At 38.6% G+C, this 72,089-nt stretch overlaps 1 pseudogene; it reads left to right on the forward strand.

The window, feature by feature from the left end:
- The first annotated feature begins 4,729 nt into the window (after positions 1-4,729).
- Positions 4,730-36,049, forward strand: LOC119039054 (rab-like protein 6; annotated as a pseudogene).
- Positions 36,050-72,089: the final 36,040 nt, after the last annotated feature.

Here is a 72,089-nt window from a genome sequence, read left to right on the forward strand (position 1 = left end):
TCTTATAATTTTATGAGTACGAGTTTTTTACATCCTTTGTTAGGTTTATTACTAGGTACTTTTTGTAGCAATACTAAATTAGATTGTTTTCTTAATTTCTCTTTCTGTTAGTTCATTATTGGCATATAAAATGCAATTGAGTTCTGGGTATTAATTTTGTATCCTGATACTTTGCTGAACTCACTTATTTGTTCTAGTAGTTTCTTGGTGAAATCTTTGGGGTTCTCTATGTACAGAATCATGTTATCTGTGAATAGAGACAGTTTGCTACATGTTTTCCAATTTGGATGCCTTTTATTTCTTCTTCTTGTCTGACTGCTGTGGCTAGGACTTTCAGTATTCTTTGATTAAGAGAGGTGAAAGTATACATTCCTGTCTTATTCCAAATCTTAAGGGGAACATTTGTAGTTTTTGCCCATTGAGTATTATGATGGCAGTGGGTTTGTAACATACAGCCTTCATTATGTTTAGGTATGTTCCCCCTAATCCCACTTTGTTAATAGTTTTTATCATAAATGGGTACTGGATTTTTCAAATGATTTTTCTGCATTTATTGACATGCTCATTTGGTTTTTATCCTTCATTTTTATTATGTGGTGAATCACATTTATTGATTTGATAATGTACCAACTTTGCATTCCTGGAATAAATCTCATTTGATCATGGTGAATTATCTTTTTGATGTATTGCTGTATTCAGTTCATTCATATTTTGTTCAGGATTTTATATTCATCAGTGATATTGGCCTATAATTTTCTTTTTTTGTAGTGTCTTTGTCCAGTATTGGAATTAGGATAATGCTGGCTTCATAAAATTTATTTGGGAGCCTTTCCTTCTCTTGAATTTTATGAAATAGTTTGAGAAGGAGAGCTGTTAGTTCTTCACAAGAATATTTGGTAAAATCCACCTGTGAATCCATCTGGCCCTGGGCTTTTGTTTGTTGGAAGTTTTTTGGTTTCACTAGTGTAATCTGTCTATTCAGATTCTCTCATTCTTATTTTTTTTTGAAAGATTGTACATTTCTAGGAATTTATCCAATTACTAAGTAGTCTAGATTTTTTAGCATATAGTTGTTCAAAATATTTTCTAACACTCGTATTTTTTTGGTGTCAGTTGTTACTTCTTTTCTTTAATTTCTGCTTTTTAATTTACTTCTTTTCTCTTTTTTCTTAATAAGTCTGGTTAAATGTTTGTTAGTATTTTTTATCTTCTCAAAAATGAGCTCTTGGATTCATTGGTCTTTTGCATTGTTTTTCCAGACTCTATTTCATTAATTTCTGCTCTGATCTTCATTTTTTCCTTTCTTCTATTCAATTTGGGCTTTGTATGTTATTTTCTGTTCATTTTAGCTTTTTTGTTGTGTTTTTTTGAGATAGGCCTATAATACTATTAATTTTTCTCTTAACATTGCTTTCCAAGTATCTCACAAATTTTGAGTTGTTATGTCCTCATTTTCACTTCTTTCAAGTTATCTTCTGATTTCTTCCTTGATCTCATTGTTGGCCCATTTGTGTTTAATAACATGTTATTTAGCTTGCATGTGTTTGTTTGTTTTTCAGTGTTCTTGTAGTTGATGTGTCATTCCAAAGAATTGTGGTGAAAGAAGATGCTTGATATGATTTCAAACTCCTTAAATTTATTAAGACTTATTTTATTTCTCAACACATGGTCTACCTTAGAAAATGTTCCATGTGCTCTTGAAAATTATGTATATCCTCTTTCTTTGGGGTGACATGCTCTGAGGATATCAAATAAATATATTTTATCTCCTGTGTCCTTTAAGGCCACTCTCTCCTTGTTGATTTGCTGCCTGGAAGATCTATCCACTGAGGTCAGGGGGGTGTTAAAATTCTCAACTATCACTGCATTTCTTCCAGTCACTCCTTTTATGTCCATCAAGATTTGCTTTACATATTTAGGTGCTCCTATGTTTGGGGAGTAAATGTTGGGTTGTTCCCTTTATCATTATATACTGTCCTTCTTTGTCTCTTACTATAGCCTGGTCTTAAAGTCTATTTTGTCAGACATAAATACTGCTATCTGAGCTTTTTCTCCCCTACCATTTGCATGAAATATTTTTTCTAACTCTTTACTTTTAATCTGTGTGTATCTTTTAATTTAAGATGGGTCTCTTGGAGGCAACATACATATGGGTCTTATTTACTTCTCCATTCAGCCAGCCTATGTCTTTTGGTTGGAGCATTTAAGCTATTTACATTTAAGGTGATTAATGAAAGATACCCATTTATTGCCATTTTATTGTTAGATTATTTTCTTCTTCTTTTTCTTTTTCTCTTCTCCCTTCCCCATTTTTTTCTCCTTTTCCCCTCCTTCTTCTTCTCCTTCTTCTCCTCTTCTTCTTCTCCTCTTTTTCTTCTTCTCCTCCTCCTCCTGCTTCTTCTTTTTAAAGCAAGACCTTTAACATTTGTTGCAGTACTGGTTCAGTATTCACAAACCCCTTTAGTTTTTCTTGTCTGGGGAGCTCCTTATTTCTCCTTCATTTTTAAATGATAGCCTTGCTGGGTAAAGTAGCCTTGATTCTAGTTCCTTGGTTTTCATTGCCTTGAGTATTTCACACCTTTCCTTTCTGGCCTGAAATGCTTCTTTTGAAAAATCAGGTGGTAAGTACCTGCTTTTCTCTCTTATGACTTTTAGAATTCTCTTCATGTCTTTAAGCCTTGTCATTTTAATTTACATGTATCTCAGTGTAGGCCTGTTTTGGTTCAACTTGTTTGTAACCCTCTGTGCTCCCAGGAATTGTGTCTTTTTTCTTCACCAGATTAGGGAAGTTTTTGGTCATCATTTTTTAAATGGTTTCTCGATCTCTTGCTTGCTCTCTTCTACTTCTGGTATTCCCATGATGTGGGTGTTGTTATGGTTCATGTTGTCCAAAATATTTCTTAAGTTCTCATGATTTTTTAAGTTCTTTATTTCTCTTTCCTACTCTGCCTGGATGTTTTTTCCTACCTTGTCTTTCAAATCACTGATTTGATCCTCTGCTTCATCTTACCTACTGTTTATTATTTCCGGTACATTATTTATGTCAGATATTGCACTCATTGTTTCTGATTGGTCATTTTCTAAGGTTTTCTTTAATTCTGTTGAGCATGTTTATAATCATTACTCTAAACCCTTTATCTGATAAATTGCTTGCTTCTGATTCATCTAGCTCTTCTGTAAAATTCTCTTGTTGTTTCATTTGGGATATTTTTCATCGTCTTCCCAGTTTGGCCCCTTGTTTGCATTTGTATCTATGTATTACAAATACTCTGCAAATAGCTGCAAATACTCTGGTCTCAGTCTTTGTCAGACACTGCTTGTGACTGGACCTGTCCACTTGTTTGGAGCTAAAAGTTATACACATAATGTGGATCCCCCTGCCGTGCAAGTTTATGCACAGAAAGAATGAAGCTGTGCATAAAAGCCTGCTTTTCCTTGCACTGGGCCCTGCGAAGGGTCACCTGAAGTCTCTTAGAACTCCCAGTAATTCACCTGAGTTGTTAAGCTAATCAATTATATAGCCTCAAGCTTTAATCAGCAGCCTGACTTAAATCCACAGGGTGGGGAAGAGTATTTCCTGTGAGCAGGGCTCTCACTTCTCCTTAGGCTGATACCACTTGGAAAGGAGTGCTCTGAGTAGGAAAGACGGCTTCTGCAGTATGAGAAATGACTCAGCATTGGGATCTTGGTGGCTGTTCTTTTGGATATCTCCAAGGGCCATCAATCCCAGATGTCTCAAGCATCTCAAGCATCTCTAGCCCAGGCTAAGTGGCTTGAAACACATTTTTGGTCTCTAGCCATTTCTCCCTGGCAGACAGAAATCCTGCTGCTTTTCACAGCTGGATGTTATCTGGGTTCCTTTTCAGCTCTGGTACTATAGGTTGGGGAGCCCACCTTGGAGTTTAGACCCCACACTTCTCAGGGGGAATCCCCACATCTCCTGAACTATCCCTCCAAAATTTTAGCCATTGCCCATGGGAGCCCAGCCAGCCCTCTCATGATGCCTCCAAAATTCTTACCAATCTTATTATGGTGAAGTTTTTTGGTTTTTTTTGTCCATGGCCATAAGATCTCTCTCCAGCTAGTGTTCAGTTGGTTATTCAGGATGATTTCTGTATAATTGAATAGTAATTGCAGATTAGTCCTAGGAGTGGGTGAGTGTAGCTTCTACTTTCTGCTCTACCATAGTCCAACTCTTATTTAGAGTTGAAGCAAGCTCCCTTTTGATAAAATGTTTGCACAGGTAATCCAAGGCATTGAGAGTGAATATATTTCACATGTAAAGTCTACAGTCCACATTTAAGTGATGGTTTAAATGCAAAATTCAACTAACCACAGCTTATTTTTATTTAATTTTCTTGAAAATTTTCAAGAAAAACTCACCTGTCAGTTTATTTTTATTTATTTTCCCTGAAAATTTTCTAGTTTACTTTTTAATTTTTAAATGAATTTTTGGAGTGATATTGGCTAATAAGATTATATAGCTTTCAGGGGATGGAAGGAAGATGGAGATGGAGTAGGACAGAGTGGATTCCAGTTCCCATACACATGGGAGAAAATCCTGGCAGATCTACTGAGGAATAGTGCAATCAACCAACATTTCCCCAGCATTTATGAAAATAAGAGACCAGAGATTGTGACAGACGGACCACACAGCTACAGGTCAGTGAGGTCTCTGGGACCTGAGTAAAGACAAGAGTGGGAGGGCAGCATCCTTGGCCACCGCCTAATGGCCTCAGAGCTGCCACCACAGTCGGGGTCCAGAGGCATTGGTCTGGGAACAGCACCGGGGGCGTCTGCCACGGAGGGAGCCCGGTACCCAGCGGGTCTAAGGCAGAATCTTTGGGAGCCTTGGGCCTACTGCAGGGTCCTTGGGAGAGAGCTGGCTCCCTCCCTCCCATTCTAAGCAAGGCTGGGCAACACCGGGGCAGAGACCTGTCTACTTAAGTTTACAGAGAGGGTAACAAGGACAAAGGGCCATGTTCAACTGCAGACTCTGTGGTCGCCAGCCTGCCAGCCCAGGAGGATTAAGAGGTGCATTGTCATCACCTGTCTGGCTGGGGATTGGGCTGGGCTGAGAGACAGGCTTTCTGGAGAAGTTTTTACTGGAAAGTAGACTGAGGTGTTCTCCTGCAACGTCAGCTTGGCTTGCTTCCCACCCAGCCTGGCAGTGATCCAGAAGAGGGGTGGAAGCACTTGAGTCCCACTACAGGACTGGGAAGGACCATGCCAGATATCTTGGGACCCAGGCAGCCTGGCTGGCATGCACACCTGTGCCTGTACCTGAGCCCACAGAGAGGACCCCCCAGGGTAGATGCTCTGAAAAGAACCTAAATCCCCTTCGTGGAGCACTGGGGAGAGTCTAGCTCTTGGGAGAGCACTCTCAGAAAGACTGCAGCAATCAACCCACAACCTGCTGCAACCAGAAAACCGGTTTGGACAGTTTGAAACCAACAGGGGCTTTTTTGTTTCCTTCAGTAACTTTTTTTTTAGTAATCTTATTTTTTGTTTTATTATTGTTTTATCTTTCAATACTTTGTTCCTCTCCTTTCTTTTTTCCTGTTTTAGTTCTTCTTCCCTTCTTTCCAAACATTACTTTTTCCTCCCTTCTCCTGCCTTTTTTTTTTTTTTTACCCACAAGAGACACAAACAACTGGGAACTGCGAAAAGACCAGAGTGGGACCCAAAAAGAGGGCATCCCAACAGTAGAGACAGAGAGACAAATTCCACTTTGCTATAGCAGAGAAGCCACAAGTTGCTGCATATTTGTATTATTTTTCATTATTCTCACTTCTTTTATATTTTAATAATATCTTTGTATTCCTCCTCTTTCTGTATAGGCTTCTTAGTCTCGGGTGGTTATATTGTATTATTTAACAGGTTTCCCCTGTTCTCTCCTCCACAGCATATTGCTAATTTTCTATACTTCATTCCACTTGTTTTCCTTTAGCACACTACCCAAAGTTCTATACCCCAATTCAGACAGATCACATAGAGTCTGTCATATGATTGTTGCTCTAATATGATTGTAAATAATAGCTGTTCTATACAACTGTAAATAATTCACAACACATCTCCCGGATCACACACTACACCTATTTACTATTCTTTACTCTCACTTTACCTGAAAATCTGACTGCCTGCAACCTCACTCCTTTCTAGATCCAACTCACAAGCCTTTCCTCCCCAACAAAAGTCTTATCTTTTGTCCACCCTTTCTTAAAGGTGGCAAGCTGGGTGGAAGATTACGGTTAACACTATATATACCCTAAAAATCTTCTACCACTTCTCTACTGACTGTGAATGTAAATAGCATAAAATACTCTTCTGCTGTCATAAACCATTTTGCCTCCCCTTCCAGCTGATCACACACACACACGACACACACACACACACATGAAAGGAGTAGGTGGAAGCAGAGAGCATCAAGATACCTGAAGGAAACTGTACAACTGAATTTCCCAGGTATTCTTCCACACAAGTTCACACCATAAACCCAGGGAGTCAGAACAGATAAAATTTAAGAAGCTTAGGCAAACAAGAAAAGTCTCACAAACAATGGGAAGATAAAGAAACAATCCCTAAATGAAATAAAAGGAGGAAGCCTCAGTAACAATGTTAGATGAAACACAGGCAAGTCAACTATCAGATATTGAATTCAAAGCACTGGTTATCAAAAAATTCAAAGAGCTCACAATGAGCTACCAAAAACTACAGGGGAGCTACAATGAACTCACTGCTAACTGTATCAACATGAAAAAGGAAATAGAAACTATCAGAATACAATTTCTGAACTGAAGAACACAGTAGAAGAAATCAAAGCAGGATTAATGAAGCACCAGATTGGATCAGCGAGTTGGAGGACAAAGTAGAAAAAAATCCCAGAAAGAGCAAGAAAAGGAAAAGAGGCTCAGAAAGAATGAAGAGGGTTTAAGAGAAATGCAAGACAATATGAAATGTAATAATATTCAAATAGAGATATCAGAAGGAGAAGAAGAATAACAAGAGATAGAAAACCTATTTGAAAACATAATGATGGAACACTTCCCTAATTTGATGAAAGAAAAAGTCACACTAATCCAAGAATCACACAGAATCCAGATCAAGAGGAACCCAAAGAGGCCCACTTCAAGACACATCATCATTAAAATGGCAAAATTCCAAGACAAAGAGAGAATCTTAAAGGTAGCAAGGGAGGAAAAAAAGTAACATACAAGGGAGCTCCAAAAAGGTTAGCTACTGACTTCTCAATGGAAACACTCCAAGCAAGAAGAGAATGGCAAGAAATATTTCAAATAATGAGAACTAGAGGCCTACAACCAAGGCTACTTTATCCAGCAAGGCTCTCAATCAAGATAGAAGGGCAAATAAAGAGCTTCCAAGACAATAGAAGTCTAAAAGAATATGCCTCCACCAAACCAGCTCTGCAAGAGATGCTAAAGGACTGCTTTAAGGAAGGTAAAGAGAGACAGAGAGGAACACAGATGTAAAACTAGCAATGAATAAGTACCTATCAATAATAACCTTGAATGTAAATGGATTAAATGCTCCAATCAAAACACATAGAGGAGACTTCCGCCAAGATGGAGGTGTAGGTGGAAGCACTGCACCTTCTGCATAACTAAGTTTAAAAGCAACGAAGTTTTAGCAACAAAAACACAGCCAAACCACAGAAAATTGAACTACACAGAAGTCCGACAACAACGAATTCTTCAGCCAAACCGGTAAGAGGGGCAGAGCCAGCATCAGAGCAGGGCCAGGCAGGAAAGATCCATGAGACCAACCCAGGACAGCAACCCAGATGCGCGAGCGACCCAGATGCACCAGCAGCCATGGGCAGATCCCAGGTGTGAAGAAGTGGGAGGACCCACTAAGGGCGCAAGGCAGTGGACCCACTGAGGGCTGACTGTGCTCACACATTCACACTCAGATAAACTGATGAAGGAGCAAGCAGTGAGACAGACTGTGCAGGCCCCAGTGGCAGGAAGCTGCAGAGGGAACTGCCATTGTCCCTCTCTGACCCCACCCCCACATACAGCATCACAAACCAGCAACCTGGGCGGCCCCGCCCTGATGAACATCTAAGGCTCTGCTCCTCATACATAACAGGAACAAACAGATTCAAAACATAGCTGAAGAACAACTCAGACCCCAGAGCCCATAAATCTAAGTGACAAAGAAATAGCCAAACATTCAGATGCACAGTTCAAAACACTGGTGATCAGGATGCTCACAGAACTGGTTGATTTTAGTCAAAAATTAGAGGAACATATGAAGGCTAAACTAATTGAAATGAATGCCAATGCACAGGAAACCAATACGAATGGTAAGGAAACTGGGACTCAAATCAAAGGAGTGGACCAGAAGAAGGAAAAAATGACCAAACTGAAAAGGATGAAGAATCAAGAATTCAAAAAAACCAGGAGAGGCTTAGAAACCTTCAGGACATCTTTAAACCTTCCAACATCTGAATTATAGGGGTATCAGAAGGGGAAGAGGAACAGCCACCAGTGGAAAACTTATTTGAACAAATAAAGGAGAACTTCCCCAATCTGGAAAAGGAAATAGACATCCAGGAAGTCAAGGAAGCTCAGGGAGTCCCAAAGAAGTTGGACCCAAGTAGGAACACAATAAGACACATCATCATTACATTAGCCAAAATTAAAATGAAGGAGAGAATCCTAGAAGCAGCAAGAGATAAGGGGACAGTCACCTACAAAGTAGTTCCCATCAGACTGTCAGCTGATTTCTCAAAAGACACCTTACAGGCAAGAAGGGGCTGGAAAGAAGTATTCCAAGTCATGAAATCCAAAGACCTACATCCAAGATTGATCTATCCAGCAAAGCTGTCATTGAGAATGGAAGGGCAGATAAAGTGCTTCTCAGATAAGATCAAATTCAAGGAGTTCATCATCACCAAGCCCTTATTATATGAAATGTTAAAGGGACTTACCTAAGAAAAAGAAGATAAAAAAGATGAACAATGAAAGAACAGCAAACTCACAGTTATTAACAACCACACCTAAAACAAAAGCAAACTAAGAGGACAGCTAGATCAGGAGCAGAAACATAGAAATGAAGATCACATGGAGGGTTATCAACAGGGGAGTGGGAGGAGAAGAGGGAGAGGTACAGAAAATAAATATCATAGACGGTAGGTAGAAAATAGATAGGGGGTGGCAAGAATAGTATGGGAAATATAGAATCTAAAGAACTTGAGACATGTGGTCATAAACTAAAGGGGGGAATGGTAGGGGAGGGAGTGTGCAGGGTGGAGGGGAATTAAGGGGGGAAATAGAATAACTGTAATGGCATAATTAATAAAATATATTTTTAAAAAACATAGAATAGCTGAATGGATAAGAAAGCATGACCCACACATATGCTGCCTACTAGAACCCACATCAGGACAATAAAACATAACAGACTAAAAGTGAAAGGCTGGAAACAAATTTTCGAAGCCAATGGACAAGAAAAAAAACCCTGGTTAGGAAATCTCATATCAGACAAAATATACTTCAAAAAAAGGGTCATAAAGAGAGGCCCAAAAGTTCACTTCATAATACTCAAAGGAAGAATCCACCAAGAAGATATTAACATCGTAAATATATATGCACCCTATATAGGAGCACCAAAATATATGAAGGAAATCTTAGAGGACTTCAAGAAAGATATTGATAGCAACACAATTATAATAGGGGATTTTAACACCCCACTATCAAAATCCTCCAAACAAAATATCAACAAAGACATTGCGGCATTAAACAACACCCTAGATGACCTGAACTTAACTGATATATATATAAATCCCTTCATTCCAAAGAAGGTAAATACACATTCTTTTCAAATGCACATGGAATATTTTCAAAGATAGACCACATGATAGCACACAAAACAAGCCTCGGCAAATTCAAGAAAATTGACATTATACCAAGCATTTACTCTGACCACAAGGGACTGAAATTAAAAACCAACCTCAAAGAAAAAAACCCAAAACACCCAAAATCATGGAGACTGAATGTTATGCTATTACACAACCAATGGGTCAAGAATGAAATTAGGGAAAGAATAAAAAAAGTTTCTGGAAACAAATAAAAATGAACTCACAACAACCCAAAACTTATGGGACACAATGAAAGCAGTCCTGAGAAGGAAGTTCATAGCAATACAGGCCTATCTAAAAAAGATAGAAACATTTCAAACAAACAACCTTGCCCTATGCCTACAAGAACTCAAGGAACAACAACAAAGATATCCCAGAAAAGTAGAAGGAAGGAAATAACCAAGATCAGAGAAGAATTAAATGACATATAGACTAAAAGCACAATTGTAAGGATCAATGAATCCAGGAGCTGTTTTTTTGGAAAAGATAAACAAAATCAACAAGCCATTAAATAGGCTCATCAAGAAAAGAAGAAAGAGGGCACAAATAAACACAATCATAATGAAAGCAAAGAGATTACAACTGATACCACAGAAATAAAAGGAATTGTAAGAAATTACTATGAAGAACTATATGCCAAGAAATTTGAAAACCTAGGTGAAATGGACAAATTTCTAGAAAAATATAATCTTCCAAAACTCAATGAAGAAGAAACAAAAGGGCTGAACAGACCATTAGAAGCAGATGAAATTGAAGCACTAATCAAAAAGCTCCTGTCAGCCCTGGCTTGCATAGCTCAGTGGATTGAGCGTGGGCCTTCGAACCACACAATTGTGGTTCAATTCCCAGTCAGGGCACATGCCTGGGTTGCAGGCCAGTTCCCGGCAGGGGACTCATGAGAGGCAACCACACACTGATGTTTCTCTCCTTCTCTCCTTCTCTTTCTCTCTAAAGATAAATAAAATCTTAGGGAAAAAAAAAAGCTCCTGTCATACAAAAGCCCTGGACCAGATTGTTCCCCAGAAAAATTCTACAAGCATTTAAGGAAGAGATAACTCCTATCCTTCACAGACTATCCCAAAATAACCAAAATGATGGAAGACTCCCAAACTCTTTTTATGAATCCCACATCATCCTAATTCCAAAACAAGATAAAGACACAACAAAGAAAGAAAACTTCAGGCCAATATTGCTGATGAACATAGATGCTAAAATTCTCAACAAAATATTGGCGAATCGCATCCAACAATACATTAAAAAGATCATACACTGTGACCAAGTGGGATTCATCCCAGGGATGCAAGGATGGTTCAATATTTACAAATGAGTCAATGTAACACATAACATAAACAAAAACAAAGACAAAGATCACATGATCATATCCGTAGATGTGGAAAAAGCTCTTGATAAGGTACAATATCCAGTCATGATAAAAATACTCAGCAAAGTGGGAATAGAGAGAGCATTCCTCAATATAACAAAGGCCATATAGAGATGGTGACGGAGTAAGTTGGAGCTGATACTAGCTCCTGTACTCATGGGTGAAAATCCTGGCAGATCTATAGAGAAACAGCACAATAAACCATCGGTTACCCAGCATTTATGAAATTAAAAGACCAGAGATTGTGACCGATGCTGAAACACCAGACGGCGGCAGAGTCAGCTACTGGAGCTGGGTCTCACGCGGCCCCTGTGCTGCTGCCAGAGCAACAGGCCTGGGAGCTGGGGAGTCAGGTACGGGAGCCGGACACTCCAAGCCCCTGTGACGGTCCTGGGAGACAGAGGAGTCAGGAACTGGAGAGGGGACACCCTTGTGCCCATGCCATAGCTACTGCCCTGGGCAACGGAAGGGTCAGTTGCAGGAGCTGGGACACCAAAGGCCCCTGTGACTCTGCCATAGAGACAGGCCTGGGCCCTGAGAAACCAGCTACGGGAGCCGGGACGTTCACAGACCCTGTGCGGCTGCCATAGCGATGGGACTGGACGCCAGGGAGTCAGGTATGGAAGCCAGGACTCTCCAAACCCCTGAAACAGCCCTGGGTGGCAGAGGAGCCCTCTATGGGAACTGGGACGTTCTCAGCCACTGTGCTGCTGCCATAGAGACGGGACTGGACACTGGGGAATCAGGTTCGGGAGTTGGGACTTTCTAAGCCTCTGTGCCACTGCCATAAAGATAGGACTAGACGCCAGGTAGTCAGGTAAGGAAACCAGACACTCCAAACCCCTGTGACGTCCCTGGGCGGCAGAGAGAGCCAGATACGGGAGCCGGGACATTCCCAGCCTCTGTACCCCCACCGTAGAAATGGGCCTGGGTGCTTGAGGAGGCAGCTACTAGAGCCGGGACATTCAGCAGTGGTAGGCGACCAATGCAGGGACCAGCACGAGGACCAGCGTGAGTGTAGGTGGAGATGAAGAACATCAAGAAACTTCAAGGAGTCTGCATCACTGAACTTCATAACGATCATACCACAGAAGTTTATACCATAAAACCAGTGTTTCAGAACAGATCAATTTTGGAAGCAGAGACTAACAAGAAGAGTCTCAAACAATGGGAAGACAGAGAAACAATCCCCAAATGAAAGAAAAAGCATGAACTTCAGAAAGAATGTTAGATGAAATAGACGCTGATCAACTATCAGACAGTGAATTCAAAGCACTGGTTATTACGAAGTTCAAAGAGCTCACAGTGAACTACCAGAAACTACAGAAGAACTATAATGATCTCTCTGCAAACTACAGCAACATCAAAAAGGAAATGGAAACTATCAGCAAGAGATAAGAGGAAATGAACAACACAATTTCCGAATTGAAGTACACAGTAGAAAGTTTCCAAAGAGGATAGATTAAGCAGAGGATAGGATTAGTGAGTTGGAGGACAAGGTAGAAAGCATCTCACAGAAAGAGCAAGAAAATGAAAAGAGGCTCAGAAAGAATGAAGAGGGATTAAGAGAAATACAAGACAATATGAAACGTAATAATATCCAAATGATAGGAATACCAAAAGGAGAAGAAGAAGAACAAGGGATAGAAAAAGTATTTGAACGAGTAATGAGAGAAAAGTTCCCTAATTTGATAAGAGAAAAAGTCTCACAAATCCAGGAATCACAGAGAGTCATAACCAAGAGGAACCCAAGGAGGCCCACTTCAAGACACATCATCATTAAAATGGCAAAATTCCAAGACAGAGAGAGACTCTTAAAGGCAGCAAGGGAGAAAAAGAAATAACATACAAGGGAGCCCCAATAAGGTTAGCTACTGACTTCTCAATGGAAACACTTCAAGCAAGAAGAGAATGGCAAGAAATATTTCAAGCAATGAGAACCACAGGCCTACAACCAAGGCTACTTTACCCAGCAAGACTCTGAATCAAGATAGATGGCCAAATAAAGAGCTTCCAAGACAAAAGAAGTCTAAAAGAATATGCCTCCACCAAACCAGCTCTACAAGAAATACTGAAAGGACTACTTTAAGGGAAGGAAGGATAAGAGGGAGACAGAGAGGAACACAGGTACAAAAATGGCAAGAATAAGTACCTATCAATAATAACCTTAAATGTAAATGGATTAAATGCTCCAATCAAAAGACACAGAATAGCTCAATGGATAAGAAAGCATGACACAAACATATGCTGCCTACAAGAGACCCACCTCAGGACAAAAGACCATCACAGACTAAAAGTGAAAGGCTGGAAACAAGTTTTCCAAGCAAATGGACAAGAAAAAAAAGCTGGGGTAGCAATTCTCATATCAGACAAAATAGACTTCAAAAAAAAAAAAGGCTATAAAGAGAGACCCAGAAGGTCACTTCATTATACTCAAGGGAAGAATCCACCAAGAAGACATTAACATTGTAAACATATATGCACCAAACATAGGGGCACCCAAATATATCAAGAAAATCTTAGAGGACTTCAAGGAAGATATTGACAGCAACACAATTATAGTAGGGGATTTGAACACCCCACTATCAAAAATGGACAGATCTTCCAAACAAAAGATCAACAAAGATATTGTGGCATTAAACAACACCCTAGATGAAATGGACTTAACTGATATATATAGAGCCCTTCATCCCAAAGAAGCTAAATACACATTCTTTTCAAATGAACATGGAACATTTTAAAAGATAGACCACATGATAGGACACAAAACGAGCCTCAAAAAATTGAAGAAAATTGAAATCATACCAAGCATTTTCTCTGACCACAAGGGACTTAAATTAGAAACCGACCCCAAAGAAAAAAACCCAAAGCACCCAAAATCATGGAGACTGAATGGTATGCTATTAAACAATTAATGGGTCAAGAATGAAATTAGGGAAGAAATCAAAATATTTCTGGAAACAAATGAAAATGATCTCACAACAACCCAAAACTTATGGGACACAGCAAAGGCAGTCCTGAGAGGGAAGTTTATAGCAACACAGGCCTACCTAAAGAAGATAGAAACATTTCAAACAAACAACCTAACCCTAAGCCTGCAAGAACTCGAGGAACAACAACAAAGACAGCCCAGAGGAAGCAGAATGGAGGAAATAACCAAGATTAGAGCAGAATTAAATGACATAGAAACTAAAAGCACAATTTTAAGGATCAATGAATCCAGGAGTTGGTTCTTTGAGAACATAAACAAAATAGACAAGCCTTTAAGTAGGCTCATCAAGAAAAGAAGAGAGAGGACACAAATAAACACAATCAGAAATGAAAGAGGAGATTACAACTGATGCCACAGAAATAGAAGGGATTGTAGGAAATTACTATGAAGAACTGTATGACAAGAAATATAAAAACCTAGGGGAAACGGACACATTTCTAGAAAAATACAATCTTTGAAAACTCAGTGAAAAAGAAGAGAAAATCTAAATACACCAATAACAGCAAAAGAAATTGAAGCAGTAATCAAAAAACTCCATCACACAAGAGCCCTGGACCAGATGGGTTCACAGGAGAATTCTACAAAGCATTTAAGGAAAAGCTAACCCCTATTCTCCACAAACTATTTCAAAAAATCCAGAAGGATGGAAAACTCCCAAAATCTTTTTATGAAGCCAGCATCATCTTAATTCCAAAACCAGATAGAGACACAACAAAGAAAGAAAACTTCAGGCCAATAGCGCTGATGAACATAGATGCTAAAATCCTCAACAAAATATTGCCAAATCGCATCCAACAATATATCAAAAAGATCATACACCATGACCAAGTGGGATTGATCCCAGGGATGCAAGGATGGTTCAACATTGGCAAATCAGTAAATGTAATTCATCACATAAACAAAAGCAAAGACAAAAATCACATGATCATATCAATAGATGCAGAAAAAGCTTTCTGTAAGGTACAACACCCATTTATGATAAAAACACTCAGCAAAGTGGCAATACAGGGCGCATTTCTCAAAATAATAAAGGCCATGTTTGATAGACCTACAGCCAATATCATACTCAATGGGAAAATCTAAAAGCTTTCCCACTAAGATCAGGAACAAGACAAGGTTGTCCACTTTCACCACTTCTATTCAATATAGTATTGGAAGTTTTAGCCACAGAAATCAGGCAAGAAAAGGAAATAAAAGGCACCCAAATAGGAAAGGAGGAAGTAGAACTGTCACTGTTGGCAGATGACATGATAGTGTACATGGAAAATCCTACAGACTCTACCCCAAAACTGCTTGAACTAATTAATCAGTTTGGCAAAACAGCTGGTTACAAAGTCAATATCCAGAAATCAAAGGCATTTTTGTATACCAACAGTGAATCAGCAGAAGGAGAAATCAAGAAAAAAATCCCATTGGATATAGCAAAAAGAAAAATAAAATATCTGGGAATAAACCTAACTAAGGAGGTAAAAATCCTGTATGCAGAAAACTACACAGCCCTGAAGAAAGAAATCAAGGAAGACACAAACAAATGGAAACATACACCTTGTTCATGGATTGGAAGAATTAACATCATCAAAATGTCCATACTACCCAAAGCAATATACAGATTCAATGTAATACCTATTAAAGTACCAATGGCATATTTCACAGACATAGAACAAACACTTCAAAACTGTATATAGAACCATAAAAGAGGCCGAATAGCAGCTGCTCTTTTGAGAAAGAAGAACAAAGTAGGGGGGATCACAATACCTAATATCAAACTGTATTACAAAGCCACTGTAATCAAAACAGCCTGGTACTGGCATAAAAACAGGCACATAGACCAATGGAACAGAACAGAGAGCTCAGAAATCAACCCAACTCTCTACAGTCAATTAATATTCGACAAAGGGGGCAGTAACATAAAATGGAGTAAAGATAGCCTCTTCAACAAATGGTGTTGGGAGAACTGGACAGCTACATGCAAAAAAATGAAACTTGAGCACAGACTTACACCATACACCAAAATAAATTCAAGGTGGATAAAAGACTTAAATGTAAGTTGTTACACCATTAAAGTCCTAGAGGAGAACATTGGCAAGAAAATCTCAGATATTCCACGCAGCAACATTTTTACCAATATGTCCCCTAGAGCAAGGAATATAAAGGAAAGAATAAACAAATGGGATCTCATCAAAATAAAAAGCTTCTGCATGGCTAAAGAAAACAGTATTAAATTAGCAAGACAACCAACTGTATGGGAAAACATATTTGCCAATGATACCTCAGACAAAGGTTTAATCTCCAAAATATACAAAGAACTTACATGACTCCACTCTAAGAAGACACCCAAGCCAATTAGAAAAAGGGAAAAGGACTTGGACAAACACTTCTCCAAGGAGGACATACAGAACATTCAGAGACACATGAAGAGATGCTCAATATCGTTAGCTATCAGAGAGGTGCAAATTAAAACCACAGTGAGATACCACTTTACACTAGTCAGGATGGCTATCATTAACAAAGCCACAAACAACAAATGTTGGAGAGGTTGTGGGGAAAAAGGGTCCTTAGTTCACTGTTGGTGGGATTGCAGACTGGTACAACCATTATGGAAAACAGTATAGAATTTTCTCAGAAAAATAAAAATTGACGTGCCTTTTGACCCAGCAATTCCACTGCTGGGATTATATCCTAATAATCCTAAAACATCACTATCAAAGAATCTATGCACCACAATGTTCATAGCAGCACAATTTACTATAGCCAAGATTTGGAAGCAACCTAGGTGCCCATCAGTAAATGAATGGATCCAAAAATTGTGGTACATATACACAATGGAATTCTATGCTGCAGAGAGAAAGAAGGAGCTACTATCATTTGCAACAACATGGATGGAACTGGAAAGCATTATGCTGAGTGAAATAGGCCAGGTGTTGAAAGACAAATACCATATGATCTCACCTTTAACAGGAAGCTAAACAACAAAACAAACAAGCAAGCAGGAAAAACAACCCAAAAAACAAAGACACTGAAATAGAGAACAAGGGGATAGTGACCAGAGGGGAGAAGGAAGGGAAGTTAAGGGGAAAAAAGGGGGAGGGATTTGGAGGAACAAACAGGAAGGCCACAGGGATGAGAACTAAGGGGGGTGGAAATGGGAGGGAGGTGGGGAGCAAGGTGTGGGGGAGGTGGGAATGGGAAAAATAGACAAAAAGCTGTACTTGAAAAATAACTAAATAAAATTTTTTAAAAATGTAAAAAAATAAAGGCCATATATGAGAGGCCTACAGCCAACATCATACTTAATGGGCAAAAACTAAAATCTTTTCCACTAAGATCAGGAGCAAGACAAGGTTGTCCACTTTCACCAGTTTTATTCAATATAGTATTGGAAAATTTAGCCACAGCAATCAGACAAGAAAAGGAAATAAAAGGCATCCAAATAGGAAAGAAGGAAACAGAACTTTTATTTTTTGCAGATGACATGGTAGTGCACATGGAAAATCCTATAGATCTACTCCAAAACTGCTTGACCTAATAAATGAATTTGGCAAAACAGCAAGATACAAAGCCAATATCTAGAAATCAAAGGCATTTTTGTATAGTAACAATTGAGTAGCAGAAGATGAAATCAAGAAAAAAAATCCCATTCAATATAGCAAATAAGAAAAATAAAATATATTTGAATAAATCTAACCAAGGATGTAAAAGACCTATATGCAGAAAACTACACAACACTGAAGAAAGAAATCAAGGAAGACACAAACAGAAACATATATCTTGTTCATGGATTAGAAGAATTAACATCATCAAAATGCCCATGCTACCCAAAACAATTTACAGATTCAATTCAATACCTATTAAAGTACCAATGGCATATTTCACAGACATAGAACAAACACTTCAAAAATTTATATGGAACCATAAACGACCCCATATAGCAGCTGCAATTTTGAGAAAGAAGAATAAAGTAGGAGGAATCACAATACCTGATATCAAACTTTATTACAAGGCCACTGTAATCAAAACAGCCTGGTACTGGCATAAAAACAGGCACATAGACCAATGGAACAGAACAGACAACCCAGAAATAAACCCAACTCTCTACAGTCAATTAATATTCGACAAAGGGTACAGTAAAATAAAATGGATTAAAAATAGCCTCTTCAACTAATGGTGTTGAGAGAACTGGACAGGTACATGCAAAAAAATGAAAATTGAGCATCAACTTACACCATACACCAAAGTAAAGTCAAGGTGGATAATAGACTTAAATATAAGTGGTGACATCATTAAAATCCTAGAGGAGAACATTGGCAGGAAAATCTCAGCTATTTCATGCAGCAACATTTGTACTGATATGTCCCCTAGAGCAAGGGACATAAAGGAAAGAATAAACGAATGGGATCTCATCAAAATATAAAGCTTCTGCATGGCTAAAGAAAACAGTATTAAGATAAAAAGAGAACCAACTGTTTGCAAAAACATATTTGCCGATGATACCTCAGACAAAGGTTTAATCTCCAAAATATACAAAGAACTTACATGACTCCACTCTAAGAAGACAACCAACCCAATTAAAAAATGGGAAAAGGACTTGAACAGACACTTCTTCAACGAGGACATACAGAGGATCCAGTGACACATGAAAAAGATGCTCAATACCACTAGCTATCAGAGACATGCAAATTAAAACCACAATGAGATACCACTTTACCCCTGTCAGAATGGCCATTATAAACAAAGCAACAAACAACAAATATTGGAGAGATTGTGGGGAAAAGGGGATCCTAGTTCAGTGTTTTTGGGATTGCAGACTGGTAAAATAACTATGGAAAACAATATGGAATTTTCTAAGAAAACTAAAAATGAACATGCCTTTTGACCCAGCAATTCCACTGTTAAGAGTATATCCTAAGAACCCTGAAACACCAAAGCAAAAGAACCTATGCACACCAATGTTCATAGCAGCACAATTTACAATAGCCAAGAGTTGGAAGCAACCTAGATGCCCATCAGTAAATGAATGGATCAAAAACTATGTTACATTTACATAATGGAATTCTATGCAGCAGAAAGAAAGAAGGAGCTCCTACCCTTTGAAACAGCATGGATGGAACTGGAAAGCATTATGCTGAGTGAAATAAGCCAGGTGGTGAAAGACAAATACCATACGATGTCACCTTTAACAGGAAGCTAAACAACAAAACAAACGAGCAAGCAAAATATGACTAAAGACACTGAAATAGAGCACAGGCTGACAGGGACTAGAGGGGAGAGGGAAGAGAATCATAGGGGAAAATGGGAAGGATTCACAGGGACAAATATTAAGGACACATGGACAAAACTAAGGTGAAGGGGGAATGAGAGGGAGGTGGGGACTGAGGGGGTGGGCAGGATTTGGAGTGTAAGACAAAACTGTACTTGAACAATAATTAAATAATTCTAAATTTAAAAAAAGGTTATATAGCTTTCAATTTTACAATTCTATAATATATGGTCTGTATATTGCATTGTGTGCCCACCACCCAAAGTCAAATCTTCATTTATCAGCATATATTTAATACCTTTTACCATTTACTATCTTCCACCCCCCTTTTTGTAACTACCACACTATTTCTGTGTCTATAAGCTTTCATTTGTTGCTTTTAGTTTTATATCCCATATACAAGTGAAATTATACAGCCCTTGACACTTTTTCTGTATGACTTATTTTGCTCAGTTTGATATTCTCAATATCCATCTATGTTGTCACGAATGTCAGTATTTCATCTTTTCTATGGCTGAATAGAATTTCATTGTGTGTATATATACTACATCTTCTTTATTCAATATTCTATTGAGGGACACAGGTTGTTTCCATGTTTTTGCTACTGTGAATAATATTACAATGAGCATAGTGATGATATTTCATTGCAAATAATTATTTTCAAATTTTTTAAATACCCAGAAAAGAGGTTTCTAGTTCATATAATAACTCTATTCCTAATTTTGTGAGGAATTTCTATAATGTTTTTCCCAATGTTTGTACCAGTTTACATTCTCACTAGAATTGAACAAGGGTTCCTTTTTCTGTACAACCTCTATAAGAGAGGTTATAATACTTGTCTTGTTGACAGTAGCCATTCTAACAGATGTGAGATTGTATCTCACTGTAGGTGTGATTTGTATATCCCTAATAGCTAATGAAGTTGAGCATATTTTTATATATCTGTTGGCCATTTATATGTTTTCTTGAGAGAAACATCTTTCTAGGTCCTCTGCCCATTTTTAATTGGATTGTTTGTTTAGAGTTGAGTTGTATGGTTACTTATATGTTTTTGATATTAACCTCTTGTTGGAGCTGTTGTTTGTAAATATTTTCTCCTATTCAATTGGTTGCATTTTTGTCTGGGTTTTTTTTTGATGTTCAGAAGGGTTTTAGTTTGATATAGTTCCATTTAATTTTTTATCTTTACTTGCATTGCCTTGCTGTCAAATTCATAAATTTTTTTCTAAAATCAATTCCATAAGTTTAGTAGTTATATTTTCTTCTACATATTTTCTTGTTTCAGGTATTTGATCCAGTTTGACTTAATTTTTGTGTATGGGGACAATATATAATCTAGGTTCATTCCTTTGCATATGGCTTTCCAATTTTTCCAGCAACATCTATTGAAGAGGTTTTCTTTTCCTCATTGGACCTCCCTCTTTGTCTCCTTTGTCAAAAATTATTTGACTATACACATCTGGGTTTATTTATGGGCTTTCGATTCTGTTCCATTGGTCTGTGTGTCTGTTTTTCTGGCAATGCTATGCTGTTTTGATTATTGTTGTTTTGTGATATACTTTGGAATATGAAGTGTGATGCTGCCAGCTTTGTTCTTTTTCTTCAGGATTACTTTGACTACTCAGGGTCTTTGTGCTTCTATGCAAATTTGATGGGTTGTTGTTTTTTTTTTGTCCTATATCTTTAAAAATGTCAGTGGAATTTTAATGAGAATTGCTTTAAATATGTATATTCCTTGGGTAATATGAACATTTTAAGTGTGTTGATTTCTGCAAACCATGTACAGGGAAGATCTTTCCATTTTATTGTGTCATTTTCAATCTCGTTTAATAATGCTTTGTAGTTTTTAGTACACCCTTAAGTAAATTTATTCCTAGGTATTTTGTTGTTGTTGTTGAAATTGCAAAAGGAATTTTTCCATTTCTTTTCTTGAAATTTAATTGTTATTATATACAAATGCAATAGGCATTTGTACATTGATTTTATATCCTGTACTTTACTATATTGGATAATTGTGTCTAAAGTTTTTTGGTAGACTCTTTAGGATTTTCTATATAAAAAAAATCATGTTATCTGCAAAAAGTGACCATTTCACCTCTTCATTTCCATTATGGATGCCTTTTATTTCTTTCTCTTTCCTGATTGCTCTGGTAAGACATCCAGCACTATTTTGAATAAGAGTGATGAGAGAGGACATCCTGGTACAAAATACAGTGCATTATTGATATACTTTAAATAATTCAGGTTTGGATTGACCAAATTATTTAATTTTAATTCTACTTCTGCCCTAACTTAAGGTATTATAAGATAAGTGGTTTTAATTCTGTTACCTAGCTATGAAACACAAATTCTATTATCTGATTCACTAGGTAGCCTTAGGCTGATGGGTTCAGTACAGTCAAGATGTGCATTACTATACAAAATAAAATGTCATCAGTATTATTAAAATCCAGCTAGGTTTCTTACCTTTGTTACAAATTCCATTTCTTTAATCTTGTATTTTTATTAACATTTCAAATTATGGTAACTAAAGTCATTTTTAACTATAAAATATGAAAAATTGTATTGGTTCCTCTTTGATATGTTTTTATAAAAGCAGACCATTCTCATGTTTAAGTTGTTGGCATCCATAAAATATATCTTATTTAGAGTTTGCTGGAGTATTGCTCATTAAAAATCTTAATGCATTTTAATAAAGTAGGCATTTTGTCGGTTAAGAATACAAGTTTCTAGCAATGAAAACATTTTTGTACATATATAATGCCAAAGTCACAAATTTTATTAAAATGTTAAAGTTAATTTGCTAGCTTTTCATTTATAAAAAGCATTTCTAAAACAAAACTTCTATAAGAAACAGCAGTAAATAAGAAGTAACTACACAGATCTTCAAAAACATTCAACATACATTTTTATACTAGGTATACACAATGATCTCTTAATAGTAATGTTCTTTGCAAAGGCCTAGTCATTATTATACCTCTTCCTATTAGAGTCCTCAAAACTCACCTTGAATCTCTAAGTGAGGCAGTGGATAACACTCCTGAATCAGTTGAAAGGCCTGAACACAGGAAAATATTTTAGAGAATGTGCTCACTGCTATCTGTTAAACTTTTTGTAAGAAGCTTGATATTTGTATGTTTCATGAACAATAGTTGCAATAGAAGCTACTCCTCTGATCTCTGAGACATGCTGTATGCAGTGTCACCAAATTATGACTTGTATTAGACCATTATAAACATCATAATTGGAATATTCAAGAGATATTTTTATATCTTTATTACAACTCCTAAAAAGCAATCTAGGAAACTGTCATTTAAGAAATCAAAAAAACAGTAATGTTGAATCAGGTACCACTCCTCTATGTTTGTGTAATGAAATCAATTTTAAAAGTCTGAGGAATGGTGCATCCTGTATTACAATTTTATAAAGGCATCAAATTTTCTAGTGTGAAGCACAAACAGTGAAAGATAGCCTTGTGGCATATTTTTTTTATTTCTTTACAAATAAAAAGTAACCCAGTATAACAGGAGAACTCTCCACCCCCAGAAATGGGGAAGGGTGAAGAAGCACTGAAGACTGCTCATGCATGTGTCACTCTGGCAACCAAGATGATGTGCACGAGATAGAGAAAGAAGAGGCATAGCAAGGCTGGTGCCAAAAACTGGTAAGATGAATGGATCAGAAAAATATACCTTCCCATTAGCTTCTTCCATGCTGGAGATTCTGGGGGAATCTTTAAAAGGAAAGCATGTGGGAATGCTGCTCTCTTTTGGATTCTCCCCTCTTTCCCCAATGACAGGGGATGGAGTTCCTGAGCACTGGACCTTGGGGACTGGGTGGCCAGGGAACATTCCCAGGGCCACTCCCTGAGTGCTTCAAGGTAGGCCTAGAATGTAGTGAGCTCTGGTAAAAGGGGAGGAGAGGAGGCTCAGGCTGGTGGGCTTGGGGAAGTTTGGGCCAGTGACAGGGAGAATCAGCCTGGCAAGCCCCACATCTTTCCTCCAGGCAAGGAACCATAGTGGCTGCTACCCAACTATAGCCTACACTTGGGCTCTGGCCAGCAAGCACTACACCCCTCCCTCAAATGGGGAACCCCAGGCAGCTGCTGCCAACATTCTGCCCATGCTACCAGTTCAGGCCAGCAAACCCTTCCTAGATTGGAAGCCCTGGTGGCTGCTTCCCACGCATGCCCCATGGCAATGCTGGCCAGTCAGATATGGCCCCAGTGCAGAGTAGGATGGTCAGGCCTTGTCCCTCCCTGACCATTTCATTCCTAACCAAGAGCACTACAGGTACTGGGAGCAAGGCTGGTAAGAAGGGTACAGTGGGATGTGGGGAGAGGAGATTCTGCAGGTCTCGGGAAGCAGGTCTTGGGAGGTGGTAAGGCCAGGCTACAAGCCCTGAGACCATCCCCTGTGTGTGTAGCTATGGGAAACTGCTGAGGCAGCCACTTGCCAGACACCTGCTTGCTCCTCTAGTGGCAGGAACAGGGGATTGGCATCGAGAAATCTATGTATATCTACAATAAATAAAAATTCAATTTTCCTTTCCACTGGACTCTGTCTCCAGAGTTATTGCCTATGGGCAATAGGCAGTGGGACCCCACTAGTTTGGTTACAGTAGTGGTGTCCAATATGGGGCCTTAGTTACTTGTGGCAGGTTGACCTCTTCTCCATTCAGTGGGACTGTGGGGCTTCCCAGTTGCTGGGAATTCCTCTAAACACCCACTAGGGGTGGAGGCCACTTAAACATACCTGGCAGGTGAAAAAGAAATAGGTCTGGGAAGGGAATATACTTGGGGAAGGAGGAAAGACCCCCTGAGATTTAGGACTATGAACCTATGAACCAGGGTCCAGGTAAGAACTGGCCATTTGAGGGGAGACCATTGCTTGGATTTACTGTGAGACTAGTTGACAGAAAAACTTGCTTGTGAGCATTTGTTAAAATAATGGAGTCTGGATGCCAGATTTCTCTGTATGTTCCCAGGTTGCCTGGCTTCTTTTGGTCATAGGGTTGGGCCAATTGTATATCTGGGCCAGCAGAGGCCATTCTAGGTTGATTTCTGGAGGGAGCCCACTGGGTAGAATTCTAGGGGACTGAGGTACATATACCCATTATCCAATGTGCAAGAAAGTATTGATTTATTACTGTAATATCTCATGGTCCATGTTGGATTGTGGGGTAAGGTGGCCCATAGATGGTTCTCTAGATGACTGTACTAGTATGCAAATATTCAGTTGGTTGCCTTTTTTTTTTGTCTGTTTATTTTGCTGTGCATTAGAGTTTTGTGGATGGAATAACATTGGCAACAGTTACATAAATGGGATGAAATCGGCTATATCAAAGAATTTATGTCATTACATAATAGGATTTCACTAGAGACAAAGATCCAGGTGATGATGCAGAGAAGGGAAGGGGTCTTGAAACCTCTCCCTGATAGTATACATGAAGAGAAGGAGAATGAGGAAATAAGCTTCATTAATGCCTTGAACTCAAGAGACACAAGGTTCATAGCAGGAGAAACCCCTCCATTATCATCCCCACTGCAAGCTGCCCCTGAAATAGAACCCAAAGAGGCAATGGCTCCACCCCTGTATGATGAAAGATGAGGCTTCCCCTCAAAAACCTACCAGGGAACCCAATTTGGCCAGGGAACCTCCCTATCCCATAGGCAGTGTAAATCAGGAAGACCAGCCCACTGGATAATATTGGGCTCATGCCTGATCTCCACTATACTCTTACTGAATTGGAAGAATTCCAACCCCTCCTACAGGGATGATCCTCAGAGAGTGGCATATCTTATCACCTCCATTTTTGCCACTGAACATCCAACAAAGGCAAGATCTGCTCAATGTCTTGTTAACAATAAATGAGAGCTGACTGGCTATGAATAAGACTAATGAAGAGGCCCAATAGCTCCACCAAGAGAATCCCAATGGGACACCCATCATAGCTAGGGCAATTACCTTCACAGAACCTGACTGGAACCCAAATGGTGAGGGCCTAGCCTTTCTGAAACATTACCAAAAGTGTATCCTATTAGGGCTTAAGAAAGGGGTGCCTAAGCAAAAGAGTCTGAATATGATACAGGCCCTCTAGCAAAAGCCATTGAAGACCCTTCTGAATTTTTAAACAGGATTAATGAGGGCCATAGAAAGCACACTGATGCAGATCCTTAGGAGCCAGACAATGTGCAGATGGTGAACATGACTTTCATTGGGCAAGTGCCCAGGTATCAAAAAGAAACTCCAGAGTTTAGACTCAGAGCATTGGGAATGAATCCCTCTCAGCTGGTAGACATAGCCTTTAAACTCTACAATGTATGGGAAGCAAGGAAAGTAAGGCAGGCCATGCTATTTTTAAAAACAGGGTGGTGAGATCAGAAGAGATGGGACCCTAAAAAAAAAAAAAAAAGAGAGAGGCCCACTAGGGGCCAATCGATGTGCCCATTGCAAGGAGGAGGGCCATGGGAGAAAGGAGTGCCTGAATATCAAAAGGGAAAGTAGAGATGGAAATCCTAACTAGGAAATGTTAAAAAGGCAAGGGGAGTCTGATGACAGATAAGGATGCCCAGGGGCTCCCTTGGACATCTCCTGACCTATTCATATTTTTCCAGAGGAGCACCAGATACAGTTGATGGTGGGGAACAAGCCAATTGACTTTCTTATAGATATGGGAGCTTTATACTCAATGGTAAATATAAAAGTAATCAAGGAGAGTTAAATATAGTAATGGTTACTGGAGTAACTGGACAATCAACAAAACAGGCATTCCTTAAACACCTAGAATGACAGATTGAGGATCAAAAAATTATACATAGTTTTCTCTATATACCAGACTTCCCTGTTTCACTGCTGGGATGAGATCTACCTTGCAAATTGCATGTCCAAATAACTTTTTTCCTGAAAAGTAGTCTATGTATAGAGATCCCACTGGAACATGCTCTCCGGCTCCAATAACTGCTGACTAGCCCAGAAGGTCCTGGAGGTAAACTCTTCCCACCTAAGATCTATGAACAGTCCAACCCAACTGTCTGAGCTACTGAAACCCCAGGTAAAGCAGTTAGTGTCCAACCCAAAAATGTTAACTTAAAAGAGGGGGTACATAGCCCATGGAAGAAACAGTGCACCCTCAAAAAGGAGGCTTTAGAGGGGATTCAGCCAGTATTGCAGAAATCATTAAAATTGGTACTAACTTGATCATGCCAGTCTCCTTATAACACTCTTCATTTGCCAGTTAAAAAGACTTGCATGGATGAATATTGATTTGTACAGGACTTAGAGCCATAAATAACTGTTCAAGACGTTCATTCTATAAATGCTCAATTTCTGTACTCTGTTGACCATGGTTCCTAGAGAGAGCAAATGGTTTTCAGTCCTAGAATTGAAGGATGCCTTTTTCTGAATCCCAATAGGTGAATTGTTCAACTTTGAATGGCAGATCCCCAAAAGGAAAACCATGCTGCAATACTGCTAGACTGTGTTGCCACAAGGATTGAAGAATTCCCTGACTCTATTTGGTAAAGTATTACCCCAGGAATTAAGGCCTATTCAATTGAAATCAAGAGTTCTTCTGAAATATATAGATATCATATTGATAACTAGCAGCACCTACAGGGATTATTTGCTCAACACCATCACAGTCCTAAATCATTTGGCACAAAGGGAATATGAGGTTTTACCACACAAGGCACATATTTGCAAACAGAAGGCAGCATACCTGGGATCTGAACTGAAACAAGGGACTGGGAGCTTGTGGAAGATAGAAAACAAGGCATTGCTACACCCAAAATCCCAGAAAACTGAAGGCAGCTTTTGGGTTTTTCAGGATTATGGGGTTCTGATGAATTTGTATTATGAAATTTGCAAACCACTTTACAACTCTTTGAAAGGACTGGACTCTGAACCTTTTGAATGGACAAGGAATTGTCAGGTAGCATTTGATACCTTGACAGAAAACCCGGTAGCATTTGATACCTAGTTTTGGCTCCTGTGCTAGAATTTCCCCGTCAAAATGCGTATTCATGAAAAGCTGGAGATTGGACAGGGGGTAATAACCCAGACTCTGGGAAACATTCTCAGACCCATAGCCTATGTCTCAAAGAAGTTGGATCACATGACAAAAGGATGGCCACCATGTCTTTGAGCAGTGGAAGCTACCTGTGACATTTTACAGGAAACTGAGAAGTTTGCTTTGGATTGGCCTACTATTGTATTGGTACCACATCAGCTTCCAACTTTATTGGAATGGAGAGGATGACATTGGCTGGTGACAGGATGCTCGGGGAAATACCAGGCCATTCTGTTGGACATCCAAATATTACCTTGGAGACTACCATAACTTTGAATCTGGCCACTCTACTCCCAGACACATAAGGAAACTCAGCCTTCTAGCATGACTGCTTGGAAATTATCAACCAAGTTTATTCTAGCAGGTTGATTCTACTGGACCAACTATTGGCAGCACCAGACTAGCAAATGTACACAGGCAGAAATAGCTTCATGGACAATGGCCATTGATAAGCTGGGTACATGGTAGTCACCATAGACAAGGTAATAGAAACCCAAGCCCTTGCGCTGGAAACCACAATACAAAAAGCTAAATGATAGCACTTATGAGAGCCACAGTGCTATCCTAGTGAAAGAAGGTTAACATCTACATGGACTCCATATATCCCTTCATGTTAGCCCATGCCCATGGAGCAATATGAAAGGAGAGATGACTCTTAACTTTGGGGATCAAGGATTTTAAAAATGCAAAAAAGATTTTACAATTACTAGAGGTAGTGAATCTGCCAGACCAGGTTGCCACTAAGCACTTCCCAGAAAACCAAAGGGATGGTTCCCAAATGAATCAGGAAAGCCAAACTGCTGATGATGCAGCAAAACAAGCAGCTGGAGGGCTGCCACACTTAGGGGTTTTGATCAGCTGATTGGACTTGTCAATTTTTTTAGTACAAGATATGCTTTAATTTTAAACCATATATTCCTTGGACTTGTCAAAATTTAAACCTCATTACACAGAACAAGATTAGGAACATGCCCATGAATGGGGATTCACTAGCACTGATCCCAATTCCATATGGGGGATCAATACCCATAGAAGGATCTTATTTCCTGAGACTCTAGTGCATTCCATCCTCAAACACCTACAGGAAACGACTCATTATGGAAGAGAAGCTTTGATGGACTTCATTAGACCGCATTCTAAGGGCCCCCATTTGCAAAGAACTATTCAGAAAATTACCCAAACCTGTCATATATGTGCCAAAAGATAATCCTAAAACAGAACACACACCAGAGAAAAAGGCAGTAGAATATAAAGAGTTATGTCCATTTGAGGACTGCCAAGTAGACTTCACACACATGCCTAAAACCAGAAGAAATTTCAGATGTTTATTCATTTTCATTGGCACTTTTTCTGGATGGTTAGAAGATAACCCTCCAGAACTAAGCAGGTGAATGAGGTAGCAAAAATTCTACCTAAAGAAATAATTCCAAGGCTTGGACTTCCTCACAGTTTTCAGAATGACAATGGACCATCATTCACTTTGCAGATCTCCCAGAATGCTGGACAGACACTGAAAATAAGGTAGAAACTACATGCATCTTGGATACCTCAATCTATGAGAAAGATTGAGAAAATGAATCACACAATAAAGACCCTGGAAAAATATGCCAGAAAATGCATTGGAAATGGGACCAGGCACTTCTGATTGCTTTGCTCCAGATTAGGGTAGTGCCTAGAGGTGGGCTTAAGTTAAGCCCTTTTGAAATAGTTTACGGGAGACCCTTCCAAAACTTGGTTCTGGGAGTGCTCCCCACCCCCAGATATAAAGCATAAGTACAAAATTAAGCAATATGTACAACATTTAAGGCAAATACTAACCATTCTGTTCAAGTTTGCTCATTGCAGGTCTGCCTGCCCATCTGATGAACCCTTACACCCATTCCAGCTAGGGTACCAAGTTTTACTAAAGACTTGGAAGACTCAGGAACTTAAACAGCAGTTAGCTAAGCAAAGGACTGATCCCTATGATGTCCTCCTGACAACATATTCTTCTCTAATGCTCAAAGGAATTAAGCCTTGGATTCACCTTGTATGAATAAAACGAGCACCATCTGTGGAGCTTTAAACCCTGCTGCTGTGGTTGATGCTGAAAAGGAAAACTGGAATTGCACTCCAGAAGGAGATTTGATTTCTCCTTTGGAAGAAGATAGTGAGCCCCAATGCCAAGTGACAATGTTCCTTTATTTGTGTGTTCAAGATTTAAAGATTTTTAGCTGCCAGATACAGAGTTTGAATGTGGACCATTCCATTGTTAAAAAGGACAAGGATTGAAAGTGAGTTATGGTTATTTCTGAGTGAGTAAGGTCTGTGAAGGTTGTAGAGGCCATAGAAAAGTGTGCTTAAAAAAAAGAAAAGAAAAGAAACCTCAGTGCTTTGTTTGAGTTATTCTTTGCTTTAGGTTTTGTTTCTTGCTTTCTGATCTTTGGGGGACTTGGAGAACTTAGCTTAGGAATCCTCTATCTCTGCCATTTGGGGGTTTGTGCCATTTGGACCTAAGAAAGGTCATCTCTTGCTGATTAGAGCTCTCTTAAAAAGGCAAGAGAGCATGTGTCTGTGATGAGATTAGTTGGTAAGAGATAATGTCTCTCCCAGCAGACCAGTGGATGCAAGGGTAGGTGAGAGAATTCTTCTACCATTGAGGCTTTGTGCCTTTGGTGCTGGGTAGAATCCAGCTAGGATGAGAACATATCTCTGCCATTTGAGACTTCATGCCATTTGGACCTAGGAAAGGTCACCTAGAGGTAGTTAGAGCTGGGTTAAGTTAGAGAATGTCTCTCCCATTGGGGCTTTGTGACATTTGGGACAGGGAAAGGTCATCTGTGAGACTGGTTCGTGTGATGGTTGGAGACAAGATTACAAGGCTAGTTTTAGTCCCTCTTATTTCTTCAGAACACTGTATCTGAACTCTGCTTTCGATTTTTGTTTTAATACTATTTTGAAAAGTAAATTGAGGTTCCTAAAAGTTAAAACTTCACATTAGGTTATGAAGAAAAATAATGAAACATGTAAGGCATGGAAATGCAATATTGTGGATATTGGAAGGACAAAGATCTTCCTTTTTGCTTTGTATTTTTCTCCCTACCTGAATCCCTCTAGAATTTGCCATTCTTAATAAGTAATAATATAAAATTTCCTTTTCATGAAACTGATAATACTGATGACAAATTATGGTTTTAATAAACAAAACGATTTTGATTGGAATGTCATGCGTGAAGGAGGCATATCTGGGCTCTGGTTGTTACCAGAAAGCCTTGAGGAACTAAGATTGACTTTGGAAGCTAACAACAGCCCATTGAAAAAATGACCTGGTACCTTGTTGGGTCATGTGATTCATGGCAGTCATTCCAGGGAAGGAACAAAGGTTGCTTTCCTGAAAGATGACAAGGAGGAACTTTAAGACATGATGAGAACCTCAACAACTTAAGGAATAGTGGTACTACAGGCAAAGGCATATGGCAGTTGTGAGGTTTGAATTTTATGCCCCAAGGGGCTGTGTAAAGGTCAATCTGAAGATTCCTTGTGGAAGTTCCAGCAAAGCAAACAAAAAGGCCTATATTTTCAGTGTTGCTCTTGTTGTTTTTATGCACAATAAGGCAAAATGGAAATAAAATTAAAATATTAAAGGTTAAAGATAAACGAATCTTAAAAGCAGCAGAGAAAGGCAGGTAGTTAGCTGCAAGGAAACTCCTATAAGACTGTCAGCTGATTTTGCTAGAGACCTTTCAGGACAAAAGAGAGTGGCATATTCAACCAAGATTATTCAGCAAGGATGTCATTTAAATTTAGGGGGTGGGGGAGGGTGGGAGGAAAATACAGACAACTATAATTGAACAACAATAAAATTAAGTTAAAAATGAAATAAAAAAATTTAACTTCTAAATAAATAAATAAATTTGAGAGCTAAACAGCATGCTAGATAATAAGAAGCTAAAGTTCATGACCACCAAGTGTTACCAAAAAATGTTAAAGAGACTTTTTAACAAGAAAGAAAAAATAAAGGAACCTAAATATGAATAATAACATTCCAAAAACTACATACTATCAATAATCACTTTGAGTATAAAGGTATTAAATGTTCCAATCAAAAGATATAGGATATCTAAATAGACAAGAAAACAAGATCCTTATATATGCTATTACAAGAGACCCAGTTCATATTGAAAGACACATACAACTGAAAATAAAGAAATGGAAAAGATACTTTATGCAAATGGAAACAAAAAAACGCTGGAGTAGGAATGCTTACATCACCAAAATATATATTTTAAAAAAGGTTATATTAAGAAACAAAACAGACATTGTGTAATGATAAAGGAATTGATCCAATAGCAATGTATTAACTTTGTCAATATTTATGTACTCAACATTACAGAAATTAATTATACAATGTGAATAGTAATGGAAATAAAGAAGAGATCAGCAGTAATAGAGTGAGTCATGGTAGGAGACTAACCCCATTGATATTTTACATCTTCAAGACAGAAAATCAGTATAAAAACAGTGACCATAATAACAAATTAGATAGGATGAATTAAATTCATATTTTATAGAACCTTTCAACCCTAAGCAACACAATATATTTTGTTTTCAAGTGCACATGGAACATTTCTAAGATAGATCACATGTTAATCCACAAAATAAATCTCAATAAATGTAACAAGACTGAAATCATATCAAGCATTATCTGCAACCACAATGGTATTAAACTAAAAATCATTTATAAGAAGAAAATACTGAAAAATACACAAACACATGGAAGCTAAATATCATGTTACTAAATAATGAATAGGTTAACAATGAGATCAATGAAGAAATCAGAAGATACCTAAAACAAATGAAAATAAAAACACAACAGCCTCATATCTATGGGACAGAGAGAAAGCAGTCCTATAGGAGAAGTTTATAGCAATATAAGCCCCTCTCAAGAAACAAGAAAAATCTCAAATAAAGGGTATAACTTTACAGTTGAAATAAATAAAATAAAAACACAACAAAGCCCAAAGTTTGGAGAAAAAATGAAATAATAAAGAGCACAGTGGAAATTAAAAAATATAGCTAAAAAAAGACAAAACACCTGTGAAACAAAGAGTTGAGTCTTTGAAAGGATAAACAAGTTTGCTAATCATTTTACCAGAAACATCAAGAAAAAGAGAGATGGAACCAAAATAAATAAAATTAGTAATAATAAGAAGTGACAACTAACACCACAGAAATTCAAAAGATTTTAAGAAAACACTATGAACAACTATATGCCAAAACTGAACAATCTACAAGAAATTATTAAAGTCCTACAAACATCATCTTTCAAAACTGAATCACAAAGAAATAAAAAAAATATGAACAAACCATTATGAAGGATAAAATAAAAAATAACTTAAAAAACTCCCAACAAAAAAGTCCTGAACAAGATGAAATAACAATCAGATAATTAACACCCATCTTTCTCAAACTACTTCAAAAAGTTCAAGATCAGGGAAGGCTTCCAAAGTCATTTTACAAAGACATTATTCTGATTCTAAAACCAAAGACATTACAAAAAATGAAAACTATAGGTCAATATTTCTGATGAACATAAATGCAAAAACTCTCAACAAAATATTTGCAAATCAAATTTAACAATACAGAAAAATCTCATACACCATAATCAAGTGGGATTTATTTCTGGGATGCAGGGTTGGTTCAATACTCATATATCATTCAACATGATTCACCACATAAAAAAATGAAGGATAAAACTTCTATATCAATTGAATCAAAAAAGCATTTCACAAAATCCAGTACCCATATATGATTTAAAAAAACAAAAACCTCTCAGCAACTTGGGAATAGAGGAAAAATACCCAATAAAGGCCATATATGGCAAACCCACAATTAATATCATACTAAATGAGGAAAGGCTAAGTGTTTTCCTTAAAATCAGGAACAAAACAGTATGCCTACTTTCACTACTTTTATTCAACATATTACCGGAAGTCCTAGCCACAGCAAGCAGACAAGAAAAAGAAATAAGAGACATCCAAATTGGGAGGGAAGAAGTAATAACATCCATGTCATTATTTGCAGATGACATGATATTTTATACAGAGAACCATCTAAAATTTAATAGAGCTAATCAATAAATTCAGTGATGTAGCGGAGTATAAAATAAATATTTAGAAGTTGGTTACATTTTATACATCAAGACAAACTATCAGAAAGAGAAATTAAAAGAACAATTGGCTAAGCCATGCCTACACAATGACACAGATAGGCCTCAGCAGATGCTCTGGGACCCAAGGGGCCTGGAGTGAAGTCACTGCAGTTGAGCAACCCAGAGTGACCCTCCAGGAAGGTGTCTGGCTACTGGGATGGAGATATAGTGCCACCCATCCATGCTGCCACAGTGTTGCTGCTGAGCTATTGGTCATGCCAAGTTCAGATGCAGAGCATGATGTTTTTCATGTCCCAGATACTGGTGGGGTTCACAGAAGGCTCCAGACTTCAAGAAGCACATCCCTGAAGACTGAAGCCCATCAACCAGGTACTGCAAATGCATTTTGCCAAGGGAGTACAATACAAAGTGAAGATAGTTATTGGAGAAGATAGGAACACAGATAAGATAGTTCTGTGCCACTAGCTGCAGAGCAAGAACTCTGTGAAGTTCATCCTCACATAGAAAAACCAGGTCATCAGCATCCAGTGGAACTATAAAACCACTGTTGATACCATAAAAGTTGAGTTCCAGGATGTAATTGACTAAAGAAGTTGCAAAAGGCAGAGTGATGGATTGATAATGAGAAACCACATCCTGGGAGCAGAGTTTGAGATGGTCCTGGGGGCTGAATTCCTGGACATGTACAAGAACTGTAATGAGGTGGTCATGATATTTGACATTACTAAGCAGTGGACCTTCAGCTACATTCTGCAGGAACTTCCAAAGGTATCAACCCATGTTTCAGGGTGCATACTGAGGAATACCCATGATATAGGTGAAGATTGTGACATCCAGCCTGCCAACATGCATGACTTCATTGATAGGTTGGACAGGCCTCCAGACTCTTCCTACTTCCAGTATGCTGAGTTTTCTATAAAGAGCTTTGGCTTGAAGTACCTTCATAATTTCTTTAATATCCTGTTCCTGTAGCTCCAGACAGACACACTAATGTGGCAAACTGGAGACAAATTAGCTGGACATGACCATCATGCTGGAGGAGCTGGAGGTGTAGCAGGAGACTGAGGACCATAACTATAGCATCTTCCTCGAGATGATAGTGGCACACATCCCCAGTGGTGGCCAGTGGGCAGAGCCTGTCCTTGAGCTCCCAGGCACTGGTGGTAGTTCTGAGACCATGTCCCTGGGGAACTCCAGGCTCAGCAAGCTAAAGCCAGCCCTACAGCCATGCCTCCACCACATCCCCTCAGGCTGCCCCTCCCTGCATTCCTCTCTGACTGCAGTCACCATCACATTCTGTGTCCCGGCCAGCCCATCTCAGTGACATAGCATCATTCCCTGGCTGTTTGGAACTTCTCCTGATGCTTAGTGGACCCCATTCCTCCCAGATTCGCTTGCAGCTACAGAGGACCCAGTGAAATTCCAAACCCTGGAGGAATTTGTTCCTACAGATGGCCCTGACCACAGTGTCATGGACAATATACTTTCCTTGCCCTGCCCAAGGATGAAGAGAAAAGAATCAGGACCAAGGGCCCAAGGGCCCTTAGGACAGTGACAGTGATGGGGAGACCCCAGGAGGGACCCTAATGGTGCAGCATTTCCAGGACAACATGAACCTTGAAGATAAGCTACCCAGCAGGCCCATGCTGCCAATGGTGTGTGTCCAAAGAGAAGACCGCTCTTTCCAATGGGGAGGTAACAGGACATGCCAAGCCTGCTGCCCAGGATCCCAGAAGTGCTCCAAGCCAGAGATCAAAGAGTCCTCCACAAAGGCCTGGAGGAACCACAGGGGCACAGTTCCCAGGGTAGCACAGCCTGGTGGGCCCCTTCCCTCAGGTCTGACAGCTCCTCTCAAGGTCATAAGGACAGGAAAGGAGAATTGGCACCATTGCCAGAGAGTGACCCAGAGGAGCCCATTGCTGCCCAGATCTTGTCCTTCATTATGGAGGACACTGACTTTAAAAACAACTCAGAGATGCCAGAGAGAGGATGAGTTCCGGGTGTTAGTGGATGCGGCCCTGCTCAGTGGTCCTAACATCCAAGCCCCCTGTCTCCTCCTTCAGAGTGAAGAATGACACAGATCTCTTCTGGATGGGGCTGGATGAGACAGGTCACCTGGTGAACACAGGTGAAAATAATAATAAGAAGAAAGGCAGAGAGGAGCAAGAAAAGGCTTTGAATAATGGGAACAGCATGAGAAAAGCAAGAATCAGGAGGAAGGCTGGGAGAACCAGCAGTGGCAACAGGGTAGGAGGACAGAGGTGGAAGATCTGGAGGCCTTCCTGGGGGAGGGGCTTTGCATTGCCCTGTCCTGAAGCGGGGATTAGAGGGACTCTGGATTAGACTGCAGCTGGGTGCATGACCACTTTGTGCTATCTAGGGTTTCCAAGACTGCCCTGCAAAAAGGAGGCTGAGGGTGCCCACCTTGTACTTCTCAGGGAGGGCCAGAAGCCCAGGAGGCCCAGCAGTCCCAGGAGGCCTATGAGGCCATTAACGGTGACAGCAGCATTCTGATCACTGCATGGTTCCTGCTTGCCCAGCCCACCACATGCAGTTTGCCCAGCTTCCTGCGTGGTTTCACCTAGGCTGTGCACCTCTGGTCCCAGGGCTTTCTGGACACATCAACTGGCACTAGAAGATACTGTAAGTCTTCCAGGAAAGGGTCTTCCCAGGTACTGTGTCCAACATCCCACCAGTTTGGACGTGTCTCCAGCCAGAGCCAAGATCTTTACTCATTTCCTTTTTCTCCTTTCACACTCCAACCATAAAGCTCTCCTATTTATTGCTTTAAAAAATGCCACTAAAAATTGCATCTAAAATTAAAATACATAGGAGTAAAATAACAAAGGTGGTAAAGGACCTTCTACACTATAGTTCTGGAAAAAACAGGGTGTCTGATTGACTTTAGATATATTTATGTTGTACTATAATAGTAAAGCACTTGAAACATAAAGAAATTTAGATGCATATAGAAAATTTACTTCAATAATAATATAATTATTATTATAATAAATATTTATAATAATATCATAAACATAATCTCTTTAATGTTATCTCCATTTGAAAGCTTTAGCATTTGTATTTTACCCAGCTAGCAGGTATGTTTTAGACTGAGTCACATATTTAATTATAATGATTCTTTGAACTAAATGTCTAGTAAGATCCTTTTTGTATTCAAATGTAAGTATGTTATAAAACTATAATTGAATATTTTCATTAGAGAAGGTACGGTATTAGTGACTGGCTCCACAAAACTCACCAATCAACATAATATGCCATAAGATGAGTTTCTTGAGCATTGGATGTCATATATTTTCAAAAACACCTACTTTAGTATAATTCAACTAATAAGTTGGTCATGTATTCATTTGCTATCTTTATCATCTGCATATTTTCTTCCTATTTCTTCTCATAATAAATGTCTCTTTCAAAATAAATTTTAACTTTATTAGTAAAATAGAAATCAAAATAAAATATTTATTTGTAAAACATTTTTATTTATTAAAGAACAAAATCTGATAAGTTGTTGGCTTAAATGATGGATAAATCTATAAACATATACTTTCAGAAATATTTACTGTCACTCTGTATTGAACAAATTTAACATAACATTCACCTGAAAAGTTAAGGAAATACATTCAAATTTGTTTTAATTTCCTACAGAAATTCCTAAATAGCCACACAAATAATTCATAAAGTGCAGTTCTACAAACTACAGTAGCTTCCCCCTAATCCACGATTACCCTTTTAAAAAATAAAACAATTCAGGGATTGAAAGGGAAGATGGCGACAGAGTAAGACAGAGCAGATTCCATTTCCCCCTTACGCATGGGAAAAAATCCTGGCCACTCTACAGAGCAACAGCGCAAACAGTCAACAGTTTCCCAGCATATGTGAAAATAAGAGACCATAAATTGTAGTGGACATTAAAAAAAAACAGATGGTAAGGAGATGGCTGCAGGACAGTAGGGTCTCAGGGACCAGAGTGGAGCCAGGAGCGGTGGCAGTCTCCACCCGAGACCGGCACCCAGTGGGTCTACCTTGGACTCTTTGGGAGCCCAGGGCCTGCTGCAGGGTCCTTGGGAGAGAGCTGGGTCATCAGCTCCCTCCCTCCTCAGCCAAGCAAGGTTGGGCAACACCAGGAGAGACCTTTTTACTTGAGGTTGCAGAGAGGGTAATAAGGACAACGGGCCATGATCAACTGCAAGGAGTCTGTGGTTGCCAGCTGGGGAGAATTGGGAGACACAGTGTTGGGCTGTGACTCTGATAGTCACCAGTCTGACTGGGGGATTGGGCTGTGCTGAGCAGCAGGTTTTGTTAAGGAGAAATTTTTGGCAAAGTAAACTGAAGGATTCTCCTGCGATAGCCGCTTGGCCTGCTCCCCACCCAGCCTGGCCACCATCCCGAGGTTGGGCAGAAAGCCTTGCATTCCCCTACAGAACTGGGAAGGGTCTTCACCTGAACCTGCGGGACCCAGGCAGCCTCGCTAGTGCATGTGGACGGCTGCACCCAGCCCACAGCGATGACCCCCGGGGAAAGAGTGCTCTGAAGAGGACCTAGATCCCCTTCATGGGGCACTGGGGAGAGGCGCCAGGTTAGCTCTTAGGAGAACATTCCCAGAAAGACCACACAAATTGCCCCTCAGCTGGCTGCAGCCAGTGAGACAAGAAAAACTGGTTAGGCCAGTGTGAACTCAATAAGAGATGAGTATTTTTCTGTTTTTTTTTTTGTTTGTTTGTTTGTTTTAGTAATCTTTATCTTTTAAATTTTTTATTTTCATCTTTCAATACCTGCTTCTTCTCCTTTATTTTTTCTTATTTTATTCCCTCTTCCCTTCTTTCCAAGCACATCACTTCTTCCTCCCTTCTCCTGCCTTTTTTTTTCTGTTACCCACAAGTGACACAAACAACTTGGAACTGCGAAAAGACCAGAGTGGGACCCAAAGAGAGGGCATCCAAACAGTAGAGACAGACAAATTTCACTTTGCTATAGCAGAGAAGACACAAGATGCTGCATACTTGTATTATTAATTTTTTCATTTTTCTCACATCCTTTATATTTCAATAGCATCTTTTAATCCCTCCTCTTTTTGTATAGGCTTCATTGCCTTGACTGATTATATTGCATCCTATGACAGGTTTCCCCTATTCTGTCCTCCACAGTATATTGCTATTTTTTATACTTCATGTCATTTGTTTTCGTTTAGCACACTATCCAAAGTTCTATATCCCCGATTCATGTTATCCAGATCACATAGGATCTGTCATATGATTGTTGCTCTAATATTATTGTAAATAATAGCTGCTCTATACAACTGTAAATACTTCACAACATACCTCCCAGATCTTAGCCCACTTCACAGTTTTCTGAACTCTATTACTGTGGTCGTTAACTCTATTTGCTCACATACTATACCTACTTACTATCCTTTACTCTCACCTTACCTCAGAATCTAATCTCCCACAACTTCACTGCTTTCTAGATCCAACTCACAAGCCTTCCCTCCCCAATAAGAGTCTTATCTTCTGTCCATCCTTTCGTAAAAGTGGCAAGTTGGGTTGAAGATTATGGTTAACACTATATATAGCCTAAAGATCTATCTCTTCTCTACCAGCTGTGACTGTAAATATTATAAAATACTCTCCTGCTGTCATAAACCATTTTGCCTCCCCCTCCAACTGATCACAAAAAAAGGAGTAGGTGGAAGCAGAGAAACCAGGATACCCACTGGAAGAGGAAACTTAACAACAAAGGAACAAACAACAACAGAAGGTGAAGGAGGGAGTAAAAACAACACAAACCTCAATCTAAGACATATCTAGAAATACAGCTAAATAGTGGAGAAACCAACCCAGTACAAACAACTGAACAAAAGCAAAAGAGAATCCTCAAAACTTTTCACACACAGAACAACTAGCTTCACCACAACCTGCCCTCACCAGTACAACAAATGAAAACAGTTGGTGAGCAGAGGGACCATCAGTTAACCAGCTGGTGGGAAGGACCCACAAAAGAAAGACCCCAAAACAACCAAAAACCAAAAATAAACACAAAGCCAAATTAAACGACAGCCCAAGACAACTGAGCTTGGGAGATCAAGGAGACTACACCACCAAAGCTCACAGGTATTGTACCACAAAAGTTCACACCATACACCCAAGAAGCCAAAGAAAATCAATTTAAAAAGCTGAAGCTAACAATAAAGGTCTCACAAATATGGAAGGACAAGGAAACAAACCCAAAACAAAAGGAAAAAGAGGAAGCCTCAGAAAAAAAATGCTAGATGAGATAAAGTCAAGTCAACTATCAGATATTGAACTCAAAGAACTGGTTATTACAAAGTTCAAAGAGCTCACAATGAGCTATCAGAAACTACAGGAGAACTACAATTATCTCTTTGCAAACTACATCAACATGAAAAAGGAAATACAAAATATCAGCAAGGGACAAGAGGAAATGAAGAATACAATTTCTGAACTGAAGAACACAGTAGAAAATATCCAAAATAGAATCAATGAAGCAGAAGATTAGATTAGTGAGTTGCAGGACAAAGTAGAAAAGATCTCACAGAAAGAGCAAGAAGAGGAAAAGAAGCTCAGAAAGAATGAAGAGAGATTAAGAGAAATGCAAGACAGTATGAAACATAATAATATCCGAATTATAGGAATACCAGAAGGAGAAGAAGAAGAACAAGACATAGAAAACCTATTTCAAAGAGTAATGAGAGAAAATTTCCCTAATTTCTTGAGAGAAAAAGTCAAAAATTCAGGAATCACAGAGACTCCCAATCAAGAGGAACCCAAAGAGGCCTACTTTAAGACACACCATCCTTAAAATGGAAAAATTCAAAGACAAAGAGAGAACCTTAAAGGCAGCAAGGAAAAAAAAGGAAGTAACATACAAGGGAGCCCCAATAAGGTTAGCTACTGACTTCTCAATGGAAACACTCCAAGCAAGAAGAGAATGGCAAGAAATATTTCAAGTAATGAGAACCAGAGGCCTACAACCAAGCCTACTTTACCCAGCAAGGCTCTCAATCAAGATAGAAGGCCAAATAAAGAGCTTCCAAGACAAAAGAAGTCTAAAAGAATATGCCTCCACCGAATGAGTCCTACAAAAAATACTAAAAGGGCTGCTTTAAGGAAAGGAAGGAAGAGAGGAAGACAGAGAGGAACACAGGAACATATATGGCAATGAATAAGCACTTATCAATAATAACCTTAAATGTAAATGGATTAAATGCTCCAATCAAAAGACACAGAATAGCTGAATGGATAAGAAAGCATGACCCACACATATGCTACCTACAGGAGACCCACCTCAGGACAAAAGACCATCACAGACTAAAAGTGAAAGGCTAGAAACAAATTTTCCAAGCAAACAAACAAGAAAAAAAGCTGGGGTAGCAATTCTCATATCAGACAAAATAGACTTCAAAAACGGGCCATTAAGAAAGACCCAGAAGGTCACTTCATAATACTCAAGGGAAGAATCCACCAAGAAGACACTAACATCATAAATATATATGCACCCAACATAGGAGTACCCAAATATATAAAGAAAATCTTAGAGGACTTCAAGAAAGATATTGACAGCAACACAATTATAGTAGGGGATTTTAACACCCTACTATCAAAAATGGACAGATTTTCCAAACAAAATATAAACAAAGATATTGCGGCATTAAACAACACCCTAGAGGAAATGGACTTAACTCATATATATAGGGCCCTTCCTCCCAAAGAAGCTAAATACACATTCTTTTCAGATGCACATGGAACATTTTCAAAAATAGACCACATTATAGGACACAAAATGAGCCTCAAAGATTTCAAAAAAATTGAAATCATACCAAGCATCTTCTTTGACCACAAGGGACTTAAATTGAAAACTAATCCCAAAGGAAAAAACCCAAAGCACCCCAAATGATGGAGGCTGAATGGTATGCTACTACACAACAACTGGGTCAAGAATGAAATTAGGGAAAGAATAAAAAAGGTTCTCGAAACAAATGAAAATGAACTCACAACAACCCAAAACGTATGGGACACAGCCAAGGCAGTCCTGAGAGGGAAGTTCATACCATTACAGGCCACCTAAAGAAGATAGAAACATTTCAAACAAGCGACCTGACCCTATGCCTACAAGAACTTGAGGAACAACAAAGACATCCCAGAGAAAGTAGAAGGAAGGAAATAACCAAGATCAGAGAAGAATAGATAAATCTTTAAGTAGGCTCATCAAGAAAAGAACAGACTGGACATTAATAAACACAATCAGAAATGAAAGATGAAAGATTACAACTGATCCCACAAAAATAGAAGGGAGTGTAAGAAATTACTATGAAGAACAGTATGCCAAAAAAATTGAAAACCTATGGGAAATGGACACATTTCTAGAAAAATATAATCTTTCAAAACTCAATGAAGAAGAAGCAGAAAGCCTAAACAAACCAATAACAGCAGATGAAATTAAAGCAGTAATCAAAAAGCTCCTGTCACACAAAAGCCCTGGACCAGATGGTTTCACATGAGAATTCTACAAAGCATTTAAGGAAGAGCTAATCCCTATTCTTCACAGGCTATTCAAAAAAATCCAAAGTGATGGAAGACTCTCAAAGTCTTTTTATGAAGCCAGCATCATCCAAATCCCCAAACCAGATGATGATACAACAAAGAAGAAAAACTTCAGGCCAATATTGCTGATGAACATAGATACTAAAATACTCAACAAAATATTTGTGAATCCCATCCAACAATACATTAAAATGATCATACACTATGCCCAAGTGGGATTCCTCCCGGGGATGCAAGGATGGTTCAATATTCACAAATCAGTAAATGTAACACATCACATATACAAAAATAAAGACAAAAATTATATGATCATATCAATAGACATGGAAAAAGCTTTTGATAAGGTACAACACCCACTCATGATAAAAACACTCAGCAAAGTGGGAATAGAGGGAGCATTTCTCAAAATAATAAAGGCCATATATGAGAGACCTACAGCCAACATCATACTCAATGGGCAAAAACTACTATCTTTTCCACTAAGATCAGGAACACACAAGGATGTCCACTCTCACAACTTCTATTCAATATAGTATTGGAAGTTTTAGCCACAGCGATCAGACAAGAAAAGAAAAGAAACGAAATCCATATTGGAAAGGAGGAAACAAAACTGTGCTTGTTTGCAGATGATGTGATAGTGTACATAGAAAATCCTATAGACTCTACCAAAAAAAAAAACTGCTCAAACTAATTAATGAATTTGGCAAAACAGCAGGATACAAAGTCAATATCCAGAAATCAAAGGCATTTTTAGAGTAACAATGAAGCAACAGAAGCTGAAATCAAGGAAAAAAAATCCCATTCAATATAGCAAAAAAGAAAAATAAAGTATCTGGGAATAAACCTAACCAAGGATGTAAAAGACCTATATGCAGAAAACTACACAACACTGAAGAAAGAAATCAGGGAAGACACAAACAAATGGAAACATATACCGTGTTCATGGATTGGAAGAATTAACATCATCAAAATGTCCATACTACCCAAAGCAATTTAAAGATTCAATTCAATGCCTATTAAAGTACCAATGGCATATTTCACAGACATAGAACAAACACTTCAAAAATTTATATGGAACCATAAACGACCCCATATAGCAGCTGCAATTTTGAGAAAGAAGAACAAAGCAGAAGGGATAACAATACCTGATACCAAACTATATTACAAGACCACTGTAATCAAAACAGCCTGGCACTGGCATAAAGACAGGCACATAGACCAATGGAACAGAACAGAGAGCCCAGAAATCAACCCAAGTCTCTACAGTAAATTAATATTCAATAAACGGGGCAGCAACATAAAATGGAGTAAAGATAGCCTCTTCAACAAATGGTGTTAGGAGAACTGGACAGCTATGTGCAAAAAAAAAATAAATAAATAAAACCAACGTACACCATACACCAAAATAAATTTAAGGTGGATTAAAAGACTTAAATATAAGCCATGACACCATTAAAGTCCTAGAGGAGAACATCAGCAAGAAAATCTCAGATACTTTATGCAGCAGTATTTTTACTGATATGTCCCCTATACCAAGTGACATAAAGGAAAGAATAAACAAATGGGATCTCATCAAAATAAAAAGATTCCCCGTGGCTAAAGAAAGCAGTATTAAAACAAAAAGAGAACCAACTGTATGGGAAAACATATTTCCCAATGATACCTCAGACAAAGGTTTAATCTCCAAAATATACAAAGAACTTATATGACACCACTCTAAGAAGACAACACACCCAATTAAAAAATGGGAAAAGGACTTCAACAGACACTTCTCCAATGAGGACATACAGAGGATCCAGAGACACATGAAAAGATGCTCAATATCACTAGCTATCAGAGACATGCAAATTAAAACCACAATGAGATACCACTTTACCCCTGTCAGAATGGCCATCATAAACAAAGCAACAAATACTGGAGAGGTTGGGGGGAAAATGGGGCCCTAGTTCAGTATTTGTGGGATTGCAGACTGGTAAAACCACTATGGAAAACAAATATGGAATTTTCTAAGAAAACTAAAAATGAACATGCCTTTTGACCCAGCAATTCCACTGTTAGGAGTATATCCTAAGAACCCTGAAACACCAAAGCAAAAGAACCTATGCACACCAATGTTCATAGCAGCACAATTTACAATAGCCAAGAGTTGGAAGCAACCTAGATGCCCATCAGTAAATGAATGGATCAAAAACTATGGTACATTTACATAATGGAATTCTATGCAGCAGAAAGAAAGAAGGAGCTTCTACCCTTTGCAATAGCATGGATGGAACTGGAAAGCATTATGCTGAGTGAAATAAGCCAGGTGGTGAAAGACAAATACCATATGATGTCACCTTTAACAGGAACCTAAACAACAAAACAAACGAGCAAGCAAAATATAACCAAAGACACTGAAATAGAGAACAGGCTGATAGTGATCAGAGGGGAGAGAGAAGGGAATTTCAGGGGAAAATGGGAAGGATTCACAGGAACAAGTATTAAGGACACATGGACAACAACTAAGGGGGATGAAAATGGGAGGGAGGTGGGGAGCACTGGGAGGGTGGTCTGGGATGGGAATAAAAGACAGAAAATTGTACTTGAACAATAATTAAATAAATTTTTAAAATAAAAATAAACAATTCAGAACTCTTAACTGTGCACTTTTCTGAGTCCTATGATGAAATTTTGTGCCCTCCCACCTGGGATATGAATCATTATTTTGTCTGTGTATCCAGGCCACATACACTACCCATAAATCACATTAATCAGTAGCCATCTGGATTATCAGATGGCCAGTCCCAGTATTACAGTTTTTGCATTCAAGTAACATTGGTTTTACTTAATAAGAGCAACATGAATAATGATCTACCGATTTGAATATGCCAAATAGAAATTTTAAGTGAAAAATTTTGACTTAATAAGAAAATAAAAATGTTTAATGATTATGTTGCTAAGATCTATAGTAAGGACAAATCTTTTATCCATGAAATTGTGAAGAAGACAAAAGAAATTTATTCTAGTATTGCCATTGCACCTCATACTGCAAAAGTCATGGTTGCTGTGTGATAAATGTTTAGTTAAAGTGAAAAGGGCCTCAATTTGTGGTGGAGAAAAGAACAGAAAATGTGTTCTGAATGACTGATAAGGTTTTCAACAGAAGGCAATGAACTCAGAGAAAGATTTCATCAAGACTATACGTGTAGGGAAAAAAAGCAATACATACAAAAGTTGGTACTATATGCGGTTTCAGGCATCTGCTCTGGGTCTTGGAATTTATCTCTCACAGATAAAGGGGCACAGATAATGGTTTAATTAGCAAACTTAAAAAGAGCATTTAAGATTCTGAAAAGGGCCAGAATATTTTTTCCTACTAGTTAGGGGAAAAGTTTTCATTATTGACTCTTGTGGATGGAGTGAGTCTTTTTCTCTGTCATGTAAAGTGACAACTGGTGCATATGGGTAATCCTGTAAGAATGTCTTAAAATGAAAAATATAAAATTGTTTCTCAGACCCTTAATACCAACAATTAATGTGCCACTAGCTGTTTGTTTTACAACTACAAATATAAATCATTATTTAATGCTAACACTGTAATGTACATATTTTCAACTTAATTATGTATATATTTTAAAATTCATTGTATTGTAGATTTCAGAAGTATATACACATGGTTATAGATCAATCTAATCTGCTTATTAAATACAATTAATTATGAAATTTATTCAACCACAAAAAATTTAATATAAATATATTGCACCTTAAGGAGAAAACACTACAAATAAAGGATAAATTGGAAAGCAAATAAAATGAATCCATATAATTAAAATCTAATTGCAAATATACCAAAAGTGCCATTAATACTACTTACCAAATAAGCACAATTTCAAAAGAAGAAAATTGTGTCTATTTTAGCTTTGTTTTCCACACACAAATATCATATAATTCAAGAAACAAAAATTCTGATTGAGATTTAAAATGTAACTTAAGATACCTTGGGAGAGTCTAATATAGATTTTTAAATTTTATTTAGTTATTTTTCAAGTACAGTTTTTGTCTATTTCTCCCATTCCAGCGCCCCCTTCCCCATGCTCCCCACCTCCCTCCCATTTCCACCCCCCTTAGTTCTTGTCTCTGTGTCCTTCATATTTGTTCCTCCAAATACCTCACCCTTTTTCCCCTTAAATTCCCTTCCCTCTCCCCTCTGGCCACTGTCCCCCTGTTCTCTATTTCAGTGTCTTTGTTTTTATTCTGCTTGCTTGTTTGTTTTCTTGTTTAGGTTGTGTTAAAGGTGAGATCATATGGTATTTGTCTTTCAACACCTGGCCTATTTCACTCAGCATAATGCTTTTCAGTTCCATCCATGTTGTTGCAAAGGGTAGTAGCTCCTTCTTTCTCTCTGCTGCATAGAATTCTATTGTGTATATGCACCAGAATTTTTGATCCATTCATTTACTGACAGGCACCTAGGTTGCTTCCAACTCTTGGCTATTGTAAATTGTGCTGCTATGAACATTGTGGTGCATAGGTTCTTTGAAATAGATGTTTTAGGGTTCTTAGGATATAATCCTAGCAGTGGAATTGCTGGGTCAAAAAGCAGGCTGATTTTTTTTTCTGAGAAAATTCCACACTGTTTTCCATAATGGTTTTACCAGTCTGCAATCCCACCAACAGTGAACTAAGGACCCCTTTTCCCCACAATCTCTCCAACATTTGTTGTTTGTTGCTTTGTTAATGATAGCCATCCTGACTGGTGTAAAGTAGTATCTCATTGTGGTTTTAACTTGCATCTCTCTCATAGCTAATGATATTGAGCATCTCTCCATGTATTCTGGATGTTCTATATGTCCTTGTTGGAGAAGTATCTGTTCAAGTCCTTTTCCCATTTTTTAATTGGGTTGGTTGTCTTCTTAGAGTAGAGTCGTGTAAGTTCTTTGTATATTTTGAAGATTAAACCTTTGTCTGAGGTATCATTGGGAAATATGTTTTCCCATACAGTTGGTTCTCTTTTTGTTTTAATACTGTTTTCTTTAGCCATGCAGAAGCTTTTTATTTTGATGAGATCCCATTTGTTTATTCTTTCCTTTATATTCCTTGCTCTAGGGGACATACAGTAAAAATGTTGCTTTGTGAAATATCTGAGATTTTCCTGCCGATGTTCTCTTGTAGGACTTTAATGGTGTCACGGCTTATATTTAAGTCTTTTAATCCACCTTGAATTTATTTTGGTGTATGGTATAAGTTGGTGCTCAAGTTTCATGTTTTTGCACGTAGCTGTCCAGTTCTCCCAACACCATTTGTTGAAGAGGCTATCTTTACTCCATTTTATGTTACTGCCCCCTTTGTCAAATATTAATTGACTGTAGAGAGTTGGGTTGATTTCTGGGCTCTCTGTTCTGTTCCATTAGTCTATGTGTCTATGTGACAGTACCAGGCTGTTTTGATTGCAGTGGTCTTGAAATACAGTATGATATCAGGTATGGTGATCCCTCCTGCTTTGTTCTTCTTTCTCAAAAGTGCAGCTTCTATTTGGGGTCGTTTATGGTTCCATATAAATTTTTGAAGTGTTTGTTCTATGTCTGTGAAATATGCCATTGGTACTTTAATAGGTATTGCATTGAATCTTTAAATTGCTTTGGGTAGTATGGACATTTTGATGATGTTAATTCTTCCAATCCATGAACAAGGTATATGTTTCCATTTGTTTGTGTCTTCCCTGATTTCTTTCTTCAGTGTTGTGTAGTTTTCTGCATACAGGTTTTTTTACCTCCTTAGTTAGGTTTATTCCCAGATATTTTATTTTTCTTTTTGCTTTATTGAATGGGATTTTTTCCTTTGTTTCTGCTTCTGCTGATTCATTGTTAGTATACAAAAATGCCTTTGATTTCTGGATATTGACTTTGTAACCAGCTGTTTTGCCAAATTCATTAATTAGTTTGAGCAGTTTTTTGGTAGAGTCTATAGGATTTTCCATGTACACTATCACATCATCTGCAAACAAGCACAGTTTTGTTTCCTCCTTTCCAATATGGATTCCTTTTATTTCCTTTTCTTGCCTGATCGCTGTGGCTAAAAATTCCAATATTATATTGAATAGAAGTTGTGAGAGTGGACATCCTTGTCTTGTTCCTGATTTTAGTGGAAAAGATAGTAGTTTTTTCCCATTGAGTATGATATTGGCTGTAGGTCTCTCATATATGGCCTTTATTATATTGAGGAATGCTCCCTCTATTCCCACTTTGCTGAGTGTTTTTATCATGAATGGGTATTGTACCTTATCAAAAGCTTTTTCCACTTCTATTGATGTGATCATGTGGTTTTTGTCTTTGCTTTTGTATATGTAATCTGTTACATTTACTGATTTGCGAATATTGAATGATCCTTGCGTCCCTGGGATGAATCCCACTTGGTCATTGTGTATGATCTTTTGAATATATTGTTGGATGCAATTTGCCAATATTTTGTTGAGGATTTTAGCATCTATGTTCATCAGTGATGTTGGCCTGAAGTTTTCTTTCTTTGTTGTGTCTGTATCTCATTTTGGAATTAGGATGATGCTGGCTTCATAAAAAGAGTTTGGGAGTTTTCCATCCTTCTGGGTTTTTTGGAATGATCTGTGGAGAATAGGGGTTAGCTCTTCCTTAAATGCTTTGTAGAATTCTCCTGTGAAACCATCTGGTCCAGGGCTTTTGTGTGATGGGAGTTTTTTTTTTTTTTTTATTACTGCTTCCATTTCTTTGGATGTTGTTGGTGCATTTAGATTTTCTGCTTTTTTTTCATTGACTTTTGAAAGATTATATTTTTCTCAAAATGTGTTCATTTCCCCTAGGTTTTCAAATTTCTTGGCATACAGGTCTAATATTTCCTCTCAATAGTTTTACTTAGTTATTTTTCAAGTACAGTTTTTTGCCTATTTCTCCCATCCCAGCCTCCCCCACCCCATGCATACAGTTCTTCATAGTAATTTCTTACAGTTTCTTCTCTTTCTGTGGTATCAGTTGTAATCTCTCGTCTTTCATTTCTGATTGTGTTTATTTGTGTCCTCTCTCTTCTATTCTTGATGAGCCTACTTAAAGGCTTGTCTATTTTGTTTATCTTCTCAAAGAACCAACTCCTGTATTCATTTATCCTTAGATTTGTGCTTTTAGTTGCTATGCCATGTAATTCTGCTCTAATCTAGGTTATTTCCTTTCTTCTGCTTGCTCTGGGACGTCTTTGTTGTTGTTCCTCGAGTTCTTGGAGGCATAGGGTTAGGTCGTTTGTTTGAAATGTTTCTATCTTCTTTAGGTGGCCTCTAATGGTATGAACTTTCCTCTCAGGACTACCTTGGCTGTGTCCCATATGTTTTGGGTTGTTGTGAGTTCGTTTTTATTTGTTTCGAGAACCTTTTTTATTCTTTCCCTAATTTCATTCTTGACCCAGTTGTTGTGTAATAGCATACCATTCAGTCTCCATCATTTGGGGTGCTTTGGGTTTTTTCCTTTGGGGTTAGTTTTCAATTTCAGCCCCTTGTGGTCAGAGAAGATGCTTGGTATGATTTCGATTTCCTTGAAATTTTTGAGGCTCGTTTTGTATGCTATCATGTGGTCTATCATTGAAAATGTTCCATGTGCATTTGAAAAGAATGTGTATTTAGCTTCTTTGGGATGAAGGGCTCTCTCTCTCTCTCTCTCTCTCTCTCTCTATATATATATATATATATATATATATATATATATATATATATATATATATAACTGATATATATATATATATATCAGTTAAGTCCATTTCCTCTAGGCTGTTGTTTAATGCCGCAATATCTTTGTTTATATTTTGTTTGGAAGATCTGTCCATTTTTGATAGTGGGGTGTTAAAATCCCCTACTATGATTGTGTTGCTGTCAATATCTTTCTTGAAGTCCTCTAAGATTTTCTTTATATATTTGGGTACTCCTATGTTGGGTGCATATATATTTATGATGTTAGTGTCTTCTTGGTGGATTCTTCCCTTGAGTATTATGAAGTGACCTTCTGGGTCTTTCTTAATGGCCCTTTTTTTGAAGTCTATTTTGTCTGATATGAGAATTGCTACCCCAGCTTTTTTCTTGTTTGTTTGCTTGGAAAATTTGTTTCTAGCCTTTCACTTTTAGTCTGTGATGGTCTTTTGTCCTGAGGTGGGTCTCCTGTAGGTAGCATATGTGTGGGTCATGCTTTCTTATCCATTCAGCTATTCTGTGTCTTTTGATTGAAGCATTTAATCCATTTACGTTCAAGGTTATTATTGATAGGTACTTATTCATTGCCATATATGTGCCTGTGTTCCTCTCTGTCTTCCTCTTTTCCTTTCTTTCTTTAAAGCAGCCCTTTTAGTATTTCTTGTAGGACTCATTCGGTGGAGGCATATTCTTTTAGACTTCTTTTGTCTTGGAAGCTCTTTATTTGGCCTTCTATCTTGATTGAGAGCCTTGCTGGGTAAAGTAGGCTTGGTTGTAGGCCTCTGGTTCTCATTACTTGAAATATTTCTTGCCATTCTCTTCTTGCTTGGAGTGTTTCCATTGAGAAGTCAGTAGCTAACCTTATTGGGGCTCCCTTGTATGTTACTTCCTTTTTTTTCCTTGCTGCCTTTAAGATTCTATCTTTGTCTTGGAATTTTGCCATTTTAATGATGATGTTTCTTGAAGTAGGTCTCTTTCTGTTCCTCTTGATTGGGACTCTGTGTGATTCTTGGATTTGTGTGACTTCTTCTTTCATCAAATTAGGGAAATTTTCCATCATTACTCTTTCAACTGGGTTTTCTGTCCCTTTTTTTCTTCTTCTCCCTCTGGTATTTTTATTAATAGGATATTATTATGTTTCATATTGTGTTGCATTTCTCTTAATCCCTCTTCATTCTTTCTGAGCCTCTTTTCATTTTCTTGCTCTGTGAGATGCTTTCTAATTTGTCTTCCAACTCGCTAATCCGATCCTCTGCCTCATCAATCCTACTTTTGAAACTATCTACTGTGTTCTTCAATTCGAAAATTATATTCTTCATTTTCTCTTGTCCCTTGCTGATATTTTCTATTTCCCTTTTCATGTTGATACAGTTTGCAAAGAGATGGTTGTAGTTCCCCTGCAGTTTCTGATAGCTCATTGTGAGCTCTTTGAACTTTGTAATAACCAGTGCTTTGAATTCACAATCTGATAGTTGATCAGCCTCTATTTCATCTAACATTCTTTCTGAAGTTTCTGCTTTTTCTTTCATTTGGGGATTGTTTCTTTGTCTTCCCATTGTTTGAGAGTCTTCTTATTAGTCCCAGCTTGTAAAATTGATCTGTTCTGACTCTCTGGGTTTATGGGGTGAACTTCTGTGGTATAATACCTGTGAAGTTCAGTGGTGCTCCTTCAGGTATCTTGATATTCTCCATCTCCAGCTACTCTCATGCTGGTTCCCACACTGGGTGTCTACCACTGCTGATTGTCTTGGCTCCAGCGCCCAGGCCTGTTGCTATGGGAGCAGCACAGCGGCCCAGAGTTTCCCAGCTCCCGTAGCTGACTTCTCTGATGCCCAGGCCCATCACAGGGGCCTCGAGTGTCCCAGCTCCGATACCTGACTCCCTGGCATTTAGTCCCATTGCTATGGCAGTGGCACAGTGGCCAAGAATGTCCCAGCTCCCGTAGCTGACTCCTCTGGTGCCCAGGTCCGTCACAGGGACTTGGAGTGTCTGGCTCCCATAGCTGACTCCCTGGCACCCAGGCCCGTCTCTATGGGGGCGGCACAGGGACCTCCAGTCTCCCGGCTCCTTAGCTGATTCCCCATTGCCCAGGCCCGTCTCTATGGCAGCAGCACAGGGGTCTCTAGTGTCCCAGCTCCTGTACCTGACTCCCTGGCATCCAGTCCCGTCGTTATGGCAGTGGCACAGGGGCTGAGAATGTTTTGCTCTTGTAGCTGGCTCCTCTGCTGTCGAGGGCCATCACAGGGGTTTGGAGCACCCCGGCTTCCATACTTGACTCCCCGGCTCCCAGTCCTGTTGCTATGGCAGCACCACAGGGGCCACGGGTGTCCCAGCTCCTGTAGCTGACTCTGCCGCTGTCTGGTGTTTCAGTGTCAGCCACAATCTCTGGTCTTTTACTTTCATAAATGCTGGGTAACCAATGGTTTATTCTGCTGTTTCTCTATAGATCTGCCAGGATTTTCACCCACGGGTACAGAAGCTAGAATCCGCTCCATCTTACTCCGTCGCCATCTTCCCAGCATTCTAATATTTTTTAATTATCAATGAATTTTATTCTTTCAGAGTAGTAACTTGCTGTAGACCTCTCTGCCTACTTTTAGAAATTGTATCTCTACCCCTTGTAGCTAAGGGTGAGAGATGACCTTTGGAATGCCAGCCAGGAAATAAAACCTGTCTCTGGTAGCAAATGCTGCCTCAGTTCCTCTCCCTGCCCCCAAAACTTGGTCAGAAGTCAATGACAGGTAAGACCCCTCACATTAGGGGGCAACCTAAGCCAGACTCAATCACTTGGTAGGCCTTCATGGAAGGACTCGGGGGTCTGCAACAAAGAGCAATGGACTCTCACCCCCCAGCTTTGACATAGCCTGAGTCCCCATGTTCTCTGGGAGAAGTGCTTCCTGGCTCTAGTCCCCTTAAGCCTGAATACCTGCTGGGGAGAGGTTCAGCTCCTTGCCTTGCTAGAGCATGTCCTGGGGAAAAATCTGGCATCACGAAGACTTGCTGATGAACCTGTGAAGTCCTCTCTGCTAAGAGTGTTTTCATTCATATGACAAGGGTCCAAGAGGAAATGAGTATGTCTCCCAAAGTTTCAGCAACTCTGTTCCTAACAACACTGACTCAAACTTTGAAGCCCTCAGATATCTTTGAAATGTTATCTACTATTTGATCCTTGGCACCATATATTTCTGTGTATTACAACTATGGAACAAGGTGCTAGGGGCCTTTTTCTCCTTGGAGAAACTGGCCGCTGGTGGCCTTCATCTCCCCTGAGAAACTAGCCACAGCCCACTCCTTCTCCATCCCAAGAAGATCTCAGCATGTCTCGGTCATTATTCATTCACTCGTGTCTGTGACACTGGGGGGACCACGAAAAAGTCACCCCCACAGTAACTGCCAATCTTATTGTAAATAAGAAAAAAGCAACTACATTTTTACTACTAAAGCTGCTAATCAGTCTTCCAGTCAGCATGTAGTGGGCTGCCCAGGAGGGGAGCTAGCCAGTGAATCAATAAGATAAATATAATGGTTGATAGCTTTCCCAGGAGGGGAGATAGCCAGTGAGTCAACAGGATTAGGGAGAGCAAGTAGCTAAGTAACTGAGGAGTAAGAACAGAGAAATTCGTATTAACTCCTATCAGCAGTTCTGCTTTCTTGCTTCTGTAAGCTGCTTCCTGCTTTCGAGCTAGAAGTAAGGGTCCTAGTGACAGACTGCCCCCCTCACCCTATATAAGCCATTACTCCCCACTGATTGGGGCCCAGAATTTGGAAACTGACTCCTCTGGGTCCGTGCGCATGAAAATAAACTTCCACTCCATACACCCAAAAGCGGCTGAGTTGTTTTCTGTAACAATACTTCCCAGTTATTTTGTAGTTGGGTGGGGCCCTGTAACTAGTTCTGGCCACTGAAATTATACTACTTGTCAACATAAAAATTTAAACCTGTAGAGAATATTTATGAGTTTATTAGAGCCAAGTTGATGACAATTGTTGAGAAGAAGATCTCAGTGGATTGAGAAAACGCTCCCAAGAATGAGAGTTTTGCATCATATTTTATACATTACAGTCAATGGATGAAGAGTAGGGGGTTACATGAAATCCATTGGTGATAGATTAGGGAGGACAGAAAAAACAAAAGGGGGGAATCTCTGAGATTGGATAAAATATAAAACCAATAAACACATACTTATTTTACATTTGTGGGTATAGGGATAGTTAACACTTAACAATGAGCACAATAGCAATAACAAAAAGGGGTTTTATTGTCTCTGCTCTGGGGCAATGAGGGGTCAGATGAAAGATATATTATTGTAGATGCAAAAGGTAATGGACAGCCTCAGTTAAAGTAAAGGTTGACCTTTGCCAGGGAAGATACTGGCCTATGACATGACCACATGCCATGCCTCCCTCTTCGTTAGAAAATTTTAATTTCAGACTATTCTATGTGGTTACTTTAGCTCTGAGTTTGTAAGGCTGCCATGCAGGGCTCCCCTGAGCTTGTCAGGTTTAGTATGTGGCCCCTTTTGGTTCATACACTTGTCTGCTCCAGATCAAAACATTCTTCCTGTCATATGTATTCCATTTGGAATGCATGGTTTTCCCCACATATTGTTCAGGTATAAGGTAGTGAGGCCTCTGTCATCCAGAGTCCCTGAGTGACTGTGAACCTAAGGCTCTAGGCAAACCCAGCTGCTAAATTGCCCTGCACATGTGTCAAGATCAAGAGAAAATATTGCTGGGTGAAGCAACTGAGATTATGGGACTAATTTAATATTTCAGCTTATTATAACAAAAGTGTAAAAATAATGAAACAAATAACAGAAAGAACAGCACAAATAAAAGGAAGTTGTTTTTCCTACCTGCTTCTCCACTGTGAAAGACAACTAGAAAGAATAGTCAATCTCACACTGTCATGTTTATGTAACATATGAGCACAATGTTGGTGATGAACATCAGAAAAATAACCTACAAAGACATCTACGTATGTATGTACTTTCATATATACATAAACATATATAAACATATATTTAAACATACCCCAAGAATTTTATACTCTGTGAGAATTAAGATAGAACAGTTAAAACTCAATTTTTCATCAATTTATCAATTTTTAAGCCTCTTTCTTTGAGTGAAATTCTTAGTCACTAAAGCCAGTCTGTCTTTGAGGAGAATATGTTTAGTTGTCTATCTTCAATATCATTTGACAGATATGATTAACTAAGAGATGTCTAAAGTTTTTATTAAATTAAAAATACATAGATTAACATAGAATAGACTTCCCAGATGTCTTCTGGGAGCATAATAACTCTTCAGAAATAAATTTGTTATATCATCAATGACCTTCCTAGCTATAATAAGTGCATCCTTCCCCTCATCTCAATTGTTCTATTAGTAATTTGCTGCCATTTCCCTGAATTATTATTTTTTAATGTTGACATAATTTATAGTCATAAAAGGCAGTTTATAATATTCTTCAATCAGTGAATTAAAACATATGTTACATTTGGGAGAATGCCAAGTACCTAATCCATGTATCAGAAGAAATGGGTGAGTACAAAAACAGAAATAACATACCCTAAATATGCTGGCACCCTAAAAACAAAATCTTTGTGACAGTAAGCCATGCAAACTATGTAATACCACAATTAGCTAGTACAGAGGATATCATCTGGAATGATCTAAGTACAGCACAATCATAACTTTTCCTGGGATTTAGAGATTTGGGAACTACCAAGTTTAATCATCTCTTCCTGGTAGCTGTTGGAAGTTGAGTTTTCCACCATGTGAGAAAGAGTTTTCAGTAAGATAAGTAAAAACAAAGGGAACAGGTATAAAGTTTTAGTTGTGCAAGATAAGTACATCTTAGAGATCTTCTTTACCATACTGTGCCTATGGATATTGAAAACTTGCTTTTCCACAAAGACCTTTTTAAGAAAAGATAAAATATTAATCAGTAAAAACAGTTCTGACTTTTGCAAACAAGTTAACAATTTGTATTATACATTTAAAATCTGTTGACAGGGTAGTTCTCATGTCAAATGTCCTTACCATAGTAAAATTAAAAAAAATTAAAGATAATGCATCCAAAGATACTGAGATGCCATTGATGAAACTCTAAGTTTTGGGTTCTATTATTTATGAAACCTTAGTTGTATCCCTAACTTTGGATTCTGGTACCTCTATGCAACTCGGATTTTAACCAGAGCACCTGCCTATTAAGACCTTGCTAATAGATTTAAACTCTAAGCCCACTGTTAGTAAATAACTTGTAAAACTTCCCAAGATTTCTGTTATCCACTAAGGATCAAGGTTGAGGAATAGAATGTGAAAGTGGCTTGAATTTCATGCTCATTTCTGGCTTCTGCTGAATATATTCTGTTTATTTTCCTAACTGACGATATTTCTGATTTGTGTTAGTCTAGTCATGTATTTTAGCCCCAATCCCTTTCTATAATTCTTTAAAACAATTTAGCAAACTTCAAAATACCAACAAGAAAATACTGTGGCTCCAAAATATGGCATTTGTGTGTGTGTGTGTGTGTGTGTGTGTGTGTGTGACACTTTTTACTAAAGACTTGAAGAAGCCTGAAGAGGATTTAAAATAATAAAAGAAGAAACCATTGATTTTCAGTATTAAACTTCTAGTCATCTTATCCCAGGATTTCTTTTCGTACTTGGGCTTGTTGCCCAACTCAAGAATTCCAGCTTCTCCCTGTTCACTGATTCTGTAACAGAGAGGTCTAGCAAGATTGCTAAGCAAACGAGAGGGACATCCAAGAGGGACTGGGAAGTGCCAAAGGTGGCAGAATGAAATTGCAATTGAAACTGCATGACAGGTTTCCATATCCCTGGGGAAGGGTAAACAAGTAATGTGGTCTGTGACACAGCTTGCATGCAACCTGCATGGGCTGAAAAGGTCACAATACAAGGTGAACATGGTGACATGCCAATTGAGCATAGATGCCTTGCTCTGTGTGCAGCTAGAAAACTCTTTGGCCTGCTTCTGGCTCATGGCAGCAGAAGGAGAAGCAGAGACACAGCATGAGCTGACAAGCATGGTAGACATTAGCCTAAATTGACAAGCTGGACACTCCCACAGTCTGTAGGATTTTGGGAAAGAAGATTTTAAATGGAAGATGCAGAAAGACTCATCCCCTTTTTATGCATACTCTTTGCTTCCATAATTGGGAGCCAGTTCATGAAGAGTGAGTCCTGTGCTTGGGGCACATGCTATGCCAGTAGTGGGCTCACAGGACACTTCAACACCGCACCATATGACACAGGTACTGGACTGCACCATTTCTCTTGTTCTGAAAGCAGTGCACAGACATGTAGGCCAAGAATGTTTGCTGGTCTTGGTGGCACAAGCAGATTGAGTGCTGGGGTCCTGAAGGAAGAGCCCTTCACTTGACTGGCTTCAGTGATCTGGCCATGAGCCCCTACCCCAGGAGAGTAAGGAAACTGCAGAGAGGCAATGACACACCAGCCCCAAAAGTGTTCACTCTAAAGGGGCAGGGAGCAAGAAGGGAAGGTGAGAGGGGGAGGGGAAAGAGAGAAGGGGGAGAGAGAAGGAGAGAGAGGGCAAAAGGGGGAGAGAGAGTGAAAGAGAAAACCTGGAACTGGAGAGACAGAGACCCATTTGTATAATAGCCTTGGGCTCCAGGAGGACGGATAAGAGTGGAGCAGGGTGTCTGGACACTGACTGGGGGTGGCTGCTTCTGTCTGTGTTTTGCAGAAGATAATGACGGAGTTGGAGATCCCCAGCTCCCCCATATTGGGAAACATTTTAACAAAGATCTTTTCTCCCCCACCAATTATTGCATTATGATTGAGGACAATGGCAGGTGGCCGAAGTTCACTTTGTTCAGTAGCAATTCCTTTCTTTCTCTACTTCACCTTTCCCTTCTCAATTTTGTTCTAGGAAAACTATGAATTCTTGGAGCACTGCTTTGAAATTCAACTCAAAGCCAAAATATGCATATTCAAATTCATCAAAAGACTCAGTATAAATGAAATTAATTTTACATTGTCTATCCTCCTCAGGCAGAAGCTGCTTTAAATAGCACTTTCCTCAATACCTCTATAATAAATCTGCCTATTCATTTATGCTAGGTTAAACTCGAGAGTCCCAAATTCACAAAGACCAATATAGATTATTAACATCTATTATTTATTACAATATTTAAGTGAAACCTTGCACTTTCAAGTATATATGTTTTTCCCCTGAGGGAGACAGACTCTCTGGTTCAGTAAAATGACTGTCATATACAATACTTTATTAAAATTCTTTATCTTCATATATATAGGGCACTTCCAGCCAGGGTAATACATAGTTGGCAAGCAGAGGTCTTTGGGGACATGCATTAATTAACAAGTGTAGTGAATGTGGAAGTAAACAGAAGTGACATAATTAATTATATGACTGTAGAAGGCTTTAAAAGAGTTATATTTTCTGCAATTCACAAACTACTTATTTAGTGGGTAAGTCTATCTTTCACAGAGCATTCAAAAGTGAAATTTAAATAGCCCAGTGTGCGGGCGACTACTTCTCGAGTTCCCCCGGTGCCACAGACACGTGTGAATGAGTAAATACGCCCAAGAGAAGATGAGATCCGTTTGGGGACAGAGGAGTGGGCTGTGGTCAGTTTCTCAGGGGAGAAAAAGGCCAGCAGCAGCCAGTTTCTTTGAGGAGAAAAAGGCCCCGAGCACCCACTTCCATAGCCTTTTATTGGGTTGTAATACACAGGAATACAGGGCGACAAGGATCAAACAGTAGATAACATTACAAAGAGATCTGAGTCAGTGTCTGTCAGGAAGAGAGTTGCAGAAACTTTGGGAGACATACTCATTTCCTCTTGGGCCCTTATCAAATGAATGAAAACACTCTTAGCAGAGAGGATTTCACAGGTTTATCAGCAAGTCTTTGTGGTGCCAGATTTTTCCCCAGGACATACTCTAGCAAGGCAAGGAGCTGCACCTCTCCCCAGCAGGTATTCAGGCTTAAGAGGACTAGAGCCAGGAAGCACTTCTCCCAGAGAACATGGGGACTCAGGCTATGTCAAAGCCGGGGGGGGGGTGAGAGTCCATTGCTCTTTGTTGCAGACCCCCGAGTCCTTCCGTGAAGGCCTCCCAAGTGATTGAGTCTGGCTTAGGTTGCCCCCCACTGTGAGGGGTCTTACCCGTCATTGACTTCTGACCAAGCTTTGGGGGCAGGGAGAGGAACTGAGGCAGCATTTGCTACCAGAGACAAGTTTTGTCTCCTGTGGCTCACATTTCAGAGGCAGTTGCTCACTCATCCTCAAGCCACAAGGGGCAGAGAGCTACAATTCCTGAAACCAGGCAGAGCGGTCTACAACAGTTCAGCCTTAAATTATCACATTTCCTGAATGTGATACTAGAGGTCAAGAAAGTATATTCTAAGAAAACATATATTCTAAGTGTTTAATTATTAGCATTTCTCCCTGTGGACTTCTTCAAACAAGTAATATATTTATAATTTAAACATTTCCAAAACCATTATTTTATTTTTTAATACCCAAATTGCTTCATTAACATCTCTTATGTAAGATATCTTAGTGGGATTCAATCCTTTCATTTCAAACTGCATTCTCACTGAAATCAAGAACTCAATAGTACGTGAAAAGACAAACAACCGGCACACAGTTGAAATCAATAAGATGACTCAGTCAGTATAAATGTGTGTATGTTTACCTCAGAGGGGTGAATAATATCTTCAACAAGGATAACATTTCAAGCTTCCAGTTCCTGGATTTATTGTTATAATCATAAACATATTCAAAAATCAAAGCAAAGAAGCAGACATTTTGTGACACCTCTGGCAGACATGTTGGTATGGCCTAAGATCACCCTCTAAGAAGAGATCGACTACTCAGCTCTGAGGACTGTGGTGATGTGATAACCTCCAGCCATTAGCTCATTTAAGGTCTGTGTTAGCTTTGAACAAAGATCAAATTTTTACATTGGTTTGCTGCCCCCAAAGGATTAAAGCTAAGCAAAGACCAGTACCCTACCTGGCTGACAGAGATATTCTTAGTTCTACACAGGAGACTTATTGCCCCTTCCTTATTCCCTTTTTCTGTAATAGGTATTACTCGCCAGTAAAAATTTTGTCTCAGCATCTGATTTCCAGATAACTCAATGGGCATAGTTGGTACCAGGAATAATCTGACAAGACAGGCAGTCGGTTGGGGTAGGAGGACTATCACTCACTCCTCGGCTGACACTGTAGATCCCATCCTTAGTTCCAAGAAGACTATAGACAGCACCTGGCAAAAGGGAGCATTTCAATTGTTAGAACTTTTACCCATGGCCACCTGGGAGTATGTCTGGTGGAGGGCTGTGTGAATAGTGTAAGGATTCAGTAATTTAAATTGTACAGGGGGGATAATAAATATAAAAATTATGGAATTAAATACTTTTTCTAAGTTCAGTGATATCCTAAAGGTAGATAATAAAAATATAGAACAATTAACAAAGAATTGAAAGCTAAGTGTGAGAGAAAGAGAGTGGCTCTGGTGGCTAATCAGAAAAAGATAAAAACCAAGACCAGCATTTAATAGCCAGAGGTGCTAAGCTTAAAAGGTTGTTGAATGTTCAGTCAAGACTGGGCTCTCATGCTAATGTCAGGGTCCTAGATGAGTAATAATTGAATGCTGTAACATGGTGTAGGAACATCTCAGTGGGTACCTCTAAAGATTTTGACTCTTCACCACTTTTGGAATATACATAATGGTTACACTTCTTTCTATTTAGAACAGCACACCTCCCTTTTGGAAAAATAATACAAAGTTTCCTCCCCTACAAAGTAAGAGATGCCCTCTCAGAAGCTTCCTTGACCTCTTGTAGCTGGATAAGTGTTGGCCCTAATGAGGGAGGAAATAGACCATACCTCAAAGGAGCTATGATAGGTAGCAGGCATGCACACAGATGCTTTGGGAGAAAATGTGGAACTAGATACAGTGGGTGCTCAATCAAAGATGCTGGACCACAAAACTGGATCAGGAAGAGGTTACTGACTTGGAGACAGGATTTAACACTCTGGTGAAAAGTCAAGAGAAGGTATAAATTTGCTGCTGAAGTTTCTAGCAAAATCCAAGAAAAAAATCACCCAGGGTGAGGTTGAAATACCTGAACTGCTCTGGCACAAGATAGAGAGAGGGATTAAGTAGCCTAGGAATTTGGGTCTGCTGAAACAGTTATATGAGGCCACAAGACTCAAAAGAGGACTATGTTCCTTGAGAAGGCCTAGAAAACACGCTTCTCCAAGACTGTAAGGAATATGTGGGTGTGAGCATCACCAGTATCATAAACTGTTCAGTGACAGCTCTCCTCTGTGGGCCAGAGCTAATGGTAGAGGCTATCACAGAAGCCATTTTGCTGATAGAAAAGCTCCTAATGCAGTAAAGGCCAGGTGTTGTGCCATTAGTGCAAGAATTCAGGAGGTTATAATTCTTTTTAATGAGTAGCAAAAGGAGAGTGGCAGCCAGGAAGGCCTAACCAGTACAAACTTTTAGAGATGGTTAATAGAACATGGTGCCTCCAGGAATAAAATAAATGAGAAGTCATCAATGGCACAGTCAAATGGATTTCTCTCACACAACCCCCAAACTCTTGGACAAGGTAGTAAATCAAAAATAGTATAACATTTTGGGAGTAAATTATGGAGATTGGTGCCACTTTTAAAATCATAAAGGATGCAGTGGTGGTTCTATGGTATACCACTTCATTCTGAAGGATAACTGTAGAACATTTTAAGTTCAACCAAGTAGATTCCCAATCATATATGTCATGTCAAATGTGCAGTTTTACTAGAATAGATTCATATGGATTCAAGTATATAACTGTAGGGAATGATTTGGAAAATGGACTCCCATCAAGCCAGAAAAGAGGACCAAAAACAGAACTCACATAAAACAGAGAACAACATACATTTAGAGTTTTGCTGCAGTGCTAGGTTAACACTCCCACTTTTATAATATCAGGAGATCTGGACCATCTCACAAATCATCACATTGATCATTTTGGCATGCTAATTGAACAAAATAAGCAATAGTTGGCTAGAACATGGACAACTTGGTAAAATACACATGCTGCAGTGAGTGGAATATGAAACTCTGGAAGGTTAAGGAAGTGGCGTTTCAGTAAAGGTCCAATGGCCATAAGCACTGAGATATTTCCTCCAAAGCAAAAGGCAAATTTATCCATTTTTTATTACTTACTACAAAAGGGAGCATAGTATCTGGTAAGCATCTTTGGGTTCTGGATGGAATGTATTTATTCCACACCTCAGAATAGTTTCTGGCCAATGTAATATGCTAAACTTGACAACACGTTAATGACAAAATATCAATTTTGTGTGGGGCATAGAAGAAAAGGGCTCTGTAGGAGGATCAGGAAACTTGCTACAGAGATGATATTATTCCGTAGATCTTACCATTTTGGAAAAGTCTGGCAGAAAAGATACATGTGAAGTCTGTGGATAACACCAGAAGGAAAATAAAAATGTAGGTCCCCGAGTATTATATGCTTTGAAAAAACATCTACCGGCACACTCTTTGGCCACAGTAGACTTAACAAAGTGAAATTAAGTGACATGCATGCAGAATTGGTCACCATGATTTGGGTCATACAAAACCCACCAAATTAAAGTCAGGAGGACTCAGCAAAAATCCATCAAAAGATGGAAATAATGCATCTGGAAACAAGTACATTTGGGGCCAGAGAACACATGTGACTCAGATGAGCAGGAATCTGAGACCTAGTTATTAACCGCAGTTATTCTAGCTCTGTTCCCTCAGCTTATATGTATGGCGATGTGGGGTTTCTCAGATGACCACCTGGGAGAAAAAGAAAAATGTAAAGCTTGGTTTGTGTTCTCAGAGTACAGTGTTCTCCTAGGTATCTTTTTCACCAGAAAAACATAGCACCACTAAGACAGGCAGGTATAGCCTACCACCTGATTTACACCAGTTTTCTAACTGTAGAAATGAACATGATGCTAAAAGATCATTTTCAGTCATTGAATGCATTTCTCTATAATAAAATTAGAAAATGAGAGAAATCTATATAAATCACTCCAGAATAAAACTTTTTTTTGCAATGCCACTTTAATTCATGCATGTTTTCTGGTATTTAGAACCCCAGAACGAGAAATTCATTTTAATAGATGTTAAAATGGAAGTTGGCTGTGGTAATACATACGGTTTTCACCACTTCTGTTGAAGTATCTTTCAGAAATATGTGTTTTGCACTAAGTTTGATAGCGAAAGGCTTTTGAAAACAGTTTTCTGTCCTCATATAAGTGAACAGATTCATAACACATTGGCTTATTTAAAGTAAAACAATTTTACGTGGTACAGTTTTCTCTAAGTATTATTTCTCTACAAAAGAAAAAAGAAGATAAGACATTCAAGGAGAGTGTAGTATCTGACATGGGAGAAAATGTGTGAATGTCAAAATGAATATGAAGTAAACAGTCCACTTTTTGTCACCAAGTGCATTTCTCTCTTTCGTAACAGTAATGAATAAATTGAACTCTTTCAAATCACTTGGCAATGAACATGTTTTGTGACAAGAGTGTTTGAAGCCACTCTGTCTGCGGTCTTTATAATGTTCAGTCAGTGAATTCCTTTCAGGAAAAGTTGAAATGCATGATGTCTCTGGTGATATGTACTGTTTTTACCCCTTGTGTTGAAACATTTTTCTGCAATGTCACTTTTGCTGAAGGTTCGATAGTGAGAGAGCTGCTGAATTACCTTTCTGATAGCCAATGAGCTAACTCACACACAGAAATATGTCATCCATGAAACACAGTAAACAACTATACCACAGTTTTCCCAAAAGTATTTTCTTAGGAGAAAAGTATAGCCTAACTAAAAAAATGCATGTAGATGGTAGTATGCCACTTTGAATGGACTGTGAAGGTCTAAGTGAATGTGAACTCAAAAATACAATTTTGGGACTTCTACAGCCTTACCCTCTGATAATGCAAGAGTGAAGGGTTAGAACTTCTCTAAGTTACTTGGGAATGAAAACATTTCATAGGAAGCGGGTTTTCAACAAAAGCTATCTACATTGTTTATTGCCTTATGAATGGGCTCACTTTAGTGGAAGATGAAATTAGTGGTGTCTGAGAGTATATGCACTGTTTTCAGAACTCTGTTAAAGTATCTCTCTTAAGTATCAATTCTAAGTCATGTGTTACAGCAAAAGAGCTTTGGTGATTATTTTCCAACAATAAAAGTGTGAGTGATAGCCTAGGACTATGTGATCTTCTAAGTAGATCATGCTTTCAGAGTACAGTGTTCTCCTAGGTATCTTTTTCACCAGAAAAAAATTAGAACCAGGAAGACATGGAGGCAGAGCCTACCACTTGATTTGCACCAGTTTTCTGACTGTCAAACTGAATATGATGCTAACCGTTCACTTTTGGTCATTGAGTGCATTTCTCTATAATAAAATTGGAATGAATCAGAGCAACTTTTATAAATCACTCCAGAATGAGACTGTTTCTTTTTCAAAGCAGCTTTAATTTATACATGTTTTGTGGTGTTTCTAACACCAGGACTAAAAACTCATTTCAATAGAAGTTAAATGGAAAGATGACTGTGGTAATCCATCCTGTTTTCATCACTTCTTTTGAAGTGTCCTTCAGAAATACGTGTTTTGCGCTAAGTTGGAGAGTGAAAGCATTTTGAAAACTATTTGCTGTTCTCAAATAAGTGAATAGATTCATAAGACTGTGGTGTATTTTAAGTAGAATAATCATATGCAGTAGAGTTTCCTCCAAGTAATCTTTCTGTACAAAAGAACAAAGTTGCTAAGACATTCAAGCACTGAGTGCTATCTGACTTGGGACAAAACTGTTCTGTGAATGTCAAAATGAATATGAAGGTAAAAGTCCACTTTTTGTCACCAAGTGCATTTCTCTCTGACATAACAATAATGAATTGACTGAACCCTGTCAAATCACAAGACAAAGAACAGGTTTTGTAAGAAGAGTGTTTCAAGCCACTCTGTCTGTGGTGTTTATAATGCTCAGTCGATGTAGCCCTTTCAGGAAAAGTTGAAACGGATTGTGTGTCAGGTGACGCATACTCTTTTTACCCACTGCATTGAAGTATTTTCTTGCAATGTTACTTTTGCTATAGGTTCAATAGCAAGAGAGCTGTTGAATTACCATTCTACCAGCCAATGAGTGAACTCACACACATAAATATATCATCTATGAAACAGAGTAAAACTATACCACAGTTTTCCCAAAAGTATTTTCCTGGGAGGAAAGTGTAGCCTAAGTAAGAAATGCATGTAGATGATAGTATGTCACTTTGAATGGAATTGAGAAAGGCTAAGTGAAAGTGAAATCAAACATACAATTTTGGGACTCCTAGAGCCTTACCCTCTGATAATATTACAGGGTTAGAACTTCTCTAAGTTACTGGAAATTTTAAACATCTCCTGGGATGCAGGTTTTCAACAAGAGCTGTCTACACTATTTATTGCCTTATGAATGGGCTCACTTTAGTGAAAAATGAAATGAGTGGTGTCTGAGAGTATATGTACTGTTTTCACCACTTTGATGAAGTATCTCTCTTAAGTATCAATTCTAAGGTGTGCATTACAGCAAAAGAGCTTTGGAAATTATTTTCCAACAGCAAACGTGTGACCGATAGCCTAGGATTATGTGATCTTCTAAGTAGATCGTGCTTTCAGGTATCTTTTTCACCAGAAAAAAATTAGAAAAAGGAAGATATGGAGGCAGAGCCTACCACCTGATGTGTACTAGTTTTATGACTGTTGAAATGAATAGTGTGAAAAGTTCAGTTTTGGTCATTGAGCACAGGGACTCAAGCACAAAAATGTATCATCCATGACACAAAGTAATAAACTATCCCGAAGTTTTTTTTTTACAATATTTCCCAAGGAGGAAAGCATAGCCTAACTAAGAAATGTATATAGTATGTTCTATGCAACTTTGAACAGAATTAAGTAGGTCTAAGTGTGGATGATCATAAAGAAACCATTTTGAAACTTTCATAGCATTGTACTCTGATAACAGCGTAATGAAGCATTATAACTTTCCTAAGTAACTGGGGAATAGAAACCTGTCGTGCAAAGCTGGTTTCCACAAAAGATAACTACAGCGTTTATTGCCTTCTGATTTTACTTACTGTAAATGGTGATAAACTGTAGATGAAATGGATGATTTCTGAGAGTGTATGTACTGTTTTGAGTACCCCATTGACGGATCTTTGTTAAGTATAAATTGTAAGGTGTGCATGATGGCAAAAGAGCTTTGGGAATTAAGTTCTAACAGTAAAAGTGTGAGCCATAGCCTAGGACTATGTGATCTTCTAAGTAGAACAGGTTTTCAGAGTACAGTTTTTTTTGAAAGTATCTTTTTCACCAGAAAAACATATCACCACAAAGACATGCAGTAATAGCCTACCATCTGACTGACAACCAGTTTCTGACTGCTGAAATGAGTACATAGCTAAAAGTGAAGTTTCGGTCCTGGAGCACATTTCTCTACATTGTAATATGAGTAAATGAGTGGAACCTTCACAAATCACTCGAAAATGAGACTGTTTATTTTTAAAAGCGGCTTTATTTCATACACATCTGCTATTTATAAAACTAGGACTATGAACTCATTTCAATACAAGATAAAAACAAAATTGAATCTACAAATTCATCCTGATTTCATGACTTCTGCTGAAGTATCCTTCAGAAATTTGCTTTGTGTGCAAAGTTGGTAGCGACAGGCTTTTGAAAAAACTCTCTGTCCTCAAACAATTGAACAGTTTCCTAACACGATGGCTCATTTAAAGTAAAAGAATTTTAGGCATTACATGCTTTTCTGAACCTTCTATTCTATACAGAAGAAAGAAAACATAAAACATTCAAAGACAAGGTAGTATATGACTTGAGAGAAACTGATGTGTGGATGTCAAATGAATACAAAGCTACCAGCCCATTTGTTTAACCAAGTATATTTCTCCATTGAGGAAGAGTAATGAATGGATCGGAAGGTTCGAAATCACTCCCGAATGCACATGTTTTGTAGAAAGAGTATTTGAACCCACACTTCCTGCAGTCTTCAGAGTGTTAGGTCAAAGAAGTTCTTTCAGGAAATGTTTCAATGGCTGGTCTTTCTGATGATGCTTAGTGTTTTGACTGCTTTTATGGAAGTGTTTTTGTGCGGTTTCTTTTGCGGTAGTTGCCATTGCGAGGGAGCTGCTGAATCACCTTTCAGACAGCCATTCGGAAAACTCACACCCAAGAATATAACATCCATTACACACAGTAAGCAACCATACCACAGTGTTTTTCACCAATATTTCATATGGAGGAATTGGTAGCCTAACGAAGAACTGCATGGCATATTTACTATGCAATTTTGAACAAAATTTAGTAGGTCTAAGTGAACATGATTCCAAAGAAATCATATGGGAACGTTGAGTGCACTGCACTCTGAAAACTGCATAGAGAAGCGTTTTAACTGAGCTAAGTTACTGGGGATTGGAAACCTTTCTTACAAAGACGGTTTGCTACAAAAGTTAACCAGATGGTTCATTCATTGACTTATGATTTTACTCAATGTGGAACAAGACGAAATGGCTGGTATCCGAAAGTGTATGTAGTTGTCAGCACTCTGTTGAAGTGTCATTCTTAAGTGTCAATCCTAAGATGTGCACGATAGCAAAAGAGATTTGGAAATTTCCTTGCCACAGCAAAAGTGTGAGCCTTAGCCTAAGACTATATGATGTACTAAGTAGAACGTGTTTGTTTTCAGAGTACACTTTCCACAGAAGTGTCTTTCCTGGCAGACAATCAGAGCACCACAAACACATGCAGAAATAGCCTGCCACCTGTTTTCTGAATTTTGAAATAAATATAGTGCTAAAAGTTCAGTTTCGGTCCCTGAGCACATTTCTCTATGTTGAAATGCGAGTGAATGAGTGTAACCTTTACAAATGACTGTGGAATGAGGCTTTCATTTTACAAGTGACTCTATTTCCTACAAGTCTTCTGCTATTTATAAGCCCAGGACTAGGTACTCATTGCAATTCAAGTGAAAAGGAAAGTGGAACCTGCAAATCCATCCAGTTCTCATCACTTCTGATGAAGTATTGTTCAGAGATCTCTGTTCCGTGCAGGGATTTGTAGGGAGAGGCTTTGAAAGATCTTCTGTCCTCAAAGAAGTGAACAGTTTCCTAAGACACTGGCTTATTTAAAGTAAAAGCATGTTAGGCATTACATTCTTTACTGAGCCTTCTTTTCTATACATAAGAACAGAGAAGCCAAGGCATTTGAGGACAGAGTAGTATCTGACTTGAGAGAAACTGTTGTGTGGATGTCAAATGAATACGAAGCAACCAGCTTCTTTTCATTTCATCTTGTTTTAACCAAGTACATTTCTCAGTTGAGTAAGAGTAATGAATGGATCGGATGGTTTCAAATCACTTGAGAATGAACATGTTTGCAAAGTTTCGTAGCGAGAGGCTTGGAAGATACTCTGTCCTGAAAGAAGTGAACAATTTTCTAAGAAACTGACTTTTTTCAGGCAAAACAATGTTAGGCATTACATTCCTTTCTGAGCCTTCTTTTCTATACAGAAGAACAGAAAAGCTAAGACATTTGAGAAAACTGTTGTGTGGATGACAAATGAATACGAAGCTACCAGCTACTTTTCTTTTGTACTTGTTTTAACCAATTACATTTCTCGGTAGAGTAAGAGTAATGAATGGACGGGAAGGTTTGAAATCACTTGCAAATGAACATGTTTTCAAGGTTTGGTAGCTACAGGCTTTGGAAGATTTTCTGTCCTCAAGGAAGTGAACAGTTTCCTAAGACACTGGCTTATTTAAAGTAAAAGACTGTTAGGCATTACATTCTTTCTGAGCCTTCTTTTTTACACAAAAGAACAGAGTAGCTAAGGCATTTGAGGACAGAGTAGTATCTGACTTGAGAGAAACTGTTTTGTGGATGTCAAATGAATATGAACCTACCAGCTTCTTTTCATTTCTACTTGTTTTAACCAACTACATTTCTCAGTTGAGTAAGAGTAATAAATTGATCGGATAGTTTGAAATAACTTGTAAATGAACATGTTTTCAAGGTTTGGAATCAAGAGGTTTGGAAGATTCTCTGTCCTCAAAGAAGTGAACAGGTTCTTAAGACACTGGCTTATTTCAAGTAAAAGAATGTTAGGCATTACATTCTTTCTGAGCCTTCTTTTCTATACAGAAGAACAGAGAAGCTAAGACATTTGAGGGAACTGTTGTGTGGATGTCAAATGAATACGAAGCAACCAGCTTCTTTTCATTTGTACTTGTTTTAACCAAGTACATTTCTCCGTAGAGTAAGATGGAGTAAGAGTAATGAATGGATCGGACGGATTGAAATAACTTGCGAATGAACATGTTTGCAAGGTTTTGTAGCGAGAAGCTTTGGAAGATCCTCTGTCCTCAAAGTAGTGAAAAGTTTCCTAACACACTGTCTTATTTGAAGTAAAAGAACGTTAGGCGTTATATTCCTTTCTGAGCTTTCTTTTCTATACAAAAGAACAAAAAAGCCAAGGCATTTGAGGACAGAGTAGTGTCTGACTTGAGAGAAACTGTTGTGTGGATGTCAAATGAATATGAAGCAACAACCTTCTTTTTTTGTACTTGTTTTTTTTTTAGATTTTTTATTTATTTATCTTTAGAGGGGAAGAAAGGGAGAGAGGGAGAGAAACATCAATGTATGGTTGCCTTTCATGCGTCCGCTGCTGGGAACTGGCCTGCAGGGAACCTGCCTGACACCCTGGCATGTGCCCTGATTGGGAATCGAACCGTGATTGTGTGCTTCACATGGGATTGAACCGCAGTTGTGTGGTTCACAGGCCTGAGCTCAATCCACTGAGCTACACCAGCCAGGGTATTTGTACTTGTTTTAACCAAGTACATTTCTCAGTTGAGTAAGAGTAATGAATGGATCAGATGGTTTGAAATCACTTGAGAATGAATAAGTTTGCAAAGATTCTTAGCCAGAGACCTGGAAGATGCTCTGTCCTTAAAGAATTGAGCAGTTTTCTAAGACACTGTCTTATTTCACGTAAAACTATGTTAGGCGTAACATTCCTTTCTGAGCCTTCTTTTCTATAAAGAAGAACAGAGAAGCTAAGACATTTGAGGGACCTGTTGTGTGGATATCAAGTGAATACCAAGCTACCACTTTTTTTTTTTCATTTCTCCCTGTTTTAACCAAGTACATTTCTCAATTGAGTAAGAATGATGAATACGTCAGACGGATTGAAATCACTTGGGAATGAACATATTGCAAGGTTTGGAAGTGAGAGTCATTCGAAGATACTCTGTCTTCTAAGAAGTGAACAGTTTCTTAACACACTGTCTTATTTGAAGTAAAAGAACGTTAGGCGTTACATTCCTTTCTCAGCTTTCTTTTCTATACTGAAGAACAGAGAAGCAAAGACATTTGAGGGAACTGTTCTGTGGATGTCAAATGAATGTGAAAGTACTAGCTTCTTTTCATTTCTACCTGTTTTAATTAAGTCCATTTCTCAGTAGAGTAAGAGTAATGAATGGATCGGACTGTTTGAAATCACGTGTGAATGAACATGTCGCAAGGTTTTGTAGGGAGAAGCTTTGGAAGATCCTCTGGCCTCAAAGTAGTGAACAGTTTCCTAACACACTGTCTTATTTGAAGTAAAAGAACGTTAGGCGTTACATTCCTCTCTGAGCCTTCTTTTCTATACAAAAGAACAAAAAAGCCAAGGCATTTGAAGACAGAGTAGTATCTGACTTGAGAGAAACTGCTGTGTGGATGTCAAATGAATACGAAGCAACCAGCTTCTTTTCATTTCTACTTGTTTTAACCAAGTACATTTCTCAGTTGAGTAAGAGTAATGAATTGATCGGATGGTTTCAAATAATTTGAGAATGAATATGTTTGCAAAGTTTTGTAGTGAGAGGCTTTGGCAGATCCTCTGTCCTCAAAGAACTGAACAGTTTAATAACACACTGTCTTATTTGAAGTAAAAGAACGTTAGGCGTTACATTTTCTTCTGAGCCTACTTTTCTATACAGAACAACAGAAGCTAAGACATTTGAGGGACCTGGTTTGTGGATGTCAAAGGAATACGAAGCTACCAGCCTCTTTTCGTTGATACTTGTTTTAACCAAGTCCATTTCTCGGTTAAGTATAAGTAATGAATGGAACGGACTTTTTGAAATCACGTGTGAATGAACATGATTGCAAGGTTTTGTATCGAGAGGCTTTGGAAGATCCTCTGTCCTCAAAGAAGTGAACAGTTTCCTAACACACTGTCTTATTTGAACTAAAAGAATGTTAGGCGTTACAATCCTTTCTGAGCCTTCTTTTCTATACAAAAGAACAAAAAAGCCAAGGCATTTGAGGAAAGAGTAGTATCTGACTTGAGAGAAACTGTTGTGTGGATGTCAAATTAATACGAACCTACCAGATTATTTTCATTTCTACTTGTTTTAACCAAATACATTTCTCGGTAGATTAAGAGTAATGAATGGATAGGACGGTTTCAAATCACTTGCGAATGAACATGTTTGCAAGGTTTGGAACCGAGAGGCTTTGGAGGATCCTCTGTCCTCAAAAAAGTGAACAGTGTCCTAAGACACTGCCTTATTTAAAATAAAAGAAAGTTAGTCATTACATTCTTTTCTGAGCCTTGTTTTCTATACAAGAGAACAAAAAAGCCAAGGCATTTGAGGACAGAGTAGTATTTTACTTGAGAGAAACTGTTGTGTGGATGTCAAATGAATACGAGGTAACCAGCTTCTTTTCCTTTGTACTTGTTGTAACCAAGTAAATTTCTCACTTGAATAAGAGTAATGAATGGATCAGATGGTTTGAAATCACTTGAAAATGAATAAGTTTGCAAAGTTTCATAGCCAGAGGGCTGGAAGATGCTATGTCCTGAAAGAAGTGAGCAGTTTTCTAAGACACTGTCTTATTTCACGTAAAACTAGGATAGGTGTAACATTCCTTTCTGAGCCTTCTTTTCTATACAGAAGAACAGAGAAGCTAAGACATTGGAGGGACCTG

The sequence above is a fragment of the Artibeus jamaicensis genome, unplaced genomic scaffold (genome assembly GCF_021234435.1).
Source record: "Artibeus jamaicensis isolate MK-2021 breed Jamaican fruit bat unplaced genomic scaffold, CSHL_Jam_final contig_476, whole genome shotgun sequence".
Taxonomy (NCBI): domain Eukaryota; kingdom Metazoa; phylum Chordata; class Mammalia; order Chiroptera; family Phyllostomidae; genus Artibeus; species Artibeus jamaicensis.